The sequence below is a fragment of the Vicugna pacos genome, unplaced genomic scaffold, assembly GCF_048564905.1.
Source record: "Vicugna pacos unplaced genomic scaffold, VicPac4 SAC-SAT, whole genome shotgun sequence".
In the NCBI taxonomy this organism is placed as follows: domain Eukaryota; kingdom Metazoa; phylum Chordata; class Mammalia; order Artiodactyla; family Camelidae; genus Vicugna; species Vicugna pacos.
In genome coordinates this window covers 15,090,810-15,162,898 of record NW_027328721.1, presented here as the reverse complement: position 1 = coordinate 15,162,898, position 72,089 = coordinate 15,090,810, and positions in this window count along the sequence as shown.

Below are 72,089 nucleotides of genomic sequence, written 5' to 3'. Positions count from 1 at the left end.
TATATATCTATTAGTTTGAATACACTCCAGAAGTATTCTTCTGTGAAAAATGAACGAATTCGAAACTTGTGTTAGGGAAAGCTTGTGACAATGTGTACAAGAGTCTATATGAAATTATTCCTTATATAGAGGATGAAAAATCAGTAATCCACATGCCCACAACTCAGGAATGCATGTTTGTCGAATCCGTCATGCATGTAACTTGTACGGAACACGGAATATCTTGTTGAAGGATTCTATTCAAATTACATATCTCTAGGGTAGAATTCCCTCCAAGAGGTTTTTTCTGGGATCAAAGTGTGATTCTTGAAACTGGTGATAGGAGAAGCAACGAAGTCCAAGGAAATATTTCAAAGTGCATAAGTAACTTGTTGGTGGTTGAAAGATCTGTCATGCGCATGTTCACAGCTCAGAAATGCATGTTTGAGGAATCCGTGATGCATGAAACATGTTCGGAATACGTAATGCCATGGTTATGTAAACAATGTAAATTACATGTGTATTGGTGAGAATTCGCTCAAAGAGTGTTTTCTACTGCCAAATGTCCGATTTTAGAACCTGGTGATACAAAAAAATTATGAAGTCAGAGTAAATATTTCAAAGTGTAATATATGCCTTCTTTGGTGGAAGAAAGTTCACTAATCCACATGCTCACAACTCAGAAACGCATGTTTCTCGAATCCGACATAAATGTATCATGTACGGAACCCGGAATGCCATGTTGATGGAATTCATGTAAATTATATATCTATTAGGTTGAATACACTCCAGAAGTATTCTTCTGTGAAAAATGAACGAATTCGAAACTTGTGTTTGGGAAAGTTTGTGAAAATGTGTACACGAGTCTATATGAAATTATTCCTTTTATAGAGGATGAAAAATCAGTAATCCACATGCTCACAACTCAGGAATGCATGTATGTCGAATCCATCATGCATGTAACATGTACGGATCATGGAATATCATGTTGAAGGAATGTATTCAAATTACATATCTCTAGGGTAGAATTCGCTCCAAGAGGGTTTTCCTGTGATCAAAGTGTGATTCTTGAAACTGGTGATAGGAGAAGCAACGAAGTCCAAGGAACTATTTCAAAGTGCATAAGTAACTTGTTTGGTGGTTGAAACATCTGTCATGTGCATGTTCACAGCTCAGAAATGCATGTTTGAGGAATCCGTGATGCATGAAACATGTTCGGAATACGGAATGCCATGGTAATGTAAACAATGTAAATTACATGTGTATTGGTGAGGATTCGCTCAAAGAGTGTTTTCTACTGCCAAATGTCCGATTTTAGAACCTGGAGATACAAAAAACTTATGAAGTCAGAGTAAGTATTTCAAAGTGTAATATATGCCTTCTTTGGTGAATGAAAGTTCACTAATCCACATGCTCACAACTCAGAAACGCATGTTTCTCGAATCCGTCATGCATGTATCATGTACGGAACCCGGAATGCCATGTTGATGGAATTCATGTAAATTATATATCTATTAGGTTGAATACACTCCAGAAGTATTCTTCTGTGAAAAAAGCACGATTTCGAAACTTGTGTTAGGGAAAGCTTGTGAAAATGGGTACACGAGTCTATGTGAAATTATTCCTTTTATAGAGGATGAAAAATCAGTAATCCACATGCTCACAACTCAGGAATGCATGTTTGTCGAAACCGTCATGCATGTAACATGTACGGTGCACGGAATATCATGTTGAAGGAATCTATTCAAATTACATATCTCTAGGGTAGAATTCGCTCCAAGAGGGTTTTCCTGTGATCAAAGTGTGATTCTTGAAACTGGTGACAGGAGAAGCAACGAAGTCCAAGGAACTATTTCAAAGTGCATAAGTAACTTGTTTGGTGGTTGAAATATCTGTCATGTGCATGTTCACAGCTCAGAAATGCAATTTGAGGAATTGTTGATGCATGAATCATGTTTGGAATACGGAATGCCATGGTTATGTAAACAATGTAAATTACATGTGTATTGGTGAGTATTCGCTCAAAGAGTGTTTTCTACTGCCAAATGTCCGATTTTAGAACCTGGTGATACAAAAAACTTATGAAGTCAGAGTAAATAATTCAAAGTGTAATATATGCCTTCTTTGGTGGATGAAAGTTCACTAATCCACATGCACACATCTCAGAAACGCATGTTTCTCGAATCCGTCATGCATGTATCATGTACGGAACCCGGAATGCCATGTTGATGGAATTCATGTAAATTATATATCTATTTGGTTGAATACACTCCAGAAGTATTCTTCTGTGAAAAAAGCATGAATTCGAAACTTGTGTTAGGGAAAGCTTGTGAAAATGTGTACACGAGTCTATATGAAATTATTCCTTTTATAGAGGATGAAAAATCAGTAATCCACATGCTCACAACTCAGGAATGCATGTATGTCGAATCCATCATGCATGTAACATGTACGGAACATGGAATATCATGTTGAAGGAATGTATTCAAATTACATATCTCTAGGGTAGAATTCGCTCCAAGAGGGTTTTCCTGTGATCAAAGTGTGATTCTTGAAACTGGTGATAGGAGAAGCAACGAAGTCCAAGGAACTATTTCAAAGTACAAAACTAACTTGTTTGGTGGTTGAAACATCTGTCATGTGCATGTTCACAGCTCAGAAATGCATGTTTGAGGAATCCGTGATGCATGAAACATGTTCGGAATTCGGAATGCCATGGTTATGTAAACAATGTAAATTACATGTGTATTGGTGAGGATTCGCTCAAAGAGTGTTTTCTACTGCCAAATGTCCGATTTTAGAACCTGGTGATACAAAAAACTTATGAAGTCAGAGTAAGTATTTCAAAGTGTAATATATGCCTTATTTGGTGAATGAAAGTTCACTAATCCACATGCTCACAACTCAGAAACGCATGTTTCTCGAATCCGTCATGCATGTATCATGTACGGGACCCGGAATGCCATGTTGATGGAATTCATGTAAATTATATATCTATTAGGTTGAATACACTCCAGAAGTATAATTCTGTGAAAAATGAACGAATTCGAATCTTCTGTTAGGGAAAGCTTGTGAAAATGTGTACACGAGTCTATATGAAATTATTCCTTTTATAGAGGATGAAAAATCAGTAATCCACATGCTCACAACTCAGGAATGCATGTATGTCGAATCCATCATGCATGTAACATGTACGGATCATGGAATATCATGTTGAAGGAATGTATTCAAATTACATATCTCTAGGGTAGAATTCGCTCCAAGAGGGTTTTCCTGTGATCAAAGTGTGATTCTTGAAACTGGTGATAGGAGAAGCAACGAAGTCCAAGGAACTATTTCAAAGTGCATAAGTAACTTGTTTGGTGGTTGAAATATCTGTCATGTGCATGTTCACAGCTCAGAAATGCATGTTTGAGGAATCCGTGATGCATGAAACATGTTCGGAATACGGAATGCCATGGTAATGTAAACAATGTAAATTACATGTGTATTGGTGAGGATTCGCTCAAAGAGTGTTTTCTACTGCCAAATGTCCGATTTTAGAACCTGGAGATACAAAAAACTTATGAAGTCAGAGTAAGTATTTCAAAGTGTAATATATGCCTTCTTTGGTGAATGAAAGTTCACTAATCCACATGCTCACAACTCAGAAACGCATGTTTCTCGAATCCGTCATGCATGTATCATGTACGGAACCCGGAATGCCATGTTGATGGAATTCATGTAAATTATATATCTATTAGGTTGTATACACTCCAGAAGTATTCTTCTGTGAAAAATGAACGAATTCGAAACTTCTGTTACGGAAAGCTTGTGAAAATGTGTACACGAGTCTATATGAAATTATTCCTTTTATAGAGGATGAAAAATCAGTAATCCACATGCTCACAACTCAGGAATGCATGTTTGTCGAATCCATCATGCATGTAACATGTACGGAACACGGAATATCATGTTGAAGGAATCTATTCAAATTACATATCTCTAGGGTAGAATTCGCTCCAAGAGGGTTTTCCTGTGATCAAAGTGTGATTCTTGAAACTGGTGATAGGAGAAGCAACGAACACCAAGGAACTATTTCAAAGTGCATAAGTAACTTGTTTGGTGGTTGAAATATGTGTCATGTGCATGTTCACAGCTCAGAAATGCAATTTGAGGAATTGGTGATGCATGAATCAGGTTCGGAATACGGAATGCCATGGTTATTTAAACAATGTAAATTACATGTGCATTGGTGAGAATTCGCTCAAAGAGTGTTTTCTAGTGCCAAATGTCCGATTTTAGTACCTGGTGATACAAAATACTTATGAAGTCAGAGTAAATATTTCAAAGTGTAATATATGCCTTCTTTGGTGGATGAAAGTTCACTAATCCACATGCTCACATCTCAGAAACGCATGTTTCTCGAATCCATCATGCATGTATCATGTACGGAACCCGGAATGCCATGTTGATGGAATTCATGTAAATTATATATCTATTAGGTTGAATACACTCCAGAAGTATTCTTCTGTGAAAAAAGCATGATTTCGAACCTTGTGTTAGGGAAAGCTTGTGAAAATGTGTACACGAGTCTATGTGAAATTATTCCTTTTATAGAGGATGAAAAATCAGTAATCCACATGCCCACAACTCAGGAATGCATGTTTGTCGAATCCGTCATGCATGTAACTTGTACGGAACACGGAATATCTTGTTGAAGGAATCTATTCAAATTACATATCTCTAGGGTAGAATTCCCTCCAAGAGGGTTTTTCTGGGATCAAAGTGTGATTCTTGAAACTGGTGATAGGAGAAGCAACGAAGTCCAAGGAAATATTTCAAAGTGCATAAGTAACTTGTTGGTGGTTGAAAGATCTGTCATGCGCATGTTCACAGCTCAGAAATGCATGTTTGAGGAATCCGTGATGCATGAAACATGTTCGGAATACGTAATGCCATGGTTATGTAAACAATGTAAATTACATGTGTATTGGTGAGAATTCGCTCAAAGAGTGTTTTCTACTGCCAAATGTCCGATTTTAGAACCTGGTGATACAAAAAAATTATGAAGTCAGAGTAAATATTTCAAAGTGTAATATATGCCTTCTTTGGTGGAAGAAAGTTCACTAATCCACATGCTCACAACTCAGAAACGCATGTTTCTCGAATCCGACATAAATGTATCATGTACGGAACCCGGAATGCCATGTTGATGGAATTCATGTAAATTATATATCTATTAGGTTGAATACACTCCAGAAGTATTCTTCTGTGAAAAATGAACGAATTCGAAACTTGTGTTAGGGAAAGTATGTGAAAATGTGTACACGAGTCTATATGAAATTATTCCTTTTATAGAGGATGAAAAATCAGTAATCCACATGCTCACAACTCAGGAATGCATGTATGTCGAATCCATCATGCATGTAACATGTACGGATCATGGAATATCATGTTGAAGAAATGTATTCAAATTACATATCTCTAGGGTAGAATTCGCTCCAAGAGGGTTTTCCTGTGATCAAAGTGTGATTCTTGAAACTGGTGATAGGAGAAGCAACGAAGTCCAAGGAACTATTTCAAAGTGCATAAGTAACTTGTTTGGTGGTTGAAACATCTGTCATGTGCATGTTCACAGCTCAGAAATGCATGTTTGAGGAATCCGTGATGCATGAAACATGTTCGGAATACGGAATGCCATGGTAATGTAAACAATGTAAATTACATGTGTATTGGTGAGGATTCGCTCAAAGAGTGTTTTCTACTGCCAAATGTCCGATTTTAGAACCTGGAGATACAAAAAACTTATGAAGTCAGAGTAAGTATTTCAAAGTGTAATATATGCCTTCTTTGGTGAATGAAAGTTCACTAATCCACATGCTCACAACTCAGAAACGCATGTTTCTCGAATCCGTCATGCATGTATCATGTACGGAACCCGGAATGCCATGTTGATGGAATTCATGTAAATTATATATCTATTAGGTTGAATACACTCCAGAAGTATTCTTCTGTGAAAAAAGCACGATTTCGAAACTTGTGTTAGGGAAAGCTTGTGAAAATGTGTACACGAGTCTATGTGAAATTATTCCTTTTATAGAGGATGAAAAATCAGTAATCCACATGCTCACAACTCAGGAATGCATGTTTGTCGAAACCGTCATGCATGTAACATGTACGGTGCACGGAATATCATGTTGAAGGAATCTATTCAAATTACATATCTCTAGGGTAGAATTCGCTCCAAGAGGGTTTTCCTGTGATCAAAGTGTGATTCTTGAAACTGGTGACAGGAGAAGCAACGAAGTCCAAGGAACTATTTCAAAGTGCATAAGTAACTTGTTTGGTGGTTGAAATATCTGTCATGTGCATGTTCACAGCTCAGAAATGCAATTTGAGGAATTGTTGATGCATGAATCATGTTTGGAATACGGAATGCCATGGTTATGTAAACAATGTAAATTACATGTGTATTGGTGAGTATTCGCTCAAAGAGTGTTTTCTACTGCCAAATGTCCGATTTTAGAACCTGGTGATACAAAAAACTTATGAAGTCAGAGTAAATATTTCAAAGTGTAATATATGCCTTCTTTGGTGGATGAAAGTTCACTAATCCACATGCACACATCTCAGAAACGCATGTTTCTCGAATCCGTCATGCATGTATCATGTACGGAACCCGGAATGCCATGTTGATGGAATTCATGTAAATTATATATCTATTTGGTTGAATACACTCCAGAAGTATTCTTCTGTGAAAAAAGCATGAATTCGAAACTTGTGTTAGGGAAAGCTTGTGAAAATGTGTACACGAGTCTATATGAAATTATTCCTTTTATAGAGGATGAAAAATCAGTAATCCACATGCTCACAACTCAGGAATGCATGTATGTCGAATCCATCATGCATGTAACATGTACGGAACATGGAATATCATGTTGAAGGAATGTATTCAAATTACATATCTCTAGGGTAGAATTCGCTCCAAGAGGGTTTTCCTGTGATCAAAGTGTGATTCTTGAAACTGGTGATAGGAGAAGCAACGAAGTCCAAGGAACTATTTCAAAGTACAAAACTAACTTGTTTGGTGGTTGAAACATTTGTCATGTGCATGTTCACAGCTCAGAAATGCATGTTTGAGGAATCCGTGATGCATGAAACATGTTCGGAATACGGAATGCCATGGTTATGTAAACAATGTAAATTACATGTGTATTGGTGAGGATTCGCTCAAAGAGTGTTTTCTACTGCCAAATGTCCGATTTTAGAACCTGGTGATACAAAAAACTTATGAAGTCAGAGTAAGTATTTCAAAGTGTAATATATGCCTTCTTTGGTGAATGAAAGTTCACTAATCCACATGCTCACAACTCAGAAACGCATGTTTCTCGAATCCGTCATGCATGTATCATGTACGGGACCCGGAATGCCATGTTGATGGAATTCATGTAAATTATATATCTATTAGGTTGAATACACTCCAGAAGTATTCTTCTGTGAAAAATGAACGAATTCGAAACTTGTTTTCGGGAAAGCATGTGAAAATGTGTACACGAGTCTATATGAAATTATTCCTTTTATAGAGGATGAAAAATCAGTAATCCACATGCTCACAACTCAGGAATGCATGTATGTCGAATCCATCATGCATGTAACATGTACGGATCATGGAATATCATGTTGAAGGAATGTATTCAAATTACATATCTCTAGGGTAGAATTCGCTCCAAGAGGGTTTTCCTGTGATCAAAGTGTGATTCTTGAAACTGGTGATAGGAGAAGCAACGAAGTCCAAGGAACTATTTCAAAGTGCATAAGTAACTTGTTTGGTGGTTGAAACATCTGTCATGTGCATGTTCACAGCTCAGAAATGCATGTTTGAGGAATCCGTGATGCATGAAACATGTTCGGAATACGGAATGCCATGGTAATGTAAACAATGTAAATTACATGTGTATTGGTGAGGATTCGCTCAAAGAGTGTTTTCTACTGCCAAATGTCCGATTTTAGAACCTGGAGATACAAAAAACTTATGAAGTCAGAGTAAGTATTTCAAAGTGTAATATATGCCTTCTTTGGTGAATGAAAGTTCACTAATCCACATGCTCACAACTCAGAAACGCATGTTTCTCGAATCCGTCATGCATGTATCATGTACGGAACCCGGAATGCCATGTTGATGGAATTCATGTAAATTATATATCTATTAGGTTGTATACACTCCAGAAGTATTCTTCTGTGAAAAATGAACGAATACGAAACTTCTGTTACGGAAAGCTTGTGAAAATGTGTACACGAGTCTATATGAAATTATTCCTTTTATAGAGGATGAAAAATCAGTAATCCACATGCTCACAACTCAGGAATGCATGTTTGTCGAATCCATCATGCATGTAACATGTACGGAACACGGAATATCATGTTGAAGGAATCTATTCAAATTACATATCTCTAGGGTAGAATTCGCTCCAAGAGGGTTTTCCTGTGATCAAAGTGTGATTCTTGAAACTGGTGATAGGAGAAGCAACGAACACCAAGGAACTATTTCAAAGTGCATAAGTAACTTGTTTGGTGGTTGAAATATGTGTCATGTGCATGTTCACAGCTCAGAAATGCAATTTGAGGAATTGGTGATGCATGAATCAGGTTCGGAATACGGAATGCCATGGTTATTTAAACAATGTAAATTACATGTGTATTGGTGAGAATTCGCTCAAAGAGTGTTTTCTAGTGCCAAATGTCCGATTTTAGTACCTGGTGATACAAAATACTTATGAAGTCAGAGTAAATATTTCAAAGTGTAATATATGCCTTCTTTGGTGGATGAAAGTTCACTAATCCACATGCTCACATCTCAGAAACGCATGTTTCTCGAATCCATCATGCATGTATCATGTACGGAACCCGGAATGCCATGTTGATGGAATTCATGTAAATTATATATCTATTAGGTTGAATACACTCCAGAAGTATTCTTCTGTGAAAAAAGCACGATTTCGAACCTTGTGTTAGGGAAAGCTTGTGAAAATGTGTACACGAGTCTATGTGAAATTATTCCTTTTATAGAGGCTGAAAAATCAGTAATCCACATGCTCACAACTCAGGAATGCATGTTTGTCGAATCCGTCATGCATGTAACATGTACGGAGCACGGAATATCATGTTGAAGGAATCTGTTCAAATTACATATCTCTAGGGTAGAATTCGTTCCAAGAGGGTTTTCCTGTGATCAAAGTGTGATTCTTGAAACTGGTGATAGGAGAAGCAATGAAGTCCAAGGAAATATTTCAAAGTGCATAAGTAACTTGTTTGGTGGTTGAAATATCTGTCATGTGCATGTTCACAGCTCACAAATGCAATTTGAGGAATTGTTGATGCATGAATCATGTTTGGAATACGGAATGCCATGGTTATGTAAACAATGTAAATTACATGTGTATTGGTGAGAATTCGCTCAAAGAGTGTTTTCTACTGCCAAATGTCCGATTTTAGAACCTGGTGATACAAAAAACTTATGAAGTCAGAGTAAATATTTCAAAGTGTAATATATGCCTGCTTTGGTGGATGAAAGTTCACTAATCCACATGCACACATCTCAGAAACGCATGTTTCTCGAATCCGTCATGCATGTATCATGTACGGAACCCGGAATGCCATGTTGATGGAATTCATGTAAATTATATATCTATTAGGTTGAATACACTCCAGAAGTTTTCTTCTGTGAAAAAAGCATGAATTCGTAGCTTGTGTTAGGGAAAGCTTGTGAAAATGTGTACACGAGTCTATATGAAATTATTCCATTTATAGAGGATGAAAAATCAGTAATCCACATGCTCACAACTCAGGAATGCATGTTTGTCGAATCCGTCATGCATGTAACATGTACGGAACATGGAATATCATGTTGAAGGAATGTATTCAAATTACATATCTCTAGGGTAGAATTCGCTCCAAGAGGGTTTTCCTCTGATCAAAGTGTGATTCTTGAAACTGGTGATAGGAGAAGCAACGAACTCAAAGGAAATATTTCAAAGTGCATAAGTAACTTGTTTGGTGGTTGAAACATCTGTCATGTGCATGTTCACAGCTCAGAAATGCATGTTTATTGAATCCGTGATTCATGAAACATGTTTGGAATACGGAATGCCATGGTTATGTAAAAAATGTAAATTACATGTGTATTGGTGAGAATTCACTCAAAGAGTGTTTTCTACTGCCAAATGTCCGATTTTAGAACTTGGTGATACAAAAAACTTATGAAGTCAGAGTAAATATTTCAAAGTGTAATATATGCCTTCTTTGGTGGATGAAAGTTCACTAATCCACATGCTCACAACTCAGAAACGCATGTTTCTCGATTCCGTCATGCATGTTTCATGTACGGAACCCGGAATGCCATGTTGATGGAATTCATGTAAATTATATATCTATTAGTTTGAATACACTCCAGAAGTATTCTTCTGTGAAAAATGAACGAATTCGAAACTTGTGTTAGGGAAAACTTGTGAAAATGTGTACACGAGTCTATATGAAATTATTACATTTATAGAGGATGAAAAATCAGTAATCCACATGCTCACAACTCAGGAATGCATGTTTGTCGAATCCGTCATGCATGTAATATGTACGGAACACGGAATATCATGTTGAAGGAATCTATTCAAATTACATATCTCTAGGGTAGAATTCGCTCCAAGAGGGTTTTTCTGTGATCAAAGTGTGATTCTTGAAACTTTTGATAGGAGAAGCAACGAAGTCCAAGGAACTATTTCAAAGTGCATAAGTAAATTGTTTGGTGGTGAAACATCTGTCATGCGCATGTACACAGCTCAGAAATGCATGTTTGAGGAATCCATGATGCATGAAACATGTTCGGAATACGGAATGCAATGGTTATGTAAACGATGTAAATTATATGTGTATTGGTGAGAATTCGCTCAAAGAGTGTTTTCTACTGCCAAATGTCCGATTTTAGAACCTGGTGATACAAAAAACTTACGAAGTCACAGTAAATATTTCAAAGTGTAATATATGCCTTCTTTGGTGGATGAAAGTTCACTAATCCACATGCTCACAACTCAGCAACGCATGTTTGCCAATCAGTCATGCACGTAGCATTTACGGAATCCGGAATGCCCTGTTGATGGAATGCATTTAAATTACATATCTGTTAGGTGGAAATCGCTCCAGAAGTATTTTTCTGTGAAAAATGCACGAATTCTTAACTGCTGTTAGGAGAAGCTTGTGAAAATCTCTACACATGTCTAGAATAAAATTTTCCTTTTATAGAGGATGAAACATCAGTAATCCACATGCTCTCAACTCAGGAATGCATGTTTTTCAAATCCGTTATGCATGAAGCATGTACGGAGAACGGAATATCATGTAGATAGAATCTATTCAAATTACATATCTCTAGGGTAGAATTCGCTCCAAGAGGGTTTTTCTGGGATCAAAGTGTGATTCTTGTACCTGGTGATAGGAAGAAGCTACGAAGATAGAGTATATATATTTAAGTGCATATGTAACTTGTAATGATTGAAACATCTGTCATGCGCATGTTCACAGCTCAGAAATGCATGTTTGAGGAATCCGTGATGCATGAAACATGTTCGGAATACGGAATGCCATGGTTATGTAAACAATGTAAATTACATGTGTATTGGTGAGAATTCGCTCAAAGAGTGTTTTCTTCTGCCAAATGTTCGATTTTAGAACCTTGTGATACAAAAAACTTATGAAGTCAGAGTAAATATTTCAAAGTGTAATATATGCCTTCTTTGGTGGATGAAAGTTCACTAATCCACATGCTCACAACACAGAAACGCATGTTTCTCGAATACATCATGCATGTATCATGTACAGAACCCGGAATGCCATGTTGATAGAATTCAGGTAAATTAAATATCTATTAGGTTGAATACACTCCAGAAGTATTCTTCTGTGAAAAAAGAACGAATTCGAAACTTGTGTTAGGGAAAGCTTGTGACAATGTGTACACGAGTCTATATGAAATTATTCCTTTTATAGAGGATGAAAAATCAGTAATCCACATGCCCACAACTCAGGAATGCATGTTTGTCGAATCCGTCATGCATGTAACTTGTACGGAACACGGAATATCTTGTTGAAGGAATCTATTCAAATTACATATCTCTAGGGTAGAATTCCCTCCAAGAGGGTTTTTCTGGGATCAAAGTGTGATTCTTGAAACTGGTGATAGGAGAAGCAACGAAGTCCAAGGAAATATTTCAAAGTGCATAAGTAACTTGTTGGTGGTTGAAAGATCTGTCATGCGCATGTTCACAGCTCAGAAATGCATGTTTGAGGAATCCGTGATGCATGAAACATGTTCGGAATACGGAATGCCATGGTTATGTAAACAATGTAAATTACATGTGTATTGGTGAGAATTCGCTCAAAGAGTGTTTTCTACTGCCAAATGTCCGATTTTAGAACCTGGTGATACAAAAAAATTATGAAGTCAGAGTAAATATTTCAAAGTGTAATATATGCCTTCTTTGGTGGAAGAAAGTTCACTAATCCACATGCTCAAAACTCAGAAACGCATGTTTCTCGAATCCGACATAAATGTATCATGTACGGAACCCGGAATGCCATGTTGATGGAATTCATGTAAATTATATATCTATTAGGTTGAATACACTCCAGAAGTATTCTTCTGTGAAAAATGAACGAATTCGAAACTTGTGTTAGGGAAAGTTTGTGAAAATGTGTACACGAGTCTATATGAAATTATTCCTTTTATAGAGGATGAAAAATCAGTTATCCACATGCTCACAACTCAGGAATGCATGTTTGTCGAATCCGTCATGCATGTAACATGTACGGAACACGGAATATCATGTTGAAGGAATCTATTCAAATTACATATCTCTAGGGTAGAATTCGCTCCAAGAGGGTTTTCCTGTGATCAAAGTGTGATTCTTGAAACTGGTGATAGGAGAAGCAACGAACACCAAGGAACTATTTCAAAGTGCATAAGTAACTTGTTTGGTGGTTGAAATATGTGTCATGTGCATGTTCACAGCTCAGAAATGCAATTTGAGGAATTGGTGATGCATGAATCAGGTTCGGAATGCGGAATGCCATGGTTATGTAAACAATGTAAATTACATGTGTATTGGTGAGAATTCGCTCAAAGAGTGTTTTCTACTGCCAAATGTCCGATTTTAGAACCTGGTGATACAAAAAACTTATGAAGTCAGAGTAAATATTTCAAAGTGTAATATATGCCTGCTTTGGTGGATGAAAGTTCACTAATCCACATGCACACATCTCAGAAACGCATGTTTCTCGAATCCGTCATGCATGTATCATGTACGGAACCCGGAATGCCATGTTGATGGAATTCATGTAAATTATATATCTATTAGGTTGAATAAACTCCAGAAGTTTTCTTCTGTGAAAAAAGCATGAATTCGAAGCTTGTGTTAGGGAAAGCTTGTGAAAATGTGTACACGAGTCTATATGAAATTATTCCATTTATAGAGGATGAAAAATCAGTAATCCACATGCTCACAACTCAGGAATGCATGTTTGTCGAATCCGTCATGCATGTAACATGTACGGAACATGGAATATCATGTTGAAGGAATGTATTCAAATTACATATCTCTAGGGTAGAATTCGCTCCAAGAGGGTTTTCCTCTGATCAAAGTGTGATTCTTGAAACTGGTGATAGGAGAAGCAACGAACTCAAAGGAAATATTTCAAAGTGCATAAGTAACTTGTTTGGTGGTTGAAACATCTGTCATGTGCATGTTCACAGCTCAGAAATGCATGTTTATTGAATCCGTGATTCATGAAACATGTTTGGAATACGGAATGCCATGGTTATGTAAAAAATGTAAATTACATGTGTATTGGTGAGAATTCGCTCAAAGAGTGTTTTCTACTGCCAAATGTCCGATTTTAGAACTTGGTGATACAAAAAACTTATGAAGTCAGAGTAAATATTTCAAAGTGTAATATATGCCTTCTTTGGTGGATGAAAGTTCACTAATCCACATGCTCACAACTCAGAAACGCATGTTTCTCGATTCCGTCATGCATGTTTCATGTACGGAACCCGGAATGCCATGTTGATGGAATTCATGTAAATTATATATCTATTAGTTTGAATACACTCCAGAAGTATTCTTCTGTGAAAAATGAACGAATTTGAAACTTGTGTTAGGGAAAACTTGTGAAAATGTGTACACGAGTCTATATGAAATTATTACATTTATAGAGGATGAAAAATCAGTAATCCACATGCTCACAACTCAGGAATGCATGTTTGTCGAATCCGTCATGCATGTAATATGTACGGAACACGGAATATCATGTTGAAGGAATCTATTCAAATTACATATCTCTAGGGTAGAATTCGCTCCAAGAGGGTTTTTCTGTGATCAAAGTGTGATTCTTGAAACTTTTGATAGGAGAAGCAACGAAGTCCAAGGAACTATTTCAAAGTGCATAAGTAAATTGTTTGGTGGTGAAACATCTGTCATGCGCATGTACACAGCTCAGAAATGCATGTTTGAGGAATCCATGATGCATGAAACATGTTCGGAATACGGAATGCAATGGTTATGTAAACGATGTAAATTATATGTGTATTGGTGAGAATTCGCTCAAAGAGTGTTTTCTACTGCCAAATGTCCGATTTTAGAACCTGGTGATACAAAAAACTTACGAAGTCACAGTAAATATTTCAAAGTGTAATATATGCCTTCTTTGGTGGATGAAAGTTCACTAATCCACATGCTCACAACTCAGCAACGCATGTTTGCCAATCAGTCATGCACGTAGCATTTACGGAATCCGGAATGCCCTGTTGATGGAATGCATTTAAATTACATATCTGTTAGGTGGAAATCGCTCCAGAAGTATTTTTCTGTGAAAAATGCACGAATTCTTAACTGCTGTTAGGAGAAGCTTGTGAAAATCTCTACACATGTCTAGAATAAAATTTTCCATTTATAGAGGATGAAACATCAGTAATCCACATGCTCTCAACTCAGGAATGCATGTTTTTCAAATCCGTTATGCATGAAGCATGTACGGAGAACGGAATATCATGTAGATAGAATCTATTCAAATTACATATCTCTAGGGTAGAATTCGCTCCAAGAGGGTTTTTCTGGGATCAAAGTGTGATTCTTGTACCTGGTGATAGGAAGAAGCTACGAAGATAGAGTATATATATTTAAGTGCATATGTAACTTGTAATGATTGAAACATCTGTCATGCGCATGTTCACAGCTCAGAAATGCATGTTTGAGGAATCCGTGATGCATGAAACATGTTCGGAATACGGAATGCCATGGTTATGTAAACAATGTAAATTACATGTGTATTGGTGAGAATTCGCTCAAAGAGTGTTTTCTTCTGCCAAATGTTCGATTTTAGAACCTTGTGATACAAAAAACTTATGAAGTCAGAGTAAATATTTCAAAGTGTAATATATGCCTTCTTTGGTGGATGAAAGTTCACTAATCCACATGCTCACAACACAGAAACGCATGTTTCTCGAATACATCATGCATGTATCATGTACAGAACCCGGAATGCCATGTTGATAGAATTCAGGTAAATTAAATATCTATTAGGTTGAATACACTCCAGAAGTATTCTTCTGTGAAAAAAGAACGAATTCGAAACTTGTGTTAGGGAAAGCTTGTGACAATGTGTACACGAGTCTATATGAAATTATTCCTTTTATAGAGGATGAAAAATCAGTAATCCACATGCCCACAACTCAGGAATGCATGTTTGTCGAATCCGTCATGCATGTAACTTGTACGGAACACGGAATATCTTGTTGAAGGAATCTATTCAAATTACATATCTCTAGGGTAGAATTCCCTCCAAGAGGGTTTTTCTGGGATCAAAGTGTGATTCTTGAAACTGGTGATAGGAGAAGCAACGAAGTCCAAGGAAATATTTCAAAGTGCATAAGTAACTTGTTGGTGGTTGAAAGATCTGTCATGCGCATGTTCACAGCTCAGAAATGCATGTTTGAGGAATCCGTGATGCATGAAACATGTTCGGAATACGGAATGCCATGGTTATGTAAACAATGTAAATTACATGTGTATTGGTGAGAATTCGCTCAAAGAGTGTTTTCTACTGCCAAATGTCCGATTTTAGAACCTGGTGATACAAAAAAATTATGAAGTCAGAGTAAATATTTCAAAGTGTAATATATGCCTTCTTTGGTGGAAGAAAGTTCACTAATCCACATGCTCAAAACTCAGAAACGCATGTTTCTCGAATCCGACATAAATGTATCATGTACGGAACCCGGAATGCCATGTTGATGGAATTCATGTAAATTATATATCTATTAGGTTGAATACACTCCAGAAGTATTCTTCTGTGAAAAATGAACGAATTCGAAACTTGTGTTAGGGAAAGTTTGTGAAAATGTGTACACGAGTCTATATGAAATTATTCCTTTTATAGAGGATGAAAAATCAGTTATCCACATGCTCACAACTCAGGAATGCATGTTTGTCGAATCCGTCATGCATGTAACATGTACGGAACACGGAATATCATGTTGAAGGAATCTATTCAAATTACATATCTCTAGGGTAGAATTCGCTCCAAGAGGGTTTTCCTGTGATCAAAGTGTGATTCTTGAAACTGGTGATAGGAGAAGCAACGAACACCAAGGAACTATTTCAAAGTGCATAAGTAAATTGTTTGGTGGTTGAAATATGTGTCATGTGCATGTTCACAGCTCAGAAATGCAATTTGAGGAATTGGTGATGCATGAATCAGGTTCGGAATGCGGAATGCCATGGTTATGTAAACAATGTAAATTACATGTGTATTGGTGAGAATTCGCTCAAAGAGTGTTTTCTACTGCCAAATGTCCGATTTTAGAACCTGGTGATACAAAAAACTTATGAAGTCAGAGTAAATATTTCAAAGTGTAATATATGCCTGCTTTGGTGGATGAAAGTTCACTAATCCACATGCACACATCTCAGAAACGCATGTTTCTCGAATCCGTCATGCATGTATCATGTACGGAACCCGGAATGCCATGTTGATGGAATTCATGTAAATTATATATCTATTAGGTTGAATAAACTCCAGAAGTTTTCTTCTGTGAAAAAAGCATGAATTCGAAGCTTGTGTTAGGGAAAGCTTGTGAAAATGTGTACACGAGTCTATATGAAATTATTCCATTTATAGAGGATGAAAAATCAGTAATCCACATGCTCACAACTCAGGAATGCATGTTTGTCGAATCCGTCATGCATGTAACATGTACGGAACATGGAATATCATGTTGAAGGAATGTATTCAAATTACATATCTCTAGGGTAGAATTCGCTCCAAGAGGGTTTTCCTCTGATCAAAGTGTGATTCTTGAAACTGGTGATAGGAGAAGCAACGAACTCAAAGGAAATATTTCAAAGTGCATAAGTAACTTGTTTGGTGGTTGAAACATCTGTCATGTGCATGTTCACAGCTCAGAAATGCATGTTTATTGAATCCGTGATTCATGAAACATGTTTGGAATACGGAATGCCATGGTTATGTAAAAAATGTAAATTACATGTGTATTGGTGAGAATTCGCTCAAAGAGTGTTTTCTACTGCCAAATGTCCGATTTTAGAACTTGGTGATACAAAAAACTTATGAAGTCAGAGTAAATATTTCAAAGTGTAATATATGCCTTCTTTGGTGGATGAAAGTTCACTAATCCACATGCTCACAACTCAGAAACGCATGTTTCTCTAATCCGTCATGCATGTATCATGTACGGAACCCGGAATGCCATGTTGATGGAATTCATGTAAATTATATATCTATTAGTTTGAATACACTCCAGAAGTATTCTTCTCTGAAAAATGAACGAATTCGAAACTTGTGCTGGGAAAACTTGTGAAAATGTGTACACGAGTCTATATGAAATTATTACTTTTATAGAGGATGAAAAATCAGTAATCCACATGCTCACAACTCAGGAATGCATGTTTGTCGAATCCGTCATGCATGTAATATGTACGGAACACGGAATATCATGTTGAAGGAATCTATTCAAATTACATATCTCTAGGGTAGAATTCGCTCCAAGAGGGTTTTTCTGGGATCAAAGTGTGATTCTTGAAACTTTTGATAGGAGAAGCAACGAAGTCCAAGGAACTATTTCAATGTGCATAAGTAAATTGTTTGGTGGTGAAACATCTGTCATGCGCATGTTCACAGCTCAGAAATGCATGTTTGAGGAATCCATGATGCATGAAACATGTTCGGAATACGGAATGCAATGGTTATGTAAACAATGTAAATTATATGTGTATTGGTGAGAATTCGCTCAAAGAGTGTTTTCTTCTGCCAAATGTCCGATTTTAGAACCTGGTGATACAAAAAACTTACGAAGTCACAGTAAATATTTCAAAGTGTAATATATGCCTTCTTTGGTGGATGAAAGTTCACTAATCCACATGCTCACAACTCAGAAACGCATGTTTGCCAATCAGTCATGCACGTAGCATTTACGGAATCCGGAATGCCCTGTTGATGGAATGCATTTAAATTACATATCTGTTAGGTGGAAATCGCTCCAGAAGTATTTTTCTGTGAAAAATGCACGAATTCTTAACTGCTGTTATGAGAAGCTTGTGAAAATCTCTACACATGTCTAGAATAAAATTTTCCTTTTATAGAGGATGAAACATCAGTAATCCACATGCTCTCAACTCGGGAATGCATGTTTTTCAAATCCGTTATGCATGAAGCATGTACGGAGAACGGAATATCATGTAGATAGAATCTATTCAAATTACATATCTCTAGGGTAGAATTCGCTCCAAGAGGGTTTTTCTGGGATCAAAGTGTGATTCTTGAACCTGGTGATAGGAAGAAGCTACGAAGATAGAGTATATATATTTAAGTGCATATGTAACATGTAATGATTGAAACATCTGTCATGCGCATGTTCACAGCTCAGAAATGCATGTTTGAGGAATACGTGATGCATGAAACATGTTCGGAATACGGAATGCCATGGTTATGTAAACAATGTAAATTACATGTGTATTGGTGAGAATTCGCTCAAAGAGTGTTTTCTACTGCCAAATGTTCGATTTTAGAACCTTGTGATACAAAAAACTTATGAAGTCAGAGTAAATATTTCAAAGTGTAATATATGCCTTCTTTGGTGGATGAAAGTTCACTAATCCACATGCTCACAACACAGAAACGCATGTTTCTCGAATACATCATGCATGTATCATGTACAGAACCCGGAATGCCATGTTGATAGAATTCAGGTAAATTAAATATCTATTAGGTTGAATACACTCCAGAAGTATTCTTCTGTGAAAAAAGAACGAATTCGAAACTTGTGTTAGGGAAAGCTTGTGACAATGTGTACACGAGTCTATATGAAATTATTCCTTTTATAGAGGATGAAAAATCAGTAATCCACATGCCCACAACTCAGGAATGCATGTTTGTCGAATCCGTCATGCATGTAACTTGTACGGAACACGGAATACCTTGTTGAAGGAATCTATTCAAATTACATATCTCTAAGGTAGAATTCCCTCCAAGAGGGTTTTTCTGGGATCAAAGTGTGATTCTTGAAACTGGTGATAGGAGAAGCAACGAAGTGCAAGGAAATATTTCAAAGTGCATAAGTAACTTGCTTGGTGGTTGAAAGATCTGTCATGCGCATGTTCACAGCTCAGAAATGCATGTTTGAGGAATCCGTGATGCATGAAACATGTTCGGAATACGGAATGCCATGGTTATGTAAACAATGTAAATTACATGTGTATTGGTGAGAATTCGCACAAAGAGTGTTTTCTACTGCCAAATGTCCGATTTTAGAACCTGGTGATACAAAAAAATTATGAAGTCAGAGTAAATATTTCAAAGTGTAATATATGCCTTCTTTGGTGGAAGAAAGTTCACTAATCCACATGCTCACAACTCAGAAACGCATGTTTCTGGAATCCGACATAAATGTATCATGCACGGAACCCGGAATGCCATGTTGATGGAATTCATGTAAATTATATATCTATTAGGTTGAATACACTCCAGAAGTATTCTTCTGTGAAAAATGAACGAATTCGAAACTTGTGTTAGGGAAAGTTTGTGAAAATGTGTACACGAGTCTATATGAAATTATTCCTTTTATAGAGGATGAAAAATCAGTTATCCACATGCTCACAACTCAGGAATGCATGTTTGTCGAATCCGTCATGAATGTAACATGTACGGAACACGGAATATCATGTTGAAGGAATCTATTCAAATTAAATATCTCTAGGGTAGAATTCGCTCCAAGAGGGTTTTTCTGGGATCAAAGTGTGATTCTTGAAACTCGTGATAGGAGAAGCAACGAAGTCCAAGGAACTATTTCAAAGTGCATAAGTAACTTGTTTGGTGGTTGAAACATCGGTCATGCGCATGTTCACAGCTCAGAAATGCATGTTTGAGGAATCCGTGATGCATGAAACATGTTCGGAATACGGAATGCCATGGTTATGTAAACAATGTAAATTACATGTGTATTGGTGAGAATTCGCTCAAAGAGTGTTTTCTACTGCCAAATGTCCGATTTTAGAACCTGGTGATACAAAAAACTTATGAAGTCAGAGTAAATATTTCAAAATATAATATATGCCTTCTTTGGTGGATGAAAGTTCACTAATCCACATGCTCACAACTCAGAAACGCATGTTTGCCAATCAGTCATGCACGTAGCATTTACGGAATCCGGAATGCCCTGTTGATGGAATGCATTTACATTACATATCTGTTAGGTGGAAATCGCTCCAGAAGTATTTTTCTGTGAAAAATGCACGAATTCTAAACTGCTGTTAGGAGAAGCTTGTGAAAATCTCTACACATGTCTAGAATAAATTTTTCCTTTTATAGAGGATGAAACATCAGTAATCCACATGCTCTCAACTCAGGAATGCATGTTTTTCGAATCCGTTATGCATGTAGCATGTACGGAACACGGAATATCATGTAGATAGTATCTATTCAAATTAAATATCTCTAGGGTAGAATTCGCTCCAAGAGGGTTTTTCTGGGATCAAAGTGTGATTCTTGAACCTGGTGATAGGAAGAAGTCACGAAGATAGAGTATATATATTTTAGTGCATATGTAATTTGTAATGATTGAAACATCTGTCATGCGCATGTTCACAGCTCAGAAATGCATGTTTGAGGAATACGTGATGCATGAATCATGTTCGGAATACGGAATGCCATGGTTATGTAAACAATGTAAATTACATGTGTATTGGTGAGAATTCGCTCAAAGAGTGTTTTCTACTACCAAATGTCCGATTTTAGAACCTGGTGATACAAAAAACTTATGAAGTCAGAGTAAATATTTCAAAGTGTAATATATGCCTTCTTTGGTGGATGAAAGTTCACTAATCCACATGCTCACAACTCAGAAACGCATGTTTCTCGAATCCGACATGCATGTATCATGTACGGAACCCGGAATGCCATGTTGATGGAATTCATGTAAATTATATATCTATTAGTTTGAATACAATCCAGAAGTATTCTTCTGTGAAAAATGAACGAATTCGAAACTTGTGTTAGGGAAAGCTTGTGAAAATGTGTACACGAGTCTATATGAAATTATTCCTTTTATAGAGGATGAAAAATCAGTAATCCACATGCTCACAACTCAGGAATGCATGTTTGTCGAATCCGTCATGCATGTAACATGTACGGAACACGGAATATCATGTTGAAGGAATCTATTCAAATTACATATCTCTAGGGTAGAATTCGCTCCAAGAGGGTTTTTCTGGGATCAAAGTGTGATTTTTGAAAGAGGTGATAGGAGAAGCAACGAAGTCCAAAGAACTATTTCAAAGTGCATAAGTAACTTGTTTGGTGGTTGAAACATCTGTCATGCGCATGTTCACAGCTCAGAAATGCATGTTTGAGGAATCCGTGATGCATGAAACATGTTCGGAATACGGAATGCCATGGTTATATAAACAATGTAAATTACATGTGTATTGGTGAGAATTCGCTCAAAGAGTGTTTTCTACTGCCAAATGTCCGATTTTAGGACCTGGTGATACAAAAAACATATGAAGTCAGAGTAAATATTTCAAAGTGTAATATATGCCTTCTTTGGTGGATGAAAGTTCACTAATCCACATGCTCACAGCTCAGAAATGCATGTTTCTCGAATCCGTCATGCATGTATCATGTACGGAACCCGGAATACTATGTTGATAGAATTCATGTAAATTAAATATCTATTAGGTTGAATACACTCCAGAAGTATTCTTCTGTGAAAAATGAACGAATTCGAATCTTGTGTTAGGGAAAGCTTGTGAAAATGTGTACACGGGTCTATATGAAATTATTCCTTTTATAGAGGATGAAAAATCAGTAATCCACATGCTCACAACTCAGGAATGCATGTTTGTCGAATCCGTCATGCATGTAACATGTACGGAACACGGAATATCATGTTGACGGAATCTATTCAAATTACATATCTCTAGGGTAGAATTCGCTCCAAGAGGGTTTTTCTGGGATCAATGTGTGATTCTTGAAACAGGTGATATTGGAAGCAACGAAGTCCAAGGAACTATTTCAAAGTGCATAAGTAACTTGTTTGGTGGTTGAAACATCTGTCATGCGCATGTTCACAGCTCAGAAATGCATGTTTGAGGAATCCGTGATGCATGAAACATGTTCGGAATACGGAATACCATGGTTATGAAAACAATGTAAATTACATGTGTATTGGTGAGAATTCGCTCAAAGAGTGTTTTCTACTGCCAAATGTCCGATTTTAGAACCTGGTGATACAAAAAACTTATGAAGTCAGAGTAAATATTTCAAAGTGTAATATATGCCTTCTTGGTGGATGAAAGTTCACTAATCCACATGCTCACAACTCAGAAACGCATGTTTCTCGAATCCGTCATGCATGTATCATGTACGGAACCCGGAATGCCATGTTGATAGAATTAATGTAAATTATATATCTATTAGGTTGAATAAACTCCAGAAGTATTCTTCTGTGAAAAATGAACGAATTCGAAACTTGTGTTAGGGAAAGCTTGTGAAAATGTGTACACGAGTCTATATGAAATTATTCCTTTTATAGAGGATGAAAAATCAGTTATCCACATGCTCATAACTCAGGAATGCATGTTTGTCGAATCCGTCATGCATGTAACATGTACGGAACACGGAATATCATGTTGAAGGAATCTATTCAAATTACATATCTCTAGGGTAGAATTCGCTCCAAGAGGGTTTTTCTTGGATCAATGTGTGATTCTTGAAACAGGGTATAGGAGAAGCAACGAAGTCCAAGGAACTATTTCAAAGTGCATATGTAACTTGTTTGGAGGTTGAAACATATGTCATGCGCATGTTCACAGCTAAGAAATGCATGTTTGAGGAATCCGTGATGCATGAAACATGTTCGGAATACGGAATGCCATGGTTATGTAAACAATGTAAATTACATGTGTATTGGTGGGAATTCGCTCAAAGAGTGTTTTCTACTGCCAAATGTCCGATTTTAGAACCTGGTGATACAAAAAACTTATGAAGTCAGAGTAAATATTTCAAAGTGTAATATATGCCTTCTTTGGTGGATGAAAGTTCACTAATCCACATGCTCACAGCTCAGAAATGCATGTTTCTCGAATCCGTCATGCATGTATCATGTACGGAACCTGGAATGCCATGTTGATGGAATTCATGTAAATTAAATATCTATTAGGTTGAATACACTCCAGAAGTATTCTTCTGTGAAAAATGAACGAATTCGAAACTTGTGTTAGGGAAAGCTTGTGAAAATGTGTACACGAGTCTATATGAAATTATTCCTTTTATAGAGGATGAAAAATCAGTAATCCACATGCTCACAACTCAGGAATGCATGTTTGTCGAATCCGTCATGCATGTAACATGTACGGAACACGGAATATCATGTTGAAGGAATCTATTCAAATTACATATCTCTAGGGTAGAATTCCCTCCAAGAGGTTTTTTCAGAGATCAATGTGTGATTCTTGAAACAGGTGATAGGAGAAGCAACGAAGTCCAAGGAACTATTTCAAAGTGCATAAGTAACTTGTTTGGTGGTTGAAACATCTGTCATGCGCATGTTCACATCTCAGAAATGAATGTTTGAGGAATCCGTGATACATGAAACATGTTCGGAATACGGAATGCCATGGTTATGTAAACAATGTAAATTACATGTGAATTGGTGAGAATTCGCTCAAAGAGTGTTTTCTACTGCCAAATGTCCGATTTTAGAACCTGGTGATACAAAAAACTTATGAAGTCAGAGTAAATATTTCAAGGTGTAATATATGCCTTCTTTGGTGGATGAAAGTTCACTAATCCACATGCTCACAACTCAGAAACGCATGTTTCTCGAATCCGTCATGCATGTATCATGTACGGAACCCGGAATGCCATGTTGATGGAATTCATGTAAATTATATATCTATTAGGTTTAATACACTCCAGAAGTATTCTTCTGTGAAAAATGAACGAATTCGAAACTTGTGTTAGGGAAAGCTTGTGAAAATTTGTACACAAGTCTATATGAAATTATTCCTTTTATAGAGGATGAAAAATCAGTTATCCACATGCTCATAACTCAGGAATGCATGTTTGTCGAATCCGTAATGCATGTAACATGTACGGAACATGGAATATCATGTTGAAGGAATCTATTCAAATTACATATCTCTAGGGTAGATTTCGCTCCAAGAGGGTTTTTCTGGGATCAATGTGTGATTCTTGAAACAGGTGATAGGAGAAGCAACGAAGTCCAAGGAACTATTTCAAAGTGCATAAGTAACTTGTTTGGTGGTTGAAACATCTGTCATGCGCATGTTCACAGCTCAGAAATGCATTTTTGAGGAATCCGTGATGCATGAATCATGTTCGGAATACGGAATGCCATGGTTATGTAAACAATGTAAATTACATGTGTATTGGTGAGAATTCGCTCAAAGAGTGTTTTCTACTGCCAAATGTCCGATTTTAGAACCTGGTGATACAAAAAACTTATGAAGTCAGAGTAAATATTTCAAAGTGTAATATATGCCTTCTTTGGTGGATGAAAGTTCACTAATCCACATGCTCACAACTCAGAAACGCATGTTTCTCGAATCCGTCATGCATGTATCATGTACGGAACCCGGAATGCCATGTTGATAGAATTCATGTAAATTAAATATCTATTAGGTTGAATACACTCCAGAAGTATTCTTCTGTGAAAAATGAACGAATTCGAAACTTGTGTTAGGGAAAGCTTGTGAAAATGTGTACACGAGTCTATATGAAATTATTCCTTTTATAGAGGATGAAAAATCAGTTATCCACATGCTCATAACTCAGGAATGCATGTTTGTCGAATCCGTCATGCATGTAACATGTACGGAACACGGAATATCATGTTGAAGGTATCTATTCAAATTACATATCTCTGGGGTAGAATTGACTCCAAGAGGGTTTTTCTGGGATCAAAGTGTGATTCTTGAAACTCGTGATAGGAGAAGCAACGAAGTCCAAGGAACTATTTCAAAGTGCATAAGTAACTTGTTTGGTGGTTGAAACATCGGTCATGCGCATGTTCACAGCTCAGAAATGCATGTTTGAGGAATCCGTGATGCATGAAACATGTTCGGAATACGGAATGCCATGGTTATGTAAACAATGTAAATTACATGTGTATTGGTGAGAATTCGCTCAAAGAGTGTTTTCTACTGCCAAATGTCCGATTTTAGAACCTGGTGATACAAAAAACTTATGAAGTCAGAGTAAATATTTCAAAGTATAATATATGCCTTCTTTGGTGGATGAAAGTTCACTAATCCATATGCTCACAACTCAGAAACGCATGTTTGCCAATCAGTCATGCACGTAGCATTTACGGAATCCGGAATGCCCTGTTGATGGAATGCATTTACATTACATATCTGTTAGGTGGAAATCGCTCCAGAAGTATTTTTCTGTGAAAAATGCACGAATTCTAAACTGCTGTTAGGAGAAGCTTGTGAAAATCTCTACACATGTCTAGAATAAAATTTTCCTTTTATAGAGGATGAAACATCAGTAATCCACATGCTCTCAACTCAGGAATGCATGTTTTTCGAATCCGTTATGCATGTAGCATGTACGGAACACGGAATATCATGTAGATAGTATCTATTCAAATTAAATATCTCTAGGGTAGAATTCGCTCCAGGAGGGTTTTTCTGGGATCAAAGTGTGATTCTTGAACCTGGTGATAGGAAGAAGTCACGAAGATAGAGTATATATATTTTAGTGCATATGTAAATTGTAATGATTGAAACATCTGTCATGCGCATGTTCACAGCTCAGAAATGCATGTTTGAGGAATACGTGATGCATGAATCATGTTCGGAATACGGAATGCCATGGTTATGTAAACAATGTAAATTACATGTGTATTGGTGAGAATTCGCTCAAAGAGTGTTTTCTACTACCAAATGTCCGATTTTAGAACCTGGTGATACAAAAAACTTATGAAGTCAGAGTAAATATTTCAAAGTGTAATATATGCCTTCTTTGGTGGATGAAAGTTCACTAATCCACATGCTCACAACTCAGAAACGCATGTTTCTCGAATCCGACATGCATGTATCATGTACGGAACCCGGAATGCCATGTTGATGGAATTCATGTAAATTATATATCTATTAGTTTGAATACAATCCAGAAGTATTCTTCTGTGAAAAATGAACGAATTCGAAACTTGTGTTAGGGAAAGCTTGTGAAAATGTGTACACGAGTCTATATGAAATTATTCCTTTTATAGAGGATGAAAAATCAGTAATCCACATGCTCACAACTCAGGAATGCATGTTTGTCGAATCCGTCATGCATGTAACATGTACGGAACACGGAATATCATGTTGAAGGAATCTATTCAAATTACATATCTCTAGGGTAGAATTCGCTCCAAGATGGTTTTTCTGGGATCAAAGTGTGATTTTTGAAAGAGGTGATAGGAGAAGCAACGAAGTCCAAAGAACTATTTCAAAGTGCATAAGTAACTTGTTTGGTGGTTGAAACATCTGTCATGCGCATGTTCACAGCTCAGAAATGCATGTTTGAGGAATCCGTGATGCATGAAACATGTTCGGAATACGGAATGCCATGGTTATATAAACAATGTAAATTACATGTGTATTGGTGAGAATTCGCTCAAAGAGTGTTTTCTACTGCCAAATGTCCGATTTTAGGACCTGGTGATACAAAAAACATATGAAGTCAGAGTAAATATTTCAAAGTGTAATATATGCCTTCTTTGGTGGATGAAAGTTCACTAATCCACATGCTCACAGCTCAGAAATGCATGTTTCTCGAATCCGTCATGCATGTATCATGTACGGAACCCGGAATACTATGTTGATAGAATTCATGTAAATTAAATATCTATTAGGTTGAATACACTCCAGAAGTATTCTTCTGTGAAAAATGAACGAATTCGAATCTTGTGTTAGGGAAAGCTTGTGAAAATGTGTACACGGGTCTATATGAAATTATTCCTTTTATAGAGGATGAAAAATCAGTAATCCACATGCTCACAACTCAGGAATGCATGTTTGTCGAATCCGTCATGCATGTAACATGTACGGAACACGGAATATCATGTTGATGGGATCTATTCAAATTACATATCTCTAGGGTAGAATTCGCTCCAAGAGGGTTTTTCTGGGATCAATGTGTGATTCTTGAAACAGGTGATATTGGAAGCAACGAAGTCCAAGGAACTATTTCAAAGTGCATAAGTAACTTGTTTGGTGGTTGAAACATCTGTCATGCGCATGTTCACAGCTCAGAAATGCATGTTTGAGGAATCCGTGATGCATGAAACATGTTCGGAATACGGAATGCCATGGTTATGTAAACAATGTAAATTATATGTGTATTGGTGAGAATTCGCTCAAAGAGTGTTTTCTACTGCCAAATGTCCGATTTTAGAACCTGGTGATACAAAAAACTTATGAAGTCAGAGTAAATATTTCAAAGTGTAATATATGCCTTCTTGGTGGATGAAAGTTCACTAATCCACATGCTCACAACTCAGAAACGCATGTTTCTCGAATCCGTCATGCATGTATCATGTACGGAACCCGGAATGCCATGTTGATAGAATTAATGTAAATTATATATCTATTAGGTTGAATAAACTCCAGAAGTATTCTTCTGTGAAAAATGAACGAATTCGAAACTTGTGTTAGGGAAAGCTTGTGAAAATGTGTACACGAGTCTATATGAAATTATTCCTTTTATAGAGGATGAAAAATCAGTTATCCACATGCTCATAACTCAGGAATGCATGTTTGTCGAATCCGTCATGCATGTAACATGTACGGAACACGGAATATCATGTTGAAGGAATCTATTCAAATTACATATCTCTAGGGTAGAATTCGCTCCAAGAGGGTTTTTCTGGGATCAATGTGTGATTCTTGAAACAGGGTATAAGAGAAGCAACGAAGTCCAAGGAACTATTTCAAAGTGCATATGTAACTTGTTTGGAGGTTGAAACATATGTCATGCGCATGTTCACAGCTAAGAAATGCATGTTTGAGGAATCCGTGATGCATGAAACATGTTCGGAATACGGAATGCCATGGTTATGTAAACAATGTAAATTACATGTGTATTGGTGGGAATTCGCTCAAAGAGTGTTTTCTACTGCCAAATGTCCGATTTTAGAACCTGGTGATACAAAAAACTTATGAAGTCAGAGTAAATATTTCAAAGTGTAATATATGCCTTCTTTGGTGGATGAAAGTTCACTAATCCACATGCTCACAGCTCAGAAATGCATGTTTCTCGAATCCGTCATGCATGTATCATGTACGGAACCTGGAATGCCATGTTGATGGAATTCATGTAAATTAAATATCTATTAGGTTGAATACACTCCAGAAGTATTCTTCTGTGAAAAATGAACGAATTCGAAACTTATGTTAGGGAAAGCTTGTGAAAATGTGTACACGAGTCTATATGAAATTATTCCTTTTATAGAGGATGAAAAATCAGTAATCCACATGCTCACAACTCAGGAATGCATGTTTGTCGAATCCGTCATGCATGTAACATGTACGGAACACGGAATATCATGTTGAAGGAATCTATTCAAATTACATATCTCTAGGGTAGAATTCCCTCCAAGAGGTTTTTTCAGAGATCAATGTGTGATTCTTGAAACAGGTGATAGGAGAAGCAACGAAGTCCAAGGAACTATTTCAAAGTGCATAAGTAACTTGTTTGGTGGTTGAAACATCTGTCATGCGCATGTTCACATCTCAGAAATGAATGTTTGAGGAATCCGTGATATATGAAACATGTTCGGAATACGGAATGCCATGGTTATGTAAACAATGTAAATTACATGTGAATTGGTGAGAATTCGCTCAAAGAGTGTTTTCTACTGCCAAATGTCCGATTTTAGAACCTGGTGATACAAAAAACTTATGAAGTCAGAGTAAATATTTCAAGGTGTAATATATGCCTTCTTTGGTGGATGAAAGTTCACTAATCCACATGCTCACAACTCAGAAACGCATGTTTCTCGAATCCATCATGCATGTATCATGTACGGAACCCGGAATGCCATGTTGATGGAATTCATGTAAATTATATATCTATTAGGTTTAATACACTCCAGAAGTATTCTTCTGTGAAAAATGAACGAATTCGAAACTTGTGTTAGGGAAAGCTTGTGAAAATTTGTACACAAGTCTATATGAAATTATTCCTTTTATAGAGGATGAAAAATCAGTTATCCACATGCTCATAACTCAGGAATGCATGTTTGTCGAATCCGTAATGCATGTAACATGTACGGAACATGGAATATCATGTTGAAGGAATCTATTCAAATTACATATCTCTAGGGTAGATTTCGCTCCAAGAGGGTTTTTCTGGGATCAATGTGTGATTCTTGAAACAGGTGATAGGAGAAGCAACGATGTCCAAGGAACTATTTCAAAGTGCATAAGTAACTTGTTTGGTGGTTGAAACATCTGTCATGCACATGTTCACAGTTCAGAAATGCATGTTTGAGGAATCCGTGATGCATGAAACATGTTCGGAATACGGAATGACATGGTTATGTAAACAATGTAAATTACATGTGTATTGGTGAGAATTCGCTCAAAGAGTGTTTTCTACTGCCAAATGTCCGATTTTAGAACCTGGTGTTACAAAAAACTTATGAAGTCAGAGTAAATATTTCAAAGTGTAATATATGCCTTCTTTGTTGGATGAAAGTTCACTAATCCACATGCTCACAACTCAGAAACGCATGTTTGCCAATCAGTCATGCACGTAGCATTTACGGAATCCGGAATGCCCTGTTGATGGAATGCATTTACATTACATATCTGTTAGGTGGAAATCGCTCCAGAAGTATTTTTCTGTGAAAAATGCACGAATTCTAAACTGCTGTTAGGAGAAGCTTGTGAAAATCTCTACACATGTCTAGAATAAAATTTTCCGTTTATAGAGGATGAAACATCAGTAATCCACATGCTCTCAACTCAGGAATGCATGTTTTTCGAATCCGTTATGCATGTAGCATGTACGGAACACGGAATTTCATGTAGATAGTATCTATTCAAATTAAATATCTCTAGGGTAGAATTCGCTCCAAGAGGGTTTTTCTGGGATCAAAGTGTGATTCTTGAACCTGGTGATAGGAAGAAGTCACGAAGATAGAGTATATATTTTTAAGTGCATATGTAAATTGTAATGATTGAAACATCTGTCATGCGCATGTCCACATCTCAGAAATGCATGTTTGAGGAATACGTGATGCATGAATCATGTTCGGAATACGGAATGCCATGGTTATGTAAACAATGTAAATTACATGTGTATTGGTGAGAATTCGCTCAAAGAGTGTTTTCTACTGCCAAATGTCCGATTTTAGAACCTGGTGATACAAAAAACTTATGAAGTCAGAGTAAATATTTCAAAGTGTAATATATGCCTTCTTGGTGGATGAAAGTTCACTAATCCACATGCTCACAACTCAGAAACGCATGTTTCTCGAATCCGTCATGCATGTATCATGTACGGAACCCGGAATGCCATGTTGATAGAATTAATGTAAATTAAATATCTATTAGGTTGAATAAACTCCAGAAGTATTCTTCTGTGAAAAATGAACGAATTCGAAACTTGTGTTAGGGAAAGCTTGTGAAAATGTGTACACGAGTCTATATGAAATTATTCCTTTTATAGAGGATGAAAAATCAGTTATCCACATGCTCATAACTCAGGAATGCATGTTTGTCGAATCCGTCATGCATGTAACATGTACGGAACACGGAATATCATGTTGAAGGAATCTATTCAAATTACATATCTCTAGGGTAGAATTCGCTCCAAGAGGGTTTTTCTGGGATCAATGTGTGATTCTTGAAACAGGGTATAGGAGAAGCAACGAAGTCCAAGGAACTATTTCAAAGTGCATATGTAACTTGTTTGGAGGTTGAAACATCTGTCATGCGCATGTTCACAGCTAAGAAATGCATGTTTGAGGAATCCGTGATGCATGAAACATGTTCGGAATACGGAATGCCATGGTTATGTAAACAATGTAAATTACATGTGTATTGGTGAGAATTCGCTCAAAGAGTGTTTTCTACTGCCAAATGTCCGATTTTAGAACCTGGTGATACAAAAAATTTATGAAGTCAGAGTAAATATTTCAAAGTGTAATATATGCCTTTTTGGTGGATGAAAGTTCACTAATCCACATGCTCACAACTCAGAAACGCATGTTTCTCGAATCCGTCATGCATGTATCATGTACGGAACCCGGAATGCCATGTTGATAGAATTCATGTAAATTAAATATCTATTAGGTTTAATACACTCCAGAAGTATTCTTCTGTGAAAAATGAACGAATTAGAAACTTGTGTTAGGGAAAGCTTGTGAAAATGTGTACACGAGTCTATATGAAATTATTCCTTTTGTAGAGGATGAAAAATCAGTTATCCACATGCTCATAACTCAGGAATGCATGTTTCTCGAATCCGTTATGCATGTAACATGTATGGAACACGGAATATCATGTTGAAGGAATCTATTCAAATTACATATCTCTAGGGTGGAATTCGCTCCTAGAGTGTTTTTCTGGGATCAAAGTGTGATTCTTGAAACTGGTGATAGGAGAAGCAACGAAGTCCAAGGAACTATTTCAAAGTGCATAAGTAACTTTTTTGGTGGTTGAAACATCTGTTATGCGCATGTTCACAGCTCAGAAATGCATGTTTGAGGAATCCGTGATGCATGAAACATGTTCGGCATACGGAATGCCATGGTTATGTAAACACTGTAAATTACATGTGTATTGGTGAGAATTCGCTCAAAGAGTGTTTTCTACTGCCAAATGTCCGATTTTAGAACCTGGTGATACAAAAAACTTATGAAATCAGAGTAAATATTTCAAAGTGTAATATATGCCTTCTTTGGTGGATGAAAGTTCACTAATCCACATGCTCACAACTCAGAAACGCATGTTTCTCGAATCCGTCATGCATGTATCATGTACGGAACCCGGAATGCCATGTTGATAGAATTAATGTAAATTAAATATCTATTAGGTTGAATAAACTCCAGAAGTATTCTTCTGTGAAAAATGAACGAATTAGAAAATTGTGTTAGGGAAAGCTTGTGAAAATGTGTACACGAGTCTATATGAAATTATTCCTTTTATAGAGGATGAAAAATCAGTTATCCACATGCTCATAACTCAGGAATGCATGTTTGTCGAATCCGTCATGCATGTAACATGTACGGAACACGGAATATCATGTTGAAGGAATCTATTCAAATTACATATCTCTAGGGTAGAATTCGCTCCAAGAGGGTTTTTCTGGGATCAATGTGTGATTCTTGAAACAGGGTATAGGAGAAGCAACGAAGTCCAAGGAACTATTTCAAAGTGCATATGTAACTTGTTTGGAGGTTGAAACATCTGTCATGCGCATGTTCACAGCTAAGAAATGCATGTTTGAGGAATCCGTGATGCATGAAACATGTTCGGAATACGGAATGCCATGGTTATGTAAACAATGTAAATTACATGTGTATTGGTGGGAATTCGCTCAAAGAGTGTTTTCTACTGCCAAATGTCCGATTTTAGAACCTGGTGATACAAAAAACTTATGAAGTCAGAGTAAATATTTCAAAGTGTAATATATGCCTTCTTTGGTGGATGAAAGTTCACTAATCCACATGCTCACAGCTCAGAAATGCATGTTTCTCGAATCCGTCATGCATGTATCATGTACGGAACCTGGAATGCCATGTTGATGGAATTCATGTAAATTAAATATCTATTAGGTTGAATACACTCCAGAAGTATTCTTCTGTGAAAAATGAACGAATTCGAAACTTGTGTTAGGGAAAGCTTGTGAAAATGTGTACACGAGTCTATATGAAATTATTCCTTTTATAGAGGATGAAAAATCAGTAATCCACATGCTCACAACTCAGGAATGCATGTTTGTCGAATCCGTCATGCATGTAACATGTACGGAACACGGAATATCATGTTGAAGGAATCTATTCAAATTACATATCTCTAGGGTAGAATTCCCTCCAAGAGGTTTTTTCTGAGATCAATGTGTGATTCTTGAAACAGGTGATAGGAGAAGCAACGAAGTCCAAGGAACTATTTCAAAGTGCATAAGTAACTTGTTTGGTGGTTGAAACATCTGTCATGCGCATGTTCACATCTCAGAAATGCATGTTTGAGGAATCCGTGATACATGAAACATGTTCGGAATACGGAATGCCATGGTTATGTAAACAATGTAAATTACATGTGTATTGGTGAGAATTCGCTCAAAGAGTGTTTTCTACTGCCAAATGTCCGATTTTAGAACCTGGTGATACAAAAAACTTATGAAGTCAGAGTAAATATTTCAAAGTGTAATATATGCCTTCTTTGGTGGATGAATGTTCACTAATCCACATGCTCACAACTCAGAAACGCATGTTTCTCGAATCCGTCATGCATGTATCATGTACGGAACCCGGAATGCCATGTTGATAGAATTCATGTAAATTAAATATCTATTAGGTTGAATACACTCCAGAAGTATTCTTCTGTGAAAAATGAACGAATTCGAAACTTGTGTTAGGGAAAGCTTGTGAAAATGTGTACACGAGTCTATATGAAATTATTCCTTTTATAGAGGATGAAAAATCAGTTATCCACATGCTCATAACTCAGGAATGCATGTTTGTCGAATCCGTCATGCATGTAACATGTACGGAACACGGAATATCATGTTGAAGGTATCTATTCAAATTACATATCTCTGGGGTAGAATTGACTCCAAGAGGGTTTTTCTGGGATCAAAGTGTGATTCTTGAAACTGGTGATAGGAGAAGCAACGAAGTCCAATGAACTATTTCAAAGTGCATAAGTAACTTGTTTGGTGGTTGAAACATCTGTCATGCGCATGTTCACAGCTCAGAAATGCATATTTGAGGAATCCGTGATGCATGAAACATGTTCGGAATACGGAATGCCATGGTTATGTAAACAATGTAAATTACAAGTGTATTGGTGAGAATTCGCTCAAAGAGTGTTTTCTACTGCCAAATGTCCGATTTTAGAACCTGGTGATACAAAAAACTTATGAAATCAGAGTAAATATTTCAAAGTGTAATATATGCCTTCTTTGGTGGATGAAAGTTCACTAATCCACATGCTCACAACTCAGAAACGCATGTTTCTCGAATCCGTCATGCATGTATCATGTACGGAACCCGGAATGCCATGTTGATGGAATTCATGTAAATTATATATCTATTAGGTTGAATACACTCCAGAAGTATTCTTCTGTGAAAAATGAACGAATTCGAAACTTGTGTTAGGGAAAGCTTGTGAAAATGTGTACACAAGTCTATATGAAATTATTCCTTTTATAGAGGATGAAAAATCAGTTATCCACATGCTCATAACTCAGGAATGCATGTTTGTCGAATCCGTAATGCATGTAACATGTACGGAACACGGAATATCATGTTGAAGGAATCTATTCAAATTACATATCTCTAGGGTGGAATTCGCTCCTAGAGTGTTTTTCTGGGATCAAAGTGTGATTCTTGAAACTGGTGATAGGAGAAGCAACGAAGTCCAAGGAACTATTTCAAAGTGCATAAGTAACTTTTTTGGTGGTTGAAACATTTGTTATGCGCATGTTCACAGCTCAGAAATGCATGTTTGAGGAATCCGTGATGCATGAAACATGTTCGGCATACGGAATGCCATGGTTATGTAAACACTGTAAATTACATGTGTATTGGTGAGAATTCGCTCAAAGAGTGTTTTCTACTGCCAAATGTCCGATTTTAGAACCTGGTGATACAAAAAACTTATGAAATCAGAGTAAATATTTCAAAGTGTAATATATGCATTCTTTGGTGGATGAAAGTTCACTAATCCACATGCTCACAACTCAGAAACGCATGTTTCTCGAAACCGTCATGCATGTATCATGTACGGAACCCGGAATGCCATGTTGATGGATTTCATGTAAATTAAATATATATTAGGTTGGATACACTCCAGAAGTATTCTTCTGTGAAAAATGAACGAATTCGAAACTTGTGTTAGGGAAAGCTTGTGAAAATGTGTACACGAGTCTATATGAAATTATTCCTTTTATAGAGGATGAAAAATCAGTTATCCACATGCTCACAACTCAGGAATGCATGTTTGTCGAATCCGTCATGCATGTAACATGTACGGAACACGGAATATCATGTTGAAGGAATCTATTCAAATTACATATCTCTAGGGTAGAATTCCCTCCAAGAAGTTTTTTCTGAGATCAATGTTTGATTCTTGAAACAGGTGATAGGAGAAGCAACGAAGTCCAATGAACTATTTCAAAGTGCATAAGTAACTTGTTTGGTGGTTGAAACATCTGTCATGCGCATGTTCACATCTCAGAAATGCATGTTTGAGGAATCCGTGATACATGAAACATGTTCGGAATACGGAATGCCATGGTTATGTAAACAATGTAAATTACATGTGTATTGGTGGGAATTCGCTCAAAGAGTGTTTTCTACTGCCAAATGTCCGATTTTAGAACCTGGTGATACAAAAAACTTATGAAGTCAGAGTAAATATTTCAAAGTGTAATATATGCCTTCTTTGGTGGATGAATGTTCACTAATCCACATGCTCACAACTCAGAAACGCATGTTTCTCGAATCCGTCATGCATGTATCATGTACGGAACCCGGAATGCCATGTTGATAGAATTCATGTAAATTAAATATCTATTAGGTTGAATACACTCCAGAAGTATTCTTCTGTGAAAAATGAACGAATTCGAAACTTGTGTTAGGGAAAGCTTGTGAAAATGTGTACACGAGTCTATATGAAATTATTCCTTTTATAGAGGATGAAAAATCAGTTATCCACATGCTCATAACTCAGGAATGCATGTTTGTCGAATCCGTCATGCATGTAACATGTACGGAACACGGAATATCATGTTGAAGGTATCTATTCAAATTACATATCTCTGGGGTAGAATTGACTCCAAGAGGGTTTTTCTGGGATCAAAGTGTGATTCTTGAAACTGGTGATAGGAGAAGCAACGAAGTCCAATGAACTATTTCAAAGTGCATAAGTAACTTGTTTGGTGGTTGAAACATCTGTCATGCGCATGTTCACAGCTCAGAAATGCATATTTGAGGAATCCGTGATGCATGAAACATGTTCGGAATACGGAATGCCATGGTTATGTAAACAATGTAAATTACATGTGTATTGGTGAGAATTCGCTCAAAGAGTGTTTTCTACTGCCAAATGTCCGATTTTAGAACCTGGTGATACAAAAAACTTATGAAATCAGAGTAAATATTTCAAAGTGTAATATATGCCTTCTTTGGTGGATGAAAGTTCACTAATCCACATGCTCACAACTCAGAAACGCATGTTTCTCGAATCCGTCATGCATGTATCATGTACGGAACCCGGAATGCCATGTTGATGGAATTCATGTAAATTATATATCTATTAGGTTTAATACACTCCAGAAGTATTCTTCTGTGAAAAATGAACGAATTCGAAACTTGTGTTAGGGAAAGCTTGTGAAAATGTGTACACAAGTCTATATGAAATTATTCCTTTTATAGAGGATGAAAATTCAGTTATCCACATGCTCATAACTCAGGAATGCATGTTTGTCGAATCCGTAATGCATGTAACATGTACGGAACATGGAATATCATGTTGAAGGAATCTATTCAAATTAAATGTCTCTAGGGTAGAATTCGCTCCAAGAGGGTTTTTCTGGGATCAATGTGTGATTCTTGAAACAGGTGATACGAGAAGCAACGAAGTCCAAGGAACTATTTCAAAGTGCATAAGTAACTTGTTTGGTGGTTGAAACATCTGTCATGCGCATGTTCACAGCTCAGAAATGCATGTTTGAGGAATCCGTAATGCATGAAACATGTTCGGAATACGGAATGCCATGGTTATGTAAACAATGTAAATTACATGTGTATTGGTGAGAATTCGCTCAAAGAGTGTTTTCTACTGCCAAATGTCCGATTTTAGAACCTGGTGATACAAAAAACTTATGAAATCAGAGTAAATATTTCAAAGTGTAATATATGCCTTCTTTGGTGGATGAAAGTTCACTAATCCACATGCTCACAACTCAGAAACGCATGTTTCTCGAATCCATCATGCATGTATCATGTACGGAACCCGGAATGCCATGTTGATGGAATTCATGTAAATTATATATCTATTAGGTTTAATACACTCCAGAAGTATTCTTCTGTGAAAAATGAACGAATTCGAAACTTGTGTTAGGGAAAGCTTGTGAAAATGTGTACACAAGTCTATATGAAATTATTCCTTTTATAGAGGATGAAAAATCAGTTATCCACATGCTCATAACTCAGGAATGCATGTTTGTCGAATCCGTAATGCATGTAACATGTACGGAACATGGAATATCATGTTGAAGGAATCTATTCAAATTACATGTCTCTAGGGTAGAATTCGCTCCAAGAGGGTTTTTCTGGGATCAATGTGTGATTCTTGAAACAGGGTATAGGAGAAGCAACGAAGTTCAAGGAACTATTTCAAAGTGCATATGTAACTTGTTTGGTGGTTGAAACATCTGTCATGCGCATGTTCACAGCTCAGAAATGCATGTTTGAGGAATCCGTAATGCATGAAACATGTTCGGAATACGGAATGCCATGGTTATGTAAACAATGTAAATTACATGTGTATTGGTGGGAATTCGCTCAAAGAGTGTTTTCTACTGCCAAATGTCCGATTTTAGAACCTGGTGATACAAAAAATTTATGAAGTCAGAGTAAATATTTCAAAGTGTAATATATGCCTTTTTGGTGGATGAAAGTTCACTAATCCACATGCTCACAACTCAGAAACGCATGTTTCTCGAATCCGTCATGCATGTATCATGTACGGAACCCGGAATGCCATGTTGTTAGAATTCATGTAAATTAAATATCTATTAGGTTTAATACACTCCAGAAGTATTCTTCTGTGAAAAATGAACGAATTCGAAACTTGTGTTAGGGAAAGCTTGTGAAAATGTGTACACGAGTCTATATGAAATTATTCCTTTTGTAGAGGATGAAAAATCAGTTATCCACATGCTCATAACTCAGGAATGCATGTTTCTCGAATCCGTTATGCATGTAACATGTACGGAACACGGAATATCATGTTGAAGGAATCTATTCAAATTACATATCTCTAGGGTGGAATTCGCTCCTAGAGTGTTTCTCTGGGATCAAAGTGTGATTCTTGAAACTGGTGATAGGAGAAGCAACGAAGTCCAAGGAACTATTTCAAAGTGCATAAGTAAATTTTTTGGTGGTTGAAACATCTGTTATGCGCATGTTCACAGCTCAGAAATGCATGTTTGAGGAATCCGTGATGCATGAAACATGTTCGGCATACGGAATGCCATGGTTATGTAAACACTGTAAATTACATGTGTATTGGTGAGAATTCGCTCAAAGAGTGTTTTCTACTGCCAAATGTCCGATTTTAGAACCTGGTGATACAAAAAACTTATGAAATCAGAGTAAATATTTCAAAGTGTAATATATGCCTTCTTTGGTGAATGAAAGTTCACTAATCCACATGCTCACAACTCAGAAACGCATGTTTCTCGAAACCGTCATGCATGTATCATGTACGGAACCCGGAATGCCAAGTTGATGGATTTCATGTAAATTAAATATCTATTAGGTTGGATACACTCCAGAAGTATTCTTCTGTGAAAAATGAACGAATTAGAAAATTGTGTTAGGGAAAGCTTGTGAAAATGTGTACACAAGTCTATAGGAAATTATTCCTTTTATAGAGGATGAAAAATCAGTAATCCACATGCTCACAACTCAGGAACTCATGTTTGTCGAATCCGTCATGCATGAAACATGTACGGAACACGGAATATCATGTTGAAGGAATCTAATCAATTTGCATATCTCTAGGGTAGAATTCGCTCCAAGAGTGTTTTTCTGGGATCAATGTGTGATTCTTGAAACAGGTGATAGGAGAAGCAACGAAGTCCAAGGAACTATTTCAAAGTGCATAAGTAACTTGTTTGGTGGTTGATACATCTGTCATGCGCATGTTCACAGCTCAGAAATGCATGTTTGAGGAATCCGTGATGCATGAAACATGTTCGGAATACGGAATGCCATGGTTATGTAAACAATGTAAATTACATGTGTATTGGTGAGAATTCGCTCAAAGAGTGTTTTCCACTGCCAAATGTCCGATTTTAGAACCTGGTGATACAAACAACTTATGAAGTCAGAGTAAATATTTCAAAGTGTAATATATGCCTTCTTTGGTGGATGAAAGTTCACTAATCCACATGCTCACAACTCAGAAACGCATGTTTCTCGAATCCGTCATGCATGTATCATGTACGGAACCCGGAATGCCATGTTGATGGATTTCATGTAAATTAAATATCTATTAGGTTGAATACACTCCAGAAGTATTCTTCTGTGAAAAATGAACGAATTAGAAACTTGTGTTAGGGAAATCTTGTGAAAATGTGTACACGAGTCTATATGAAATTATTCCTTTTATAGAGGATGAAAAATCAGTAATCCACATGCTCACAACTCAGGAATGCATGTATGTCGAATCCGTCATGCATGTAACATGTACGGAACACGGAATATCATGTTGAAGGAATCTATTCAAATTACATATCTCTAGGGTAGAATTCCCTCCAAGAGGGTTTTTCTGGGATCAAAGTGTGATTCTTGAAACTGGTGATAGGAGAAACAATGAAGTCCAAGGAACTATTTCAAAGTGCATAAGTAACTTGTTTGGTGGTTGAAACATCTGTCATGCGCATGTTCACAGCTCAGAAATGCATGTTTGAGGAATCCGTGATGCATGAAACATGTTCGTAATACTGAATGCCATGGTTATGTAAACAATGTAAATTACATGTGTATTGGTGAGAATTCGCTCAAAGAGTGTTTTCTACTGCCAAATGTCCGATTTTAGAACCTGGTGATACAAAAAAATTATGAAGTCAGAGTAAGTATTTCAAAGTGTAATATATGCCTTCTTTGGTGGATGAAAGTTCACTAATCCACATGCTCACATCTCAGAAACGTATGTTTCTCGAATCCATCATGCATGTATCATGTACGGAACCCGGAATGCCATGTTGATAGAATTCAGGTAAATTAAATATCTATTAGGTTGAATACACTCCAGAAGTATTCGTCTGTGAAAAATGAACGAATTCGAAACTTGTGTTAGGGAAAGCTTGTGAAAATTTGTACACGAGTCTATATGAAATTATTCCTTTTATAGAGGATGAAAAATCAGTAATCCACATGCTCACAACTCAGGAATGTATGTTTGTCGAATCCGTCATGCATGTTACATGTACGGAACACGGAATATCATGTTGAAGGAATCTATTCAAATTACATATCTCTAGGGTAGAATTCGCTCCAAGAGGGTTTTTCTGGGATCAAAGTGTGATTCTTGAAACTGGTGATAGGAGAAGCAACGAAGTCCAAGGATCTATTTCAAAGTGCATAAGTAACTTGATTGGTGGTTGAAACATCTGTCATGCGCATGTTCACAGCTCAGAAATGCATGTTTGAGGAATCCGTGATGCATGAAACATGTTCGGAATACGGAATGCCATGGTTATGTAAACAATGTAAATTACATGTGTATTGGTGAGAATTCGCTCAAAGAGAGTTTTCTACTGCCAAATGTCTGATTTTAGAACCTGGTGATACAAAAAACTTATGAAGTCAGAGTAAATATTTCAAAGTGTAATATATGCCTTCTTTGGTGGATGAAAGTTCACTAATCCACATGCTCACAGCTCAGAAACGCATGTTTCTCGAATCCGTCATGCATGTATCATGTACGGAACCCGGAATGCCATCTTGATGGAATTCATGTAAATTATATATCTATTAGGTTGAATAAACTCCAGAAGTATTCTTCTGTGAAAAATGAACGAATTCGAAACTTGTGTTAGGGAAAGCTTGTGAAAATGTGTACACAAGTCTATATGAAATTATACCTTTTATAGAGGATGAAAAATCAGTTATCCACATGCTCACAACTCAGGAATGCATGTTTGTCGAATCCGTCATGCATGTAACATGTACGGAACACGGAACGTCATGTTGAAGGAATCTAGTCAAATTACATATCTCTAGGGTAGAATTCGCTCCAAGAGGGTTTTTCTGGGATCAAAGTGTGATTCTTGAAAGTGGTGATAGGAGAAGCAACGAAGTCCAAGGATCTATTTCAAAGTGCATAAGTAACTTGTTTGGTGGTTGAAACATCTGTCATGCGCATGTTCACAGCTCAGAAATGCATGTTTGAGGAATCCGTGATGCATGAAACATGTTCGGAATACGGAATGCCATGGTTATGTAAACAATGTAAATTACATGTGTATTGGTGAGAATACGCTCAAAGAGTGTTTTCCACTGCCAAATGTCCGATTTGACAACCTGGTGATAAAAACAACTTATGAAGTCAGAGTAAATATTTCAAAGTGTAATATATGCCTTCTTTGGTGGATGAAAGTTCACTAATCCACATGCTCACAACTCAGAAACGCATGTTTCTCGAATCCGTCATGCATGTATCATGTACGGAACCCGGAATGCCATGTTGATGGATTTCATGTAAATTAAATATCTATTAGGTTGGATACACTCCAGAAGTATTCTTCTGTGAAAAATGAATGAATTAGAAACTTGTGTTAGGGAAAGCTTGTGAAAATGTGTACACAAGACTATATGAAATTATTCCTTTTATAGAGGATGAAAAATCAGTAATCCACATGCTCACAACTCAGGAATGCATGTATGTCGAATCCGTCATGCATGTAACATGTACGGAACACGGAATATCATGTTGAAGGAATCTATTCAAATTACATATCTCTAGGGTAGAATTCCCTCCAAGAGGTTTTTTCTGGGATCAAAGTGTGATTCTTGAAACTGGTGATAGGAGAAGCAACGAAGTCCAAGGAACTATTTCAAAGTGCATAAGTAACTTGTTTGGTGGTTGAAACATCTGTCATGCACATGTTCACAGCTCAGAAATGCATGTTTGAGGAATCCGTGATGCATGAAACATGTTCGGAATACGGAATGCCATGGTTATGTAAACAATGTAAATTACATGTGTATTGGTGAGAATTCGCTCAAAGAGTGTTTTCTACTGCCAAATGTCCGATTTTAGAACCTGGTGATACAAAAAACTTATGAAGTCAGAGTAAATATTTCAAAGTGTAATATATGCCTTCTTTGGTGGATGAAAGTTCACTAATCAATATGCTCACAACTCAGAAACGCATGTTCCTCGAGTCAGTCATGCATGTATCATGTACGGAACCCGGAATGCCATGTTGATGGAACTCATGTAAATTATATATCTATTAGGTTGAATACACTCCAGAAGTATTCTTCTGTGAAAAATGAACGAATTCGAAACTTGTGTTAGGGAAAGCTTGTGAAAATGTGTACACAAGTCTATATGAAATTATTCCTTTTATAGAGGATGAAAAATCAGTTATCCACATGCTCACAACTCAGGAATGCATGTTTGTCGAATCCGTCATGCATGTAACATGTACGGAACACGGAATGTCATGTTGAAGGAATCTAGTCAAATTACATATCTCTAGGGTAGAATTCGCTCCAAGAGGGTTTTTCTGGGATCAAAGTGTGATTCTTGAAACTGGTGATAGGAGAAGCAACGAAGACCAAGGATCTATTTCAAAGTGCATAAGTAACTTGTTTGGTGGTTGAAACATCTGTCATGCGCATGTTCACAGCTCAGAAATGCATGTTTGAGGAATCCGTGATGCATGAAACATGTTCGGAATACGGAATGCCATGGTTATGTAAACAATGTAAATTACATGTGTATTGGTGAGAATTCGCTCAAAGAGTGTTTTCTACTGCCAAATGTCCGATTTTAGAACCTGGTGATACAAAAAACTTATGAAGTCAGAGTAAATATTTCAAAGTGTAATATATGCCTTCTTTGGTGGATGAAAGTTCACTAATCCACATGCTAACAACTCAGAAACGCATGTTTCTCGAATCCGTCATGCATGTATCATGTACGGAACCCGGAATGCCATGTTGATGGAATTCATGTAAATTATATATCTATTAGGTTGAATACACTCCAGAAGTATTCTTCTGTGAAAAATGAACGAATTCGAAACTTGTGTTAGGGAAAGCTTGTGAAAATGTGTACACGAGTCTATATGAAATTATTCCTTTTATAGAGGATGAAAAATCAGTAATCCACATGCTCACAACTCAGGAATGCATGTTTGTCGAATCCGTCATGCATGTAACATGTACGGAACAGGGAATGTCATGTTGAAGGAATCTAGTCAAATTACATATCTCTAGGGTAGAATTCGCACCAAGAGGGTTTTTCTGGGATCAAAGTGTGATTCTTGAAACTGGTGATAGGAGAAGCAACGAAGTCCAAGGAACTATTTCAAAGTCCATAAGTAACTTGTTTGGTGGTTGAAACATCTGTCATGCGCATGTTCACAGCTCAGAAATGCATGTTTGAGGAATCCGTGATGCATGAAACATGTTCGGAATACGGAATGCCATGGTTATGTAAACAATGTAAATTACATGTGTATTGGTGAGAATTCGCTCAAAGAGTGTTTTCTACTGCCAATTGTCCGATTTTAGAACCTGGTGATACAAAAAACTTATGAAGTCAGAGTAAATATTTCAAAGTGTAATATATGCCTTCTTTGGTGGATAAAAGTTCACTAATCCACATGCTCACAACTCAGAAACTCATGTTTCTCGAATCCGTCATGCATGTATCATGTACGGAACCCGGAATGCCATGTTGATGGAATTCATGTAAATTATATATCTATTAGGTTGAATACACTCCAGAACTATTCTTCTGTGAAAAATGAACGAATTCGAAACTTGTGTTAGGGAAAGCTTGTGAAAATGTGTACACGAGTCTATATGAAATTATTCCTTTTATTGAGGATGAAAAATCAGTAATCCACATGCTCACAACTCAGGAATGCATGTATGTCGAATCCGTCATGCATGTAACATGTACGGAACACGGAAAATCATGTTGAAGGAGTCTATTCAAATTACATATCTCTAGGGTAGAATTTGCTCCAAGAGGGTTTTTCTGGGATCAAAGTGTGATTCTTGAAACTGGTGATAGGAGAAGCAACGAAGTCCAAGGAACTATTTCAAAGTGCATAAGTAACTTGTTTGGTGGTTGAAACATCTGTCATGCGCATGTTCACAGCTCAGAAATGCATGTTTGCTGAATCCGTGATGCATGAAACATGTTCGGAATACGGAATGCCATGGTTATGTAAACACTGTAAATTACATGTGTATTGGTGAGAATTCGCTCAAAGAGTGTTTTCTACTGCCAAATGTCCGAATTTAGAACCTGGTGATACAAAAAACTTATGGAGTCAGAGTAAGTATTTCAAAGTGTAATATATGCCTTCTTTGGTGGATGAAAGTTCACTAATCCACATGCTCACAACTCAGAAACGCATGTTTCTCGAATCCATCATGCATGTATCATGAACGGAACCCGGAATGCCATGTTGATGGAATTCATGTAAATTATATATCTATTAGGTTGAATACACTCCAGAAGTATTCTTCTGTGAAAAATGAACGAATTCGAAACTTGTGTTAGGGATAACTTGTGAAAATGTGTACACGAGTCTATATGAAATTATTCCTTTTATAGAGGATGAAAAATCAGTAATCCACATGCTCACAACTCAGGAATGCATGTTTGTCGAATCCGTCATGCATGTAACATGTACGGAACATGGAATATCATGTTGAAGGTATCTATTCAAATTACATATCTCTAGGGTAGATTTCGCTCCAAGAGGGTTTTTCTGGGATCAATGTGTGATTCTTGAAACAGGTGATAGGAGAAGCAACGAAGTCCAAGGAACTATTTCAAAGTGCATAAGTAACTTGTTTGGTGGTTGAAACATCTGTCATGCGCATGTTCACAGCTCAGAAATGCATGTTTGAGGAATCCGTGATGCATGAAACATGTTCGGAATACGGAATGCCATGGTTATGTAAACACTGTAAATTACATGTGTATTGGTGAGAATTCGCTCAAAGAGTGTTTTCTACTGCCAAATGTCCGAATTTAGAACCTGGTGATACAAAAAACTTATGGAGTCAGAGTAAGTATTTCAAAGTGTAATATATGCCTTCTTTGGTGGATGAAAGTTCACTAATCCACATGCTCACAACTCAGAAACGCATGTTTCTCGAATCCATCATGCATGTATCATGAACGGAACCCGGAATGCCATGTTGATGGAATTCATGTAAATTATATATCTATTAGGTTGAATACACTCCAGAAGTATTCTTCTGTGAAAAATGAACGAATTCGAAACTTGTGTTAGGGATAACTTGTGAAAATGTGTACACGAGTCTATATGAAATTATTCCTTTTATAGAGGATGAAAAATCAGTAATCCACATGCTCACAACTCAGGAATGCATGTTTGTCGAATCCGTCATGCATGTAACATGTACGGAACATGGAATATCATGTTGAAGGTATCTATTCAAATTACATATCTCTAGGGTAGATTTCGCTCCAAGAGGGTTTTTCTGGGATCAATGTGTGATTCTTGAAACAGGTGATAGGAGAAGCAACGAAGTCCAAGGAACTATTTCAAAGTGCATAAGTAACTTGTTTGGTGGTTGAAACATCTGTCATGCACATGTTCACAGTTCAGAAATGCATGTTTGAGGAATCCATGATGAATGAAACATGTTCGGAATACGGAATGACATGGTTATGTAAACAATGTAAATTACATGTGTATTGGTGAGAATTCGCTCAAAGAGTGTTTTCTACTGCCAAATGTCCGATTTTAGAACCTGGTGATACAAAAAACTTATGAAGTCAGAGTAAATATTTCAAAGTGTAATATATGCCTTCTTTGGTGGATGAAAGTTCACTAATCCACATGCTCACAACTCAGAAACGCATGTTTGCCAATCAGTCATGCACGTAGCATTTACGGAATCCGGAACGCCCTGTTGATGAAATGCATTTACATTACATATCTGTTAGGTGGAAATCGCTCCAGAAGTATTTTTCTGTGAAAAATGCACAAATTCTAAACTGCTGTTAGGAGAAGCTTGTGAAAATCTCTACACATGTCTAGAATAAAATTTTTCTTTTATAGAGGATGAAACATCAGTAATCCACATGCTCTCAACTCAGGAATGCATGTTTTTCGAATCCGTTATGCATGTAGCATGTACGGAACACGGAATATCATGTAGATAGTATCTATTCAAATTAAATATCTCTAGGGTATAATTCGCTCCAAGAGGGTTTTTCTGGGATCAAAGTGTGATTCTTGAACCTGGTGATAGGAAGAAGTTACGAAGATAGAGTATATATATTTAAGTGCATATGTAAATTGTAATGATTGAAACATCTGTCATGCGCATGTTCACAGCTCAGAAATGCATGTTTGAGGAATACGTGATGCATGAATCATGTTCGGAATACGGAATGCCATGGTTATGTAAACAATGTAAATTACATGTGTATTGGTGAGAATTCGCTCAAAGAGTGTTTTCTACTGCCAAAGTCCGATTTTAGAACCTGGTGATACAAAAAACATATGAAGTCAGAGTAAATATTTCAAAGTGTAATATATGCCTTCTTTGGTGGATGAAAGTTCACTAATCCACATGCTCACAGCTCAGAAATGCATGTTTCTCGAATCCGTCATGCATGTATCATGTACGGAACCCGGAATACCATGTTGATAGAATTCATGTAAATTAAATATCTATTAGGTTGAATACACTCCAGAAGTATTCTTCTGTGAAAAATGAACGAATTCGAAACTTGTGTTAGGGAAAGCTTGTGAAAATGTGTACACGGGTCTATATGAAATTATTCCTTTTATAGAGGATGAAAAATCAGTAATCCACATGCTCACAACTCAGGAATGCATGTTTGTCGAATCCGTCATGCATGTAACATGTACGGAACACGGAATATCATGTTGACGGAATCTATTCAAATTACATATCCCTAGGGTAGAATTCGCTCCAAGAGAGTTTTTCTGGGATCAATGTGTGATTCTTGAAACAGGTGATAGGAGAAGCAACGAAGTCCAAGGAACTATTTCAAAGTGCATAAGTAACTTGTTTGGTGGTTGAAACATCTGTCATGCGCATGTTCACAGCTCAGAAATGCATGTTTGAGGAATCCGTGATGCATGAAACATGTTCGGAATACGGAATGCCATGGTTATGTAAACAATGTAAATTACATGTGTATTGGTGAGAATTCGCTCAAAGAGTGTTTTCTACTGCCAAATGTCCGATTTTAGAACCTGGTGATACAAAAAACTTATGAAGTCAGAGTAAATATTTCAAAGTGTATTATATGCCTTCTTTGGTGGATGAATGTTCACTAATCCACATGCTCACAACTCAGAAACGCATGTTTCTCGAATCCGTCATGCATGTATCATGTACGGAACCCGGAATGCCATGTTGATAGAATTCATGTAAATTAAATATCTATTAGGTTGAATACACTCCAGAAGTATTCTTCTGTGAAAAATGAACGAATTCGAAACTTGTGTTAGGGAAAGCTTGTGAAAATGTGTACACGAGTATATATGAAATTATTCCTTTTATAGAGGATGAAAAATCAGTTATCCACATGCTCATAACTCAGGAATGCATGTTTGTCGAATCCGTCATGCATGTAACATGTACGGAACACGGAATATCATGTTGAAGGTATCTATTCAAATTACATATCTCTGGGGTAGAATTGACTCCAAGAGTGTTTTTCTGGGATCAAAGTGTGATTCTTGAAACTGGTGATAGGAGAATCAACGAAGTCCAATGAACTATTTCAAAGTGCATAAGTAACTTGTTTGGTGGTTGAAACATCTGTCATGCGCATGTTCACAGCTCAGAAATGCATATTTGAGGAATCCGTGATGCATGAAACATGTTCGGAATACGGAATGCCATGGTTATGTAAACACTGTAAATTACATGTGTATTGGTGAGAATTCGCTCAAAGAGTGTTTTCTACTGCCAAATGTCCGATTTTAGAACCTGGTGATACAAAAAACTTATGAAATCAGAGTAAATATTTCAAAGTGTAATATATGCCTTCTTTGGTGGATGAAAGTTCACTAATCCACATGCTCACAACTCAGAAACGCATGTTTCTCGAATCCGTCATGCATGTATCATGTACGGAACCCGGAATGCCATGTTGATGGAATTCATGTAAATTATATATCTATTAGGTTTAATACACTCCAGAAGTATTCTTCTGTGAAAAATGAACGAATTCGAAACGTGTTAGGGAAAGCTTGTGAAAATGTGTACACAAGTCTATATGAAATTATTCCTTTTATAGAGGGTGAAAAATCAGTTATCCACATGCTCATAACTCAGGAATGCATGTTTGTCGAATCCGTAATGCATGTAACATGTACGGAACATGGAATATCATGTTGAAGGAATCTATTCAAATTACATATCTCTAGGGTAGAATTCGCTCCAAGAGGGTTTTTCTGGGATCAATGTGTGATTCTTGAAACAGGGTATAGGAGAAGCAACGAAGTTCAAGGAACTATTTCAAAGTGCATATGTAACTTGTTTGGTGGTTGAAACATCTGTCATGCGCATGTTCACAGCTCAGAAATGCATGTTTGAGGAATCCGTAATGCATGAAACATGTTCGGAATACGGAATGCCATGGTTATGTAAACAATGTAAATTACATGTGTATTGGTGGGAATTCGCTCAAAGAGTGTTTTCTACTGCCAAATGTCCGATTTTAGAACCTGGTGATACAAAAAATTTATGAAGTCAGAGTAAATATTTCAAAGTGTAATATATGCCTTTTTGGTGGATGAAAGTTCACTAATCCACATGCTCACAACTCAGAAACGCATGTTTCTCGAATCCGTCATGCATGTATCATGTACGGAACCCGGAATGCCATGTTGATAGAATTCATGTAAATTAAATATCTATTAGGTTGAATACACTCCAGAAGTATTCTTCTGTGAAAAATGAACGAATTCGATACTTGTGTTAGGGAAAGCTTGTGAAAATGTGTACACGAGTCTATATGAAATTATTCCTTTTGTAGAGGATGAAAAATCAGTTATCCACATGCTCATAACTCAGGAATGCATGTTTCTCGAATCCGTTATGCATGTAACATGTACGGAACACGGAATATCATGTTGAAGGAATCTATTCAAATTACATATCTCTAGGGTGGAATTCGCTCCTAGAGTGTTTTTCTGGGATCAAAGTGTGATTCTTGAAACTGGTGATAGGAGAAGCAACGAAGTCCAAGGAACTATTTCAAAGTGCATAAGTAACTTTTTTGGTGGTTGAAACATCTGTTATGCGCATGTTCACAGCTCAGAAATGCATGTTTGAGGAATCCGTGATGCATGAAACATGTTCGGAATACGGAATGCCATGGTTATGTAAACACTGTAAATTACATATGTATTGGTGCGAATTCGCTCAAAGAGTGTTTTCTACTGCCAAATGTCCGATTTTAGAACCTGGTGATACAAAAAACTTATGAAATCAGAGTAAATATTTCAAAGTGTAATATATGCCTTCTTTGGTGGATGAAAGTTCACTAATCCACATGCTCACAACTCAGAAACGCATGTTTCTCGAAGCCGTCATGCATGTATCATGTACGGAACCCGGAATGCCATGTTGATGGATTTCATGTAAATTAAATATCTATTAGGTTGAATACACTCCAGAAGTATTCTTCTGTGAAAAATGAACGAATTCGAAACTTGTGTTAGGGAAAGCTTTTGAAAATGTGTACACGAGTATATATGAAATTATTCCTTTTATAGAGGATGAAAAATCAGTTATCCACATGCTCATAACTCAGGAATGCATGTTTCTCGAATCCGTAATGCATGTAACATGTACGGAAAATGGAATATCATGTTGAAGGAATCTATTCAAATTACATATCTCTAGGGTGGAATTCGCTCCTAGAGTGTTTTTCTGGGATCAAAGTGTGATTCTTGAAACTGGTGATAGGAGAAGCAACGAAGTCCAAGGAACTATTTCAAAGTGCATAAGTAACTTGTTTGGTGGTTGAAACATCTGTCATGCGCATGTTCACAGCTCAGAAATGCATGTTTGAGGAATCCCTGATGCATGAAACATGTTCGGAATACGGAATGCCATGGTTATGTAAACAATGTAAATTATATATGTATTGGTGAGAATTCGCTCAAAGAGTGTTTTCTACTGCCAAATGTCCGATTTTAGAACCTGGTGATACAAAAAACTTATGAAGTCAGAGTAAATATTTCAAAGTGTAATATATGCCTTCCTTGGTGGATGAAAGTTCACTAATCCAAATGCTCACAACTCAGAAACGCATGTTTCTCGAATCAGTCATGCATGTATCATGTACGGAACCCGGAATGCCATGTTGATGGAATTCATGTAAATTATATATCTATTAGGTTGAATACACTCCAGAAGTATTCTTCTGTGAAAAATGAAGGAATTCGAAACTTGTGTTAGGGAAAGCTTGTGAAAATGTGTACACAAGTCTATATGAAATTATTCCTTTTATAGAGGATGAAAAATCAGTTATCCACATGCTCACAACTCAGGAATGCATGTTTGTCGAATCCGTCATGCATGTAACATGTACGGAACACGGAATGTCATGTTGAAGGAATCTAGTCAAATTACATATCTCTAGGGTAGAATTCGCTCCAAGAGGGTTTTTCTGGGATCAAAATGTGATTCTTGAAACTGGTGATAGGAGAAGCAACGAAGTCCAAGGATCTATTTCAAAGTGCATAAGTAACTTGTTTGGTGGTTGAAACATCTGTCATGCGCATGTTCACAGCTCAGAAATGCATGTTTGAGGAATCCGTGATGCATGAAACATGTTCGGAATACGGAATGCCATGGTTATGTAAACAATGTAAATTACATGTGTATTGGTGAGAATTCGCTCAAAGAGTGTTTTCCACTGCCAAATGTCCGATTTGACAACCTGATGATACAAACAACTTATGAAGTCAGATTAAATATTTCAAAGTGTATTATATGCCTTCTTTGGTGGATGAATGTTCACTAATCCACATGCTCACAACTCAGAAACGCATGTTTCTCGAATCCGTCATGCATGTATCATGTACGGAACCCGGAATGCCATGTTGATAGAATTCATGTAAATTAAATATCTATTAGGTTGAATACACTCCAGAAGTATTCTTCTGTGAAAAATGAACGAATTCGAAACTTGTGTTAGGGAAAGCTTGTGAAAATGTGTACACGAGTATATATGAAATTATTCCTTTTATAGAGGATGAAAAATCAGTTATCCACATGCTCATAACTCAGGAATGCATGTTTGTCGAATCCGTCATGCATGTAACATGTACGGAACACGGAATATCATGTTGAAGGTATCTATTCAAATTACATATCTCTGGGGTAGAATTGACTCCAAGAGTGTTTTTCTGGGATCAAAGTGTGATTCTTGAAACTGGTGATAGGAGAATCAACGAAGTCCAATGAACTATTTCAAAGTGCATAAGTAACTTGTTTGGTGGTTGAAACATCTGTCATGCGCATGTTCACAGCTCAGAAATGCATATTTGAGGAATCCGTGATGCATGAAACATGTTCGGAATACGGAATGCCATGGTTATATAAACACTGTAAATTACATGTGTATTGGTGAGAATTCGCTCAAAGAGTGTTTTCTACTGCCAAATGTCCGATTTTAGAACCTGGTGATACAAAAAACTTATGAAATCAGAGTAAATATTTCAAAGTGTAATATATGCCTTCTTTGGTGGATGAAAGTTCACTAATCCACATGCTCACAACTCAGAAACGCATGTTTCTCGAATCCGTCATGCATGTATCATGTACGGAACCCGGAATGCCATGTTGATGGAATTCATGTAAATTATATATCTATTAGGTTTAATACACTCCAGAAGTATTCTTCTGTGAAAAATGAACGAATTCGAAACTTGTGTTAGGGAAAGCTTGTGAAAATGTGTACACAAGTCTATATGAAATTATTCCTTTTATAGAGGGTGAAAAATCAGTTATCCACATGCTCATAACTCAGGAATGCATGTTTGTCGAATCCGTAATGCATGTAACATGTACGGAACATGGAATATCATGTTGAAGGAATCTATTCAAATTACATATCTCTAGGGTAGAATTCGCTCCAAGAGGGTTTTTCTGGGATCAATGTGTGATTCTTGAAACAGGGTATAGGAGAAGCAACGAAGTTCAAGGAACTATTTCAAAGTGCATATGTAACTTGTTTGGTGGTTGAAACATCTGTCATGCGCATGTTCACAGCTCAGAAATGCATGTTTGAGGAATCCGTGATGCATGAAACATGTTCGGAATACGGAATGCCATGGTTATGTAAACAATGTAAATTACATGTGTATTGGTGGGAATTCGCTCAAAGAGTGTTTTCTACTGCCAAATGTCCGATTTTAGAACCTGGTGATACAAAAAATTTATGAAGTCAGAGTAAATATTTCAAAGTGTAATATATGCCTTTTTGGTGGATGAAAGTTCACTAATCCACATGCTCACAACTCAGAAACGCATGTTTCTCGAATCCGTCATGCATGTATCATGTACGGAACCCGGAATGCCATGTTGATAGAATTCATGTAAATTAAATATCTATTAGGTTTAATACACTCCAGAAGTATTCTTCTGTGAAAAATGAACGAATTCGAAACTTGTGTTAGGGAAAGCTTGTGAAAATGTGTACACGAGTATATATGAAATTATTCCTTTTATAGAGGATGAAAAATCAGTTATCCACATGCTCATAACTCAGGAATGCATGTTTGTCGAATCCGTCATGCATGTAACATGTACGGAACACGGAATATCATGTTGAAGGTATCTATTCAAATTACATATCTCTGGGGTAGAATTGACTCCAAGAGTGTTTTTCTGGGATCAAAGTGTGATTCTTGAAACTGGTGATAGGAGAATCAACGAAGTCCAATGAACTATTTCAAAGTGCATAAGTAACTTGTTTGGTGGTTGAAACATCTGTCATGCGCATGTTCACAGCTCAGAAATGCATATTTGAGGAATCCGTGATGCATGAAACATGTTCGGAATACGGAATGCCATGGTTATATAAACACTGTAAATTACATGTGTATTGGTGAGAATTCGCTCAAAGAGTGTTTTCCACTGCCAAATGTCCGATTTGACAACCTGATGATACAAACAACTTATGAAGTCAGAGTAAATATTTCAAAGTGTATTATATGCCTTCTTTGGTGGATGAAAGTTCACTAATCCACATGCTCACAACTCAGAAACGCATGTTTCTCGAATCCGTCATGCATGTATCATGTACGGAACCCGGAATGCCATGTTGATAGAATTCATGTAAATTAAATATCTATTAGGTTTAATACACTCCAGAAGTATTCTTCTGTGAAAAATGAACGAATTCGATACTTGTGTTAGGGAAAGCTTGTGAAAATGTGTACACGAGTCTATATGAAATTATTCCTTTTGTAGAGGATGAAAAATCAGTTATCCACATGCTCATAACTCAGGAATGCATGTTTCTCGAATCCGTTATGCATGTAACATGTACGAAACACGGAATATCATGTTGAAGGGATCTATTCAAATTACATATCTCTAGGGTGGAATTCGCTCCTAGAGTGTTTTTCTGGGATCAAAGTGTGATTCTTGAAACTGGTGATAGGAGAAGCAACGAAGTCCAAGGAACTATTTCAAAGTGCATAAGTAACTTTTTTGGTGGTTGAAACATCTGTTATGCGCATGTTCACAGCTCAGAAATGCATGTTTGAGGAATCCGTGATGCATGAAACATGTTCGGAATACGGAATGCCATGGTTATGTAAACACTGTAAATTACATGTGTATTGGTGCGAATTCGCTCAAAGAGTGTTTTCTACTGCCAAATGTCCGATTTTAGAACCTGGTGATACAAAAAACTTATGAAATCAGAGTAAATATTTCAAAGTGTAATATATGCCTTCTTTGGTGGATGAAAGTTCACTAATCCACATGCTCACAACTCAGAAACGCATGTTTCTCGAAGCCGTCATGCATGTATCATGTACGGAACCCGGAATGCCATGTTGATGGATTTCATGTAAATTAAATATCTATTAGGTTGAATACACTCCAGAAGTATTCTTCTGTGAAAAATGAACGAATTCGAAACTTGTGTTAGGGAAAGCTTTTGAAAATGTGTACACGAGTATATATGAAATTATTCCTTTTATAGAGGATGAAAAATCAGTTATCCACATGCTCATAACTCAGGAATGCATGTTTCTCGAATCCGTAATGCATGTAACATGTACGGAACATGGAATATCATGTTGAAGGAATCTATTCAAATTACATATCTCTAGGGTGGAATTCGCTCCTAGAGTGTTTTTCTGGGATCAAAGTGTGATTCTTGAAACTGGTGATAGGAGAAGCAACGAAGTCCAAGGAACTATTTCAAAGTGCATAAGTAACTTGTTTGGTGGTTGAAACATCTGTCATGCGCATGTTCACAGCTCAGAAATGCATGTTTGAGGAATCCTTGATGCATGAAACATGTTCGGAATACGGAATGCCATGGTTATGTAAACAATGTAAATTACAAGTGTATTGGTGAGAATTCGCTCAAAGAGTGTTTTCTACTGCCAAATGTCCGATTTTAGAACCTGGTGATACAAAAAACTTATGAAGTCAGAGTAAATATTTCAAAGTGTAATATATGCCTTCCTTGGTGGATGAAAGTTCACTAATCCAAATGCTCACAACTCAGAAACGCATGTTTCTCGAATCAGTCATGCATGTATCATGTACGGAACCCGGAATGCCATGTTGATGGAATTCATGTAAATTATATATCTATTAGGTTGAATACACTCCAGAAGTATTCTTCTGTGAAAAATGAAGGAATTCGAAACTTGTGTTAGGGAAAGCTTGTGAAAATGTGTACACAAGTCTATATGAAATTATTCCTTTTATAGAGGATGAAAAATCAGTTATCCACATGCTCACAACTCAGGAATGCATGTTTGTCGAATCCGTCATGCATGTAACATGTACGGAACACGGAATGTCATGTTGAAGGAATCTAGTCAAATTACATATCTCTAGGGTAGAATTCGCTCCAAGAGGGTTTTTCTGGGATCAAAATGTGATTCTTGAAACTGGTGATAGGAGAAGCAACGAAGTCCAAGGATCTATTTCAAAGTGCATAAGTAACTTGTTTGGTGGTTGAAACATCTGTCATGCGCATGTTCACAGCTCAGAAATGCATGTTTGAGGAATCCGTGATGCATGAAACATGTTCGGAATACGGAATGCCATGGTTATGTAAACAATGTAAATTACATGTGTATTGGTGAGAATTCGCTCAAAGAGTGTTTTCCACTGCCAAATGTCCGATTTGACAACCTGATGATACAAACAACTTATGAAGTCAGAGTAAATATTTCAAAGTGTAATATATGCCTTCTTTGGTGGATGAAAGTTCACTAATCCACATGCTCACAACTCAGAAACGCATGTTTCTCGAATCCGTCATGCATGTATCATGTACGGAACCCGGAATGCCATGTTGATGGATTTCATGTAAATTAAATATCTATTAGGTTGGATACACGCCAGAAGTATTCTTCTGTGAAAAATGAACGAATTAGAAACTTGTGTTAGGGAAAGCTTGTGAAAATGTGTACACAAGTCTATATGAAATTATTCCTTTTATAGAGGATGAAAAATCAGTAATCCACATGCTCACAACTCAGGAACTCATGTTTGTCGAATCCGTCATGCATGTAACATGTACGGAACACGGAATATCATGTTGAAGGAATCTATTCAAATTACATATCTCTAGGGTAGAATTCCCTCCAAGAGGGTTTTTCTGGGATCAAAGTGTGATTCTTGAAACTGGTGATAGGAGAAGCAACGAAGTCCAAGGAACTATTTCAAAGTGCATAAGTAACTTGTTTGGTGGTTGAAACATCTGTCATGCGCATGTTCACAGCTCAGAAATGCATGTTTGAGGAATCCGTGATGCATGAAACATGTTCGGAATACGGAATGCCATGGTTATGTAAACAATGTAAATTACATGTGTATTGGTGAGAATTCGCTCAAAGAGTGTTTTCTACTGCCAAATGTCCGATTTTAGAACCTGGTGATACAAAAAACTTATGAAGTCAGAGTAAATATTTCAAAGTGTAATATATGCCTTCTTTGGTGGATGAAAGTTCACTAATCAATATGCTCACAACTCAGAAACGCATGTTTCTCGAATCCGTCATGCATGTATCATGTACGGAACCCGGAATGCCATGTTGATGGAATTCATGTAAATTATATATCTATTAGGTTGAATACACTCCAGAAGTATTCTTCTGTGAAAAATGAACGAATTCGAAACTTGTGTTAGGGAAAGCTTGTGAAAATGTGTACACGAGTCTATATGAAATTATTCCTTTTATTGAGGATGAAAAATCAGTAATCCACATGCTCACAACTCAGGAATGCATGTATGTCGAATCCGTCATGCATGTAACATGTACGGAACACGGAAAATCATGTTGAAGGAGTCTATTCAAATTACATATCTCTAGGGTAGAATTTGCTTCAAGAAGGTTTTTCTGGGATCAAAGTGTGATTCTTGAAACTGGTGATAGGAGAAGCAACGAAGTCCAAGGAACTATTTCAAAGTGCATAAGTAACTTGTTTGGTGGTTGAAACATCTGTCATGCGCATGTTCACAGCTCAGAAATGCATGTTTGATGAATCCGTGATGCATGAAACATGTTCGGAATACGGAATGCCATGGTTATGTAAACACTGTAAATTACATGTGTATTGGTGAGAATTCGCTCAAAGAGTGTTTTCTACTGCCAAATGTCCGAATTTAGAACCTGGTGATACAAAAAACTTATGGAGTCAGAGTAAGTATTTCAAAGTGTAATATATGCCTTCTTTGGTGGATGAAAGTTCACTAATCCACATGCTCACAACTCAGAAACGCATGTTTCTCGAATCCATCATGCATGTATCATGAACGGAACCCGGAATGCCATGTTGATGGAATTCATGTAAATTATATATCTATTAGGTTGAATACACTCCAGAAGTATTCTTCTGTGAAAAATGAACGAATTCGAAACTTGTGTTAGGGATAACTTGTGAAAATGTGTACACGAGTCTATATGAAATTATTCCTTTTATAGATGATGAAAAATCAGTAATCCACATGCTCACAACTCAGGAATGCATGTTTGTCGAATCCGTCATGCATGTAACATGTACGGAACATGGAATATCATGTTGAAGGTATCTATTCAAATTACATATCTCTAGGGTAGATTTCGCTCCAAGAGGGTTTTTCTGGGATCAATGTGTGATTCTTGAAACAGGTGATAGGAGAAGCAACGAAGTCCAAGGAACTATTTCATAGTGCATAAGTAACTTGTTTGGTGGTTGAAACATCTGTCATGCACATGTTCACAGTTCAGAAATGCATGTTTGAGGAATCCGTGATGAATGAAACATGTTCGGAATACGGAATGACATGGTTATGTAAACAATGTAAATTACATGTGTATTGGTGAGAATTCGCTCAAAGAGTGTTTTCTACTGCCAAATGTCCGATTTTAGAACCTGGTGATACAAAAAACTTATGAAGTCAGAGTAAATATTTCAAAGTGTAATATATGCCTTCTTTGGTGGATGAAAGTTCACTAATCCACATGCTCACAACTCAGAAACGCATGTTTGCCAATCAGTCATGCACGTAGCATTTACGGAATCCGGAACGCCCTGTTGATGGAATGCATTTACATTACATATCTGTTAGGTGGAAATCGCTCCAGAAGTATTTTTCTGTGAAAAATGCACGAATTCTAAACTGCTGTTAGGAGAAGCTTGTGAAAATCTCTACACATGTCTAGAATAAAATTTTCCTTTTATAGAGGATGAAACATCAGTAATCCACATGCTCTCAACTCAGGAATGCATGTTTTTCGAATCCGTTATGCATGTAGCATGTACGGAACACGGAATATCATGTAGATAGTATCTATTCAAATTAAATATCTCTAGGGTATAATTCGCTCCAAGAGGGTTTTTCTGGGATCAAAGTGTGATTCTTGAACCTGGTGATAGGAAGAAGTTACGAAGATAGAGTATATATATTTAAGTGCATATGTAAATTGTAATGATTGAAACATCTGTCATGCGCATGTTCACAGCTCAGAAATGCATGTTTGAGGAATACGTGATGCATGAATCATGTTCGGAATACGGAATGCCATGGTTATGTAAACAATGTAAATTACATGTGTATTGGTGAGAATTCGCTCAAAGAGTGTTTTCTACTGCCAAAGTCCGATTTTAGAACCTGGTGATACAAAAAACATATGAAGTCAGAGTAAATATTTCAAAGTGTAATATATGCCTTCTTTGGTGGATGAAAGTTCACTAATCCACATGCTCACAGCTCAGAAATGCATGTTTCTCGAATCCGTTATGCATGTATCATGTACGGAACCCGGAATACCATGTTGATAGAATTCATGTAAATTAAATATCTATTAGGTTGAATACACTCCAAAAGTATTCTTCTGTGAAAAATGAACGAATTCGAAACTTGTGTTAGGGAAAGCTTGTGAAAATGTGTACACGGGTCTATATGAAATTATTCCTTTTATAGAGGATGAAAAATCAGTAATCCACATGCTCACAACTCAGGAATGCATGTTTGTCGAATCCGTCATGCATGTAACATGTACGGAACACGGAATATCATGTTGACGGAATCTATTCAAATTACATATCTCTAGGGTAGAATTCGCTCCAAGAGAGTTTTTCTGGGATCAATGTGTGATTCTTGAAACAGGTGATAGGAGAAGCAACGAAGTCCAAGGAACTATTTCAAAGTGCATAAGTAACTTGTTTGGTGGTTGAAACATCTGTCATGCGCATGTTCACAGCTCAGAAATGCATGTTTGAGGAATCCGTGATGCATGAAACATGTTCGGAATACGGAATGCCATGGTTATGTAAACAATGTAAATTACATGTGTATTGGTGAGAATTCGCTCAAAGAGTGTTTTCTACTGCCAAATGTCCGATTTTAGAACCTGGTGATACAAAAAACTTATGAAGTCAGAGTAAATATTTCAAAGTGTAATATATGCCTTCTTTGGTGGATGAATGTTCACTAATCCACATGCTCACAACTCAGAAACGCATGTTTCTCGAATCCGTCATGCATGTATCATGTACGGAACCCGGAATGCCATGTTGATAGAATTCATGTAAATTAAATATCTATTAGGTTGAATACACTCCAGAAGTATTCTTCTGTGAAAAATGAACGAATTCGAAACTTGTGTTAGGGAAAGCTTGTGAAAATGTGTACACGAGTATATATGAAATTATTCCTTTTATAGAGGATGAAAAATCAGTTATCCACATGCTCATAACTCAGGAATGCATGTTTGTCGAATCCGTCATGCATGTAACATGTACGGAACACGGAATATCATGTTGAAGGTATCTATTCAAATTACATATCTCTGGGGTAGAATTGACTCCAAGAGTGTTTTTCTGGGATCAAAGTGTGATTCTTGAAACTGGTGATAGGAGAATCAACGAAGTCCAATGAACTATTTCAAAGTGCATAAGTAACTTGTTTGGTGGTTGAAACATCTGTCATGCGCATGTTCACAGCTCAGAAATGCATATTTGAGGAATCCGTGATGCATGAAACATGTTCGGAATACGGAATGCCATGGTTATGTAAACAATGTAAATTACATGTGTATTGGTGAGAATTCGCTCAAAGAGTGTTTTCTACTGCCAAATGTCCGATTTTAGAACCTGGTGATACAAAAAACTTATGAAGTCAGAGTAAATATTTCAAAGTGTAATATATGCCTTCTTTGGTGGATGAAAGTTCACTAATCCACATGCTCACAACTCAGAAACGCATGTTTCTCGAATCCGTCATGCATGTATCATGTACGGAACCCGGAATGCCATGTTGATGGAATTTATGTAAATTATATATCTATTAGGTTTAATACACTCCAGAAGTATTCTTCTGTGAAAAATGAACGAATTCGAAACTTGTGTTAGGGAAAGCTTGTGAAAATGTGTACACAAGTCTATATGAAATTATTCCTTTTATAGAGGGTGAAAAATCAGTTATCCACATGCTCATAACTCAGGAATGCATGTTTGTCGAATCCGTAATGCATGTAACATGTACGGAACATGGAATATCATGTTGAAGGAATCTATTCAAATTACATATCTCTAGGGTAGAATTCGCTCCAAGAGGGTTTTTCTGGGATCAATGTGTGATTCTTGAAACAGGGTATAGGAGAAGCAACGAAGTTCAAGGAACTATTTCAAAGTGCATATGTAACTTGTTTGGTGGTTGAAACATCTGTCATGCGCATGTTCACAGCTCAGAAATGCATGTTTGAGGAATCCGTAATGCATGAAACATGTTCGGAATACGGAATGCCATGGTTATGTAAACAATGTAAATTACATGTGTATTGGTGGGAATTCGCTCAAAGAGTGTTTTCTACTGCCAAATGTCCGATTTTAGAACCTGGTGATACAAAAAATTTATGAAGTCAGAGTAAATATTTCAAAGTGTAATATATGCCTTTTTGGTGGATGAAAGTTCACTAATCCACATGCTCACAACTCAGAAACGCATGTTTCTCGAATCCGTCATGCATGTATCATGTACGGAACCCGGAATGCCATGTTGATAGAATTCATGTAAATTAAATATCTATTAGGTTTAATACACTCCAGAAGTATTCTTCTGTGAAAAATGAACGAATTCGAAACTTGTGTTAGGGAAAGCTTGTGAAAATGTGTACACGAGTCTATATGAAATTATTCCTTTTGTAGAGGATGAAAAATCAGTTATCCACATGCTCATAACTCAGGAATGCATGTTTCTCGAATCCGTTATGCATGTAACATGTACGGAACACGGAATATCATGTTGAAGGAATCTATTCAAATTACATATCTCTAGGGTGGAATTCGCTCCTAGAGTGTTTTTCTGGGATCAAAGTGTGATTCTTGAAACTGGTGATAGGAGAAGCAACGAAGTCCAAGGAACTATTTCAAAGTGCATAAGTAACTTTTTTGGTAGTTGAAACATCTGTTATGCGCATGTTCACAGCTCAGAAATGCATGTTTGAGGAATCCGTGATGCATGAAACATGTTCGGAATACGGAATGCCATGGTTATGTAAACACTGTAAATTAAATGTGTATTGGTGCGAATTCGCTCAAAGAGTGTTTTCTACTGCCAAATGTCCGATTTTAGAACCTGGTGATACAAAAAACTTATGAAATCAGAGTAAATATTTCAAAGTGTAATATATGCCTTCTTTGGTGGATGAAAGTTCACTAATCCACATGCTCACAACTCAGAAACGCATGTTTCTCGAATCCATCATGCATGTATCATGTACGGAACCCGGAATGCCATGTTGATGGAATTCATGTAAATTATATATCTATTAGGTTTAATACACTCCAGAAGTATTCTTCTGTGAAAAATGAACGAATTCGAAACTTGTGTTAGGGAAAGCTTGTGAAAATGTGTACACAAGTCTATATGAAATTATTCCTTTTATAGAGGATGAAAAATCAGTTATCCACATGCTCATAACTCAGGAATGCATGTTTGTCGAATCCGTAATGCATGTAACATGTACGGAACATGGAATATCATGTTGAAGGAATCTATTCAAATTACATGTCTCTAGGGTGGAATTCGCTCCTAGAGTGTTTTTCTGGGATCAAAGTGTGATTCTTGAAACTGGTGATAGGAGAAGCAACGAAGTCCAAGGAACTATTTCAAAGTGCATAAGTAACTTGTTTGGTGGTTGAAACATCTGTCATGCGCATGTTCACAGCTCAGAAATGCATGTTTGAGGAATCCTTGATGCATGAAACATGTTCGGAATACGGAATGCCATGGTTATGTAAACAATGTAAATTACATGTGTATTGGTGAGAATTCGCTCAAAGAGTGTTTTCTACTGCCAAATGTCCGATTTTAGAACCTGGTGATACAAAAAACTTATGAAGTCAGAGTAAATATTTCAAAGTGTAATATATGCCTTCCTTGGTGGATGAAAGTTCACTAATCCAAATGCTCACAACTCAGAAACGCATGTTTCTCGAATCAGTCATGCATGTATCATGTACGGAACCCGGAATGCCATGTTGATGGAATTCATGTAAATTATATATCTATTAGGTTGAATACACTCCAGAAGTATTCTTCTGTGAAAAATGAAGGAATTCGAAACTTGTGTTAGGGAAAGCTTGTGAAAATGTGTACACAAGTCTATATGAAATTATTCCTTTTATAGAGGATGAAAAATCAGTTATCCACATGCTCACAACTCAGGAATGCATGTTTGTCGAATCCGTCATGCATGTAACATGTACGGAACACGGAATGTCATGTTGAAGGAATCTAGTCAAATTACATATCTCTAGGGTACAATTCGCTCCAAGAGGGTTTTTCTGGGATCAAAATGTGATTCTTGAAACTGGTGATAGGAGAAACAACGAAGTCCAAGGATCTATTTCAAAGTGCATAAGTAACTTGTTTGGTGGTTGAAACATCTGTCATGCGCATGTTCACAGCTCAGAAATGCATGTTTGAGGAATCCGTGATGCATGAAACATGTTCGGAATACGGAATGCCATGGTTATGTAAACAATGTAAATTACATGTGTATTGGTGAGAATTCGCTCAAAGAGTGTTTTCCACTGCCAAATGTCCGATTTGACAACCTGGTGATACAAACAACTTATGAAGTCAGAGTAAATATTTCAAAGTGTAATATATGCCTTCTTTGGTGGATGAAAGTTCACTAATCCACATGCTCACAACTCAGAAACGCATGTTTCTCGAATCCGTCATGCATGTATCATGTACTTAACCCGGAATGCCATGTTGATGGATTTCATGTAAATTAAATATCTATTAGGTTGGATACACGCCAGAAGTATTCTTCTGTGAAAAATGAACGAATTAGAAACTTGTGTTAGGGAAAGCTTGTGAAAATGTGTACACAAGTCTATATGAAATTATTCCTTTTATAGAGGATGAAAAATCAGTAATCCACATGCTCACAACTCAGGAACTCATGTTTGTCGAATCCGTCATGCATGTAACATGTACGGAACACGGAATATCATGTTGAAGGAATCTAATCAATTTGCATATCTCTAGGGTAGAATTCGCTCCAAGAGTGTTTTTCTGGGATCAATGTGTGATTCTTGAAACAGGTGATAGGAGAAGCAACGAAGTCCAAGGAACTATTTCAAAGTGCATAAGTAACTTGTTTGGTGGTTGAAACATCTGTCATGCGCATGTTCACAGCTCAGAAATGCATGTTTGAGGAATCCGTGATGCATGAAACATGTTCGGAATACGGAATGCCATGGTTATGTAAACAATGTAAATTACATGTGTATTGGTGAGAATTCGCTCAAAGAGTGTTTTCTACTGCCAAATGTCCGATTTTAGAACCTGGTGATACAAAAAACTTATGAAGTCAGAGTAAATATTTCAAAGTGTAATATATGCCTTCTTTGGTGGATGAAAGTTCACTAATCCACATGCTCACAACTCAGAAACGCATGTTTCTCGAATCCGTCATGCATGTATCATGTACGGAACCCGGAATGCCATGTTGATGGAATTCATGTAAATTATATATCTATTAGGTTGAATACACTCCAGAAGTATTCTTCTGTGAAAAATGAACGAATTCGAAACTTGTGTTAGGGAAAGCTTGTGAAAATGTGTACACGAGTCTATATGAAATTATTCCTTTTATAGAGGATGAAAAATCAGTAATCCACATGCTCACAACTCAGGAATGCATGTATGTCGAATCCGTCATGCATGTAACATGTACGGAACACGGAATATCATGTTGAAGGAATCTATTCAAATTACATATCTCTAGGGTAGAATTCCCTCCAAGAGGGTTTTTCTGGGATCAAAGTGTGATTCTTGAAACTGGTGATAGGAGAAGCAACGAAGTCCAAGGAACTATTTCAAAGTGCATAAGTAACTTGTTTGGTGGTTGAAACATCTGGCATGCGCATGTTCACAGCTCAGAAATGCATGTTTGAGGAATCCGTGATGCATGAAACATGTTCGGAATACGGAATGCCATGGTTATGTAAACAATGTAAATTACATGTGTATTGGTGAGAATTCGCTCAAAGAGTGTTTTCTACTGCCAAATGTCCGATTTTAGAACCTGGTGATACAAAAAACTTATGAAGTCAGAGTAAATATTTCAAAGTGTAATATATGCCTTCTTTGGTGGATGAAAGTTCACTAATCAATATGCTCACAACTCAGAAACGCATGTTTCTCGAATCCGTCATGCATGTATCATGTACGGAACCCGGAATGCCATGTTGATGGAATTCATGTAAATTATATATCTATTAGGTTGAATACACTCCAGAAGTATTCTTCTGTGAAAAATGAACGAATTCGAATCTTGTGTTAGGGAAAGCTTGTGAAAATGTGTACACAAGTCTATATGAAATTATTCCTTTTATAGAGGATGAAAAATCAGTTATCCACATGCTCACAACTCAGGAATGCATGTTTGTCGAATCCGTCATGCATGTAACATGTACGGAACACGGAATGTCATGTTGAAGGAATCTAGTCAAATTACATATCTCTAGGGTAGAATTCGCTCCAAGAGGGTTTTTCTGGGATCAAAGTGTGATTCTTGAAACTGGTGATAGGAGAAGCAACGAAGACCAAGGATCTATTTCAAAGTGCATAAGTAACTTGTTTGGTGGTTGAAACATCTGTCATGCGCATGTTCACAGCTCAGAAATGCATGTTTGAGGAATCCGTGATGCATGAAACATGTTCGGAATACGGAATGCCATGGTTATGTAAACAATGTAAATTACATGTGTATTGGTGAAAATTCGCTCAAAGAGTGTTTTCCACTGCCAAATGTCTGATTTTAGAACCTGGTGATACAAAAAAATTATGAAGTCAGAGTAAATATTTCAAAGTGTAATATATGCCTTCTTTGGTGGATGAAAGTTCACTAATCCACATGCTCACAACTCAGAAACGTATGTTTCTCGAATCCATCATGCATGTATCATGTACGGAACCCGGAATGCCATGTTGATAGAATTCAGGTAAATTAAATATCTATTAGGTTGAATACACTCCAGAAGTATTCGTCTGTGAAAAATGAACGAATTCGAAACTTGTGTTAGGGAAAGCTTGTGAAAATTTGTACACGAGTCTATATGAAATTATTCCTTTTATAGAGAATGAAAAATCAGTAATCCACATGCTCACAACTCAGGAATGCATGTTTGTCGAATCCGTCATGCATGTAACATATACGGAACACGGAATATCATGTTGAAGGTATCTATTCAAATTACATATCTCTAGGGTAGAATTCGCTCCAAGAGTGTTTTTCTGGGATCAAAGTGTGATTCTTGATACTGGTGATAGGAGAAGCAACGAAGTCCAAGGAACTATTTCAAAGTGCATAAGTAACTTGTTTGGTGGTTGAAACATCTGTCATGCGCATGTTCACAGCTCAGAAATGCATGTTTGAGGAATCCGTGATGCATGAAACATGTTCGGAATACGGAATGCCATGGTTATGTAAACAATGTAAATTACATGTGTATTGGTGAGAATTCGCTCAAAGAGTGTTTTCTACTGCCAAATGTCCGATTTTAGAACCTGGTGGTACAAAAAACTTATGAAGTCAGAGTAAATATTTCAAAGTGTAATATATGCCTTCTTTGGTGGATGAAAGTTCACTAATCCACATGCTCACAACTCAGAAACGCATGTTTCTCGAATCCGTCATGCATGTATCATGTACGGAACCCGGAATGCCATGTTGATGGAATTCATGTAAATTTTATATCTATTAGGTTGAATACACTCCAGAAGTATTCTTCTGTGAAAAATGAACGAATTCGAAACTTGTGTTAGGGAAAGCTTGTGAAAATGTGTACACGAGTCTATATGAAATTATTCCTTTTATAGAGGATGAAAAATCAGTAATCCACATGCTCACAACTCAGGAATGCATGTATGTCGAATCCGTCATGCATGTAACATGTACGGAACACGGAATATCATGTTGAAGGAATCTATTCAAATTACATATCTCTAGGGTGGAATTCGCTCCTAGAGTGTTTTTCTGGGATCAAAGTGTGATTCTTGAAACTGGTGATAGGAGAAGCAACGAAGTCCAAGGAACTATTTCAAAGTGCATAAGTAACTTTTTTGGTAGTTGAAACATCTGTTATGCGCATGTTCACAGCTCAGAAATGCATGTTTGAGGAATCCGTGATGCATGAAACATGTTCGGAATACGGAATGCCATGGTTATGTAAACACTGTAAATTAAATGTGTATTGGTGCGAATTCGCTCAAAGAGTGTTTTCTACTGCCAAATGTCCGATTTTAGAACCTGGTGATACAAAAAACTTATGAAATCAGAGTAAATATTTCAAAGTGTAATATATGCCTTCTTTGGTGGATGAAAGTTCACTAATCCACATGCTCACAACTCAGAAACGCATGTTTCTCGAATCCATCATGCATGTATCATGTACGGAACCCGGAATGCCATGTTGATGGAATTCATGTAAATTATATATCTATTAGGTTTAATACACTCCAGAAGTATTCTTCTGTGAAAAATGAACGAATTCGAAACTTGTGTTAGGGAAAGCTTGTGAAAATGTGTACACAAGTCTATATGAAATTATTCCTTTTATAGAGGATGAAAAATCAGTTATCCACATGCTCATAACTCAGGAATGCATGTTTGTCGAATCCGTAATGCATGTAACATGTACGGAACATGGAATATCATGTTGAAGGAATCTATTCAAATTACATGTCTCTAGGGTGGAATTCGCTCCTAGAGTGTTTTTCTGGGATCAAAGTGTGATTCTTGAAACTGGTGATAGGAGAAGCAACGAAGTCCAAGGAACTATTTCAAAGTGCATAAGTAACTTGTTTGGTGGTTGAAACATCTGTCATGCGCATGTTCACAGCTCAGAAATGCATGTTTGAGGAATCCTTGATGCATGAAACATGTTCGGAATACGGAATGCCATGGTTATGTAAACAATGTAAATTACATGTGTATTGGTGAGAATTCGCTCAAAGAGTGTTTTCTACTGCCAAATGTCCGATTTTAGAACCTGGTGATACAAAAAACTTATGAAGTCAGAGTAAATATTTCAAAGTGTAATATATGCCTTCCTTGGTGGATGAAAGTTCACTAATCCAAATGCTCACAACTCAGAAACGCATGTTTCTCGAATCAGTCATGCATGTATCATGTACGGAACCCGGAATGCCATGTTGATGGAATTCATGTAAATTATATATCTATTAGGTTGAATACACTCCAGAAGTATTCTTCTGTGAAAAATGAAGGAATTCGAAACTTGTGTTAGGGAAAGCTTGTGAAAATGTGTACACAAGTCTATATGAAATTATTCCTTTTATAGAGGATGAAAAATCAGTTATCCACATGCTCACAACTCAGGAATGCATGTTTGTCGAATCCGTCATGCATGTAACATGTACGGAACACGGAATGTCATGTTGAAGGAATCTAGTCAAATTACATATCTCTAGGGTACAATTCGCTCCAAGAGGGTTTTTCTGGGATCAAAATGTGATTCTTGAAACTGGTGATAGGAGAAACAACGAAGTCCAAGGATCTATTTCAAAGTGCATAAGTAACTTGTTTGGTGGTTGAAACATCTGTCATGCGCATGTTCACAGCTCAGAAATGCATGTTTGAGGAATCCGTGATGCATGAAACATGTTCGGAATACGGAATGCCATGGTTATGTAAACAATGTAAATTACATGTGTATTGGTGAGAATTCGCTCAAAGAGTGTTTTCCACTGCCAAATGTCCGATTTGACAACCTGGTGATACAAACAACTTATGAAGTCAGAGTAAATATTTCAAAGTGTAATATATGCCTTCTTTGGTGGATGAAAGTTCACTAATCCACATGCTCACAACTCAGAAACGCATGTTTCTCGAATCCGTCATGCATGTATCATGTACTTAACCCGGAATGCCATGTTGATGGATTTCATGTAAATTAAATATCTATTAGGTTGGATACACGCCAGAAGTATTCTTCTGTGAAAAATGAACGAATTAGAAACTTGTGTTAGGGAAAGCTTGTGAAAATGTGTACACAAGTCTATATGAAATTATTCCTTTTATAGAGGATGAAAAATCAGTAATCCACATGCTCACAACTCAGGAACTCATGTTTGTCGAATCCGTCATGCATGTAACATGTACGGAACACGGAATATCATGTTGAAGGAATCTAATCAATTTGCATATCTCTAGGGTAGAATTCGCTCCAAGAGTGTTTTTCTGGGATCAATGTGTGATTCTTGAAACAGGTGATAGGAGAAGCAACGAAGTCCAAGGAACTATTTCAAAGTGCATAAGTAACTTGTTTGGTGGTTGAAACATCTGTCATGCGCATGTTCACAGCTCAGAAATGCATGTTTGAGGAATCCGTGATGCATGAAACATGTTCGGAATACGGAATGCCATGGTTATGTAAACAATGTAAATTACATGTGTATTGGTGAGAATTCGCTCAAAGAGTGTTTTCTACTGCCAAATGTCCGATTTTAGAACCTGGTGATACAAAAAACTTATGAAGTCAGAGTAAATATTTCAAAGTGTAATATATGCCTTCTTTGGTGGATGAAAGTTCACTAATCCACATGCTCACAACTCAGAAACGCATGTTTCTCGAATCCGTCATGCATGTATCATGTACGGAACCCGGAATGCCATGTTGATGGAATTCATGTAAATTATATATCTATTAGGTTGAATACACTCCAGAAGTATTCTTCTGTGAAAAATGAACGAATTCGAAACTTGTGTTAGGGAAAGCTTGTGAAAATGTGTACACGAGTCTATATGAAATTATTCCTTTTATAGAGGATGAAAAATCAGTAATCCACATGCTCACAACTCAGGAATGCATGTATGTCGAATCCGTCATGCATGTAACATGTACGGAACACGGAATATCATGTTGAAGGAATCTATTCAAATTACATATCTCTAGGGTAGAATTCCCTCCAAGAGGGTTTTTCTGGGATCAAAGTGTGATTCTTGAAACTGGTGATAGGAGAAGCAACGAAGTCCAAGGAACTATTTCAAAGTGCATAAGTAACTTGTTTGGTGGTTGAAACATCTGGCATGCGCATGTTCACAGCTCAGAAATGCATGTTTGAGGAATCCGTGATGCATGAAACATGTTCGGAATACGGAATGCCATGGTTATGTAAACAATGTAAATTACATGTGTATTGGTGAGAATTCGCTCAAAGAGTGTTTTCTACTGCCAAATGTCCGATTTTAGAACCTGGTGATACAAAAAACTTATGAAGTCAGAGTAAATATTTCAAAGTGTAATATATGCCTTCTTTGGTGGATGAAAGTTCACTAATCAATATGCTCACAACTCAGAAACGCATGTTTCTCGAATCCGTCATGCATGTATCATGTACGGAACCCGGAATGCCATGTTGATGGAATTCATGTAAATTATATATCTATTAGGTTGAATACACTCCAGAAGTATTCTTCTGTGAAAAATGAACGAATTCGAATCTTGTGTTAGGGAAAGCTTGTGAAAATGTGTACACAAGTCTATATGAAATTATTCCTTTTATAGAGGATGAAAAATCAGTTATCCACATGCTCACAACTCAGGAATGCATGTTTGTCGAATCCGTCATGCATGTAACATGTACGGAACACGGAATGTCATGTTGAAGGAATCTAGTCAAATTACATATCTCTAGGGTAGAATTCGCTCCAAGAGGGTTTTTCTGGGATCAAAGTGTGATTCTTGAAACTGGTGATAGGAGAAGCAACGAAGACCAAGGATCTATTTCAAAGTGCATAAGTAACTTGTTTGGTGGTTGAAACATCTGTCATGCGCATGTTCACAGCTCAGAAATGCATGTTTGAGGAATCCGTGATGCATGAAACATGTTCGGAATACGGAATGCCATGGTTATGTAAACAATGTAAATTACATGTGTATTGGTGAAAATTCGCTCAAAGAGTGTTTTCCACTGCCAAATGTCTGATTTTAGAACCTGGTGATACAAAAAAATTATGAAGTCAGAGTAAATATTTCAAAGTGTAATATATGCCTTCTTTGGTGGATGAAAGTTCACTAATCCACATGCTCACAACTCAGAAACGTATGTTTCTCGAATCCATCATGCATGTATCATGTACGGAACCCGGAATGCCATGTTGATAGAATTCAGGTAAATTAAATATCTATTAGGTTGAATACACTCCAGAAGTATTCGTCTGTGAAAAATGAACGAATTCGAAACTTGTGTTAGGGAAAGCTTGTGAAAATTTGTACACGAGTCTATATGAAATTATTCCTTTTATAGAGAATGAAAAATCAGTAATCCACATGCTCACAACTCAGGAATGCATGTTTGTCGAATCCGTCATGCATGTAACATATACGGAACACGGAATATCATGTTGAAGGTATCTATTCAAATTACATATCTCTAGGGTAGAATTCGCTCCAAGAGTGTTTTTCTGGGATCAAAGTGTGATTCTTGATACTGGTGATAGGAGAAGCAACGAAGTCCAAGGAACTATTTCAAAGTGCATAAGTAACTTGTTTGGTGGTTGAAACATCTGTCATGCGCATGTTCACAGCTCAGAAATGCATGTTTGAGGAATCCGTGATGCATGAAACATGTTCGGAATACGGAATGCCATGGTTATGTAAACAATGTAAATTACATGTGTATTGGTGAGAATTCGCTCAAAGAGTGTTTTCTACTGCCAAATGTCCGATTTTAGAACCTGGTGGTACAAAAAACTTATGAAGTCAGAGTAAATATTTCAAAGTGTAATATATGCCTTCTTTGGTGGATGAAAGTTCACTAATCCACATGCTCACAACTCAGAAACGCATGTTTCTCGAATCCGTCATGCATGTATCATGTACGGAACCCGGAATGCCATGTTGATGGAATTCATGTAAATTTTATATCTATTAGGTTGAATACACTCCAGAAGTATTCTTCTGTGAAAAATGAACGAATTCGAAACTTGTGTTAGGGAAAGCTTGTGAAAATGTGTACACGAGTCTATATGAAATTATTCCTTTTATAGAGGATGAAAAATCAGTAATCCACATGCTC